Source organism: Arvicanthis niloticus, chromosome 16 (assembly GCF_011762505.2).
Source record: "Arvicanthis niloticus isolate mArvNil1 chromosome 16, mArvNil1.pat.X, whole genome shotgun sequence".
Classification (NCBI taxonomy): Eukaryota; Metazoa; Chordata; class Mammalia; order Rodentia; family Muridae; genus Arvicanthis; species Arvicanthis niloticus.
The window spans coordinates 69938552-69999499 of record NC_047673.1 but is presented as its reverse complement, the minus strand read 5'-3'; the positions used below and the strand labels follow the sequence as shown (position 1 = coordinate 69999499).

The window sequence follows — 60948 nt, the reverse complement described above, 5'->3', positions numbered from 1 at the left end:
GAGAGAGAGAAAAAAAAAAGAGAGAGAGAGAGAGAGAGAGAGAGAGAGAGAACAGTGTCATCTTCACAAGTTTGGAAGATGTTTTAGATAATATGAGCAAAGTGTTTAGAGACACATCCAGGGCCTGGAGAGATGGCTCAGTGGATAAGAGCTCTTGCAGATTTCCCAGAGGACCAGAGTTCAGTTCTCAGCCCCTACAATGGGCTGCTTACAACCAGCTCCAGTTCCAAGTGATCCAGTACCCCCTCCTGGCTTATTCAGGTACCTGCACACAGAGAAACAGACACATACATTTTATTTTATTTTATTTTATTTTATTTTATTTTATTTTATTTTATTTTAAAGGAACAAACTCAATAACATCAAATTCATTCAATGTTTCCTTGATATTTTCCCCTATGGTTTCTGGCCTTAGAAGCTACTTACCTCTGTTTGCCAAACCCTCAACTAATATTATAGTCTGGTTTAGTTTTAGGGTATACTTTAAAAACACTCAAAACCGCTGGTCTTTTAGGTAGATTGGCACTTACATTGGCAGCATCGATCAATCAGTCTGCCATTTATTACGTTTTCTAGGTCACACATTCAATTCTTATACATACAAGGATGGCTTTCTGGTTTCCAAGTGCCTTACAGGCTGCGGCTACACTGTTTGATTGAGCAGGGCAGACCCTTGCCCACTCCTGCTGGGTCACAGGAGTCCCTGCTCACAGATCCAGAAATGTAATGTGCCTTTGGCATGTGTTTGTTTGTCCTGAGACCAAGCGCCTTGCTTACTGTAGTACCTTTAGCCTTGAGTTCCCTGAGACACAAGAGCACTGTCATAGAGTGTCAAGACCAAGACTAAGGAGGTGTCTGTGTCTCGTGACTGAAGGAGTTCAAAGGAAAACTTCACCTTCATAATGACCTAAAAAATATCCCTAGCCAACAAAGCAGCGGTGCTACAGACCTTGGAGGTGAATATGTTTCCCTAAGGAGTCATCAGAAGATATCTCCACCAACTAAGTCAGCAAGACATCGGCAGGCCAGGCCCCCTTGGTGCTGATTCACAGGCCCAAACTGACCTTACAGATTCATACAAGTTCCCAAAAGCAGATGCCTTTCACCTCAAGACCCTACAGCTCAGTGACCTGCAAGAAGACAGAAAGACAAGACTTCGTGAAAGCAAAATAAACATGAATTATCAGTGCCTTGTACCATCCCCACCCAAAGTGAGGGGCACATAAATGATACATGAATGACAATCGGAGAGTAATTTTTGAATATGTCTGAAGATCTGTCTGTTATGTCTGATATGTCTGTTCTTGGCCAGGAAAAGAACTAAGCATAGAGAAGCTCTGTTGCTGTTCCACACTGGACTACACCCCACCCCCTAGTGTTTTGGTTTTAAAAATAGTGGTAGCTAGTGCTGTTGGAGAGCACGGTCTGCTTGCCATTTGACCCTTATTTTTAGATCTGGAATCCGTAAGAATAAAAGCAAGGGTAAGGGTTCCCGGTACAGTTAGCCATCCTAGAGGATGCAGAAGAGCAGAGAAGACTGCAGGAGCGGAGGAGAACCGAGAACAGAACGCAGCTCCCTCACTGGCCAAGGCAGAGGTGACTCAACTGGAAGCTCCACCCAGGCAGGAAACCCCTCCGCACTTGCGCATTTCTGCATTTCGTCAACCCTGCACCTGCTGGGATCTCCTGCCTGGCATGGACTCTGTACAGTCACCTGGTGTCCCCAGCACAGGACACCCTGAGGCCTTTTTCCTACTCAGTCAGATGCCAGAGGGTGTGGCCAGCTTTAGTTACAGAGGGAAGAACAAAAGTCACCTCCCCTGCCAGGCGCTCCAGGCCTCTCAAACTGCTGGCACACTGCGGAGGGAGGCACGTTGCATAAGCTCGGGGCCAACCCTTTTGGGTTTACCATTTTAGAAATGAAAACTCGGGCTCTTCAATCCCGAACTAGGTTGTTCTGTATTTACTGCTGGCCCAACCCTACCCTGCTTGATGTTGCTGCGCATCTGTAGCCTTTCTAAAAGAAAGACTCACAGGGGTCACCATGTCACTGCCCACTTCTTTGGAAGGTGACGCTGGGGAAATCCACACCAGTGTCATAGGGGAAAATGACAACCTGAACCACTGAAAACACTAAACTATGAAGCTCTATGCCTAGGCACAGCGTCCTGGACTTGAACTTAGACACTCCTCCTCTACCCGGCCTCCTCTCTCTTGGGGGTTACACAACTAGTAGATACAACGTTGCCCCCAAGTGCGCTTGATACCACTCATGTCCAAATGCGAAACCGCCTCTGCCAGTAGTGGACCGCCCGTGTTTATCAGGAAATACTGGAGTCCTGGTTTCTACCATCTGGCTATTCAAACATTTCTAACCATGATTTGCATGTGCCCATTAGGAGGCTTCCTCCATTCAAATGAGAAGATCTTTATTTTTCCATAACCTAGAGATTTAGTTGAAAATGACCAGGTAAGAAAATTGAAAACTTCCAGGAAGGAAGGGCTCAGGCAGCATACTCACGTGAGTTCGAAGCTTGCATTTCCTTATGGAAACATGTTAGGTGGAGCCCAAGTCTACGGCAGACCAGTTAATTCATCTCCAAATTTTGTTTGCTGCAGCCCTTTCTGGTCTGCAGAATCGGTGTGATAGAGCCAGAATCCTCAAAGTGGCTGTGCCTGAGTTCAAGTCCCCACAACCACATGGTGGCTCATAACCATCTGTAATGGGATCTGATGCCCTCTTCTGGTGTGTCTGAGGACAGTGGCAGTGAACTCGTATATGTAAAACAAATAAATAGATCTAAAAGGAAATTGAAGTCATTAAACTGACTAGAGACTCATTAAAGAAGAACAGAATGAAGAAAGTACTTGCCCAGAGCTGAGGGTCGATGGACGAGTTGGTAGCCAAGAGCAGAAGGGGGTGTGTGGGGGGACAAGGGGGTATGGGGGGACAGGGGGTGGGGGGACGGGGGTGGGGGGCGAGGGGGTGTGGGGGACGGGGGTGTGTGGGGGGACAAGGGGGTGTGTGGGGACGGGGTGTGGGGGGGACGAGGGGGATGGGGGGAGGGGGGGGTGGGGGGGACGAGGGGATGGGGGACAGGGTGTGGGGGGGACGAGGGGGATGGGGGATGGGGTGTGGGGGGGTGAGGGGGTGTGGGGGGATGGGGGTGTGGGGGGGGTGAGGGGGTGTGGGGGGACGAGAGGGTGTGGGGGGACGGGGGGTGTGGGGGGACGGGGGGTGTGGAGGGATGGGGGCGGGAGGAGGCAAGAGGAGGGAGGACAAGGGAAAGGGGATGGGACTCTTTAGTATGAGAAACAAATTCTCTGTCTTGAGCTCAATGGTGTTTACACAGGCATATATACTTGATGAAAATCACTGAACTTAAGAGTGCATTTTTATCGTGTGTGAATTCTACTGTGATAAAAATGTTTAGAAAAATCTAAGTTGAAATATGGTTAGATAAAGCCCATATCAGGGGTATACTATATTTACAAACAATAGCAAATTCCTTCGGGGAGGGAAGGAAGCCCAGAACTAAGGGGGATGTTTTGTCAGTTTCAAAGCAGGACGTGAGCAAACGTGACTGTGTCTCCTGCTGCAACTGCGCTCAGCCGCTCGCTACGGTGTTCAGAAGGCCAAACAGGTCGTTTGGGTACTTTATAGATTATTGGAGAACAACTACATCCTGTTTCCTGGAATGCAGGAAGGGCTAAGGTCACCTCACAGCACACACAAACAACACAATCCACAGGTCACTCGGGATAGGGCATCTTGGAATGAAACGGATGATACCAGCCTTGGAGGAAACCAATTGGTGATTGGCTCAAACTGTCCGTTGCTAGCTTTGGGAGTTCAAATCCCATGAAACAAGTCATCTGCATCTCCTAACTGCTTTCCTCTTACTGAAACAAAACACCTGACCAAATCAACTTAGGGGAAGGCTTGTTTGGGCTCCCAGTTTGAAGGAAGCCATGGCCTCGAGGTGGGTGAGGCATCTGACTTGCAGCCACACTCAGGAGCCAGAGATGACTGTTGGCTCAGCTCCCCTTCCTGTTTTGTGCAGGACTCCAGCCCATGGAACAGTGTCCCCCACATTTAGGGTAAGTCTTCCCATTTCAGTTAACCTATCCGGGAAAATCCCTCACAGGTGTTCCCCAGAGGCTTCTCTCATGGTTGATTCTATATCCTGTCAAGCTTGCAATCGATATTAACCATCATACTGAATAGAGTTCGCATGTTATTACATCATCAAAAAGTATTGTCCTAATACCCCCACAGTGTGCAATTTCTAGGCATTAAAGCAAACTAAGAAAGAGAGGCTGGCGAGTTGACAGCACAGTATCTGGTACACAGGCTTGAGAACTTGAGTCTGGTTTCCTAGCATCTAGTAACAGCTAAGCATGGTGGCATGCAGATAGCCTTAGCACGGGGGGGGGGGGGGGGGGGGAGGGGGGCTGGGCAGAGACCCATAGCTCCAGGTATTCATTGACCAGCCTGTGTTGTTAAAATGATGGCCTCCAGGTTCAGGGAAAGAATGTTCTAGAAAATAACATGGAGAGCAGTTGAGGCAGACACCAGTATTGACCTCTGACCTCCATACATATAGGCATAAGGGAAACATGTAAGTATGCACACATATATACAACACACAACAACAACAATAATAAACAACTCCAGAAAGCAACCATCCTCTTATCCTTAACCATTATGTTCATTCACTCAACAACAATTTAAGTATTATGGTGGAGGGCCTGGGATAAGACAATAGTGGTTATGTCATCTCTATCTGTCTGATGAGAGTCTAGCTCAGGAAAAGAAAGGGGACAATGTTTCGATTTTCTTGTATTCTACAGAGGCTGGTCAAGAAGTCTCGTGTTATAAAAGCAGTGCTCCTGCTCCAGGAACAGTGAAGGTCAGACATCCTCCTCCGTGGATGGTCGAGTGGCAGAAAGGACAAGGGCATCACTCAGTAGACCCTTGGTTGACAGGCTGGGCCCTAGCCCGCTGTGTTTGCACTGTGTCCCAGGCAGTCTACCTAGAGCTGTGTTAAGGGCTCTCTTTTAAATGAGCTCAGACCCAGGAACGCAGCATTAAGCAAAAGTGAGCTTTTGGCCAGAACTCGCTGTATCCACATCAGCCATGATTTCAGTTTATTACCGCAGTATCAGCATCAGAACTGGATTGAACTTTTTAGATTTTTATTTATTTATTTTATGTACACTGTCACTGTTGTCAGACACACCAGAAGAGGGCATCAAATCCCATTACAGATGGTTGTGAGCCACCATGTGGTTTCTGGGAATTGAACTCAGAACCTCTGGAAGAACAGCCAGTGCTCTTAAATACTGAGCCATCTCTCCAGCTCTGTACTTGAACTTTTAACCAGTAAGATCAGGCCCACAGTGAATGCTCTGGGACTAAGCTTCCTCGTGAGGTAGGTAAAGGCCACACACCATCAAGGAAGGGAGAATGGGCCACCAGCAGCCTGTCTTCCAGCTTCCAGCTTAGCAGCTCGCTGCACTGTGAGTACTGACTGAGCCTCCTTCACCAGTGACATCTTCTCCTCCCCCTGAGAGAGCACAACCATTGGCAGAGGTGTCGGAACCTCATTTCTTGGGAATATATTTCAGTGAGGAACCATTGGGAAGGATCTGAGCAAATGCCACACTGATTATTATTATTATTAAATTGTGAACTATGGGCAAGGGCGTAAGCTTCCTGGAGAGATTTTTGTCATATTTTATTAATTCAGTGTGTGTGTGCGCGCGTGTGTAATCACACCATGGCACGTGTGTGGGAGTCAAAGGACAACTTACAGGAGTCAGTTCTCTCCTTCACCTCTGTATGACTCTGGATTGAACTAAGGGCATCAGACTTGGCATCAAGAAGCTTTTCCCACTGAGCCATCTCCCTAGCTCTCTAGAGACTTTTAGACTGAGCTGTTTTAGCCTTAAACATAAGTAATGGTACGGTTCCATGGGAGACTGCTTGTTTACAGTGCGGACAGCCCTGGGTTCTATCCTCCAAACTATCCCAAGCCATCTGCTTAGTCACTGTTCTTTTACTGTGAAGAGACACCCTGACCAAAGCAACTCTTAGAAAAAAGAAAGCATTTAATTGCTTTCTTACAGTTCGCCTACAGTTTACAAACTTACAAACTTCTGGCTCACAGTTTCAAAGGCTTGGTCCGCTCTCATAGCACAGAGCATGGCAGCAGGCAAGCTTGTAGCTGGAGAGGTAGCTGAGCGGCTGCTAGGTTGAGGTTTGGTGTGTTGCTGTGTATTGTAATGTTAAATTCTTTATCCCAAGGTCTAATTGCCTCAAGACAGTGAATTCTCACAACTATGTCAGCTTTTGCTGTGCAAATCTTGCTCCTTAATTTAAAACTATTGATTATAAAGGCACCTAAAGCCTATAGCTGGGCAGAAGAAAGGTAGGCAGGGCTTTGATTCCTGGACTTGGGTGCTGAGGCAGAGACCACAGAGAGAGGGGCAAGAAGGCACCATGGGGCAGATGGATCCTGAATGCATGGCCATAAGGGCCGGCCTGTTGGAGTAGGAGGGGCCCAGGCAGAACATGACAAGTGATATCTCAGGGTTATTGACAGGGAGGTAGACAGAATTGCACAGAGGGTAGGTATCTTGCCCAGTTGTGGTGATTTAAGGCTTATTATAAATATAAAGGTTTTGTGTCTTTTATTTGGGAACTAAATGATCTAAGGTGGGGGGAAATGAAATAACATTCACCACAGCAGAGCCTCGTCCTGATGCCGAGGCAGCTTGCAGAGAGAGAGCCTGTAGGCTTTTGAAACCTGCAAGCCCTGCCCTCAGCAGCACTTGTCTAACAAGGCCACACCTCCTAATGCTTCTGAAGTAGTGCCACTCCCTGGACTAAATGTGCAAATGTCAGAGCCTACGAGAGCATTCTTATTCAAGCCACCACACCAACTTCTAAAGGTAGAACTCAAGCAATGATAGTAAAACTCTCTGCAGTACAGCAGAAGGCAGAAGTCTCTATCAAATGAAGCCATGTGCAAGTCTGTGACACTCTCTTGCAAGCTGCATAGCATCCCCTGGAGAGTGTGGAAGCACTTGTTGAAGACGGGGACTCGATTTTGCAGTAGTGACGGCCTTAGCAACTGCACCCTTCCCCCACCCCATACCCTTTAATTCTCTATGTGCTGTTGAATTTTCTGACCAGTCTTCTTGGCTCAGTCTCAAGAGCTTCTGTCAACATGAAGGCACAGGCCAAGCACCTCCTTTACGGAGTCATTCCCACAATACTTCTGGCTCCTAAAGTGATGTTATAAACTGTCAAATGATTCAGAAATCCCAGGAACAGGTCCTGACGGAGTGCAGAGGGAACGGATGACTTCACCTAAAGCTGACCCAGGGATGGAGGAGGCACATCTGTCATCACCTCGGCAGTGCTCACAGGAGTACTCACAGGAGATCCTGGAAGTGATGTGTGTGGAGGCCTGGCTCACATCTGGCTGATCATCCCTGGCTTGGCCCAGGCACCTGAGGGAGGGGAAGGAGAGAAAAATCAAGAGACCAAGTGGCTCATCCCCAAACGGAGACAGAACCTGTTATCCCTGAGGAAGTGGATTCTGAAAGGTAACTCCCAGCATCTTTCTCACCTGTATCCAAGGAGACAACCACCCTTCATCCCCTCAGACAGTCCTTCCTGAAGGTAACTGCAAACTTCATGTTCACCTATAGCTCGGTTACCATCTGAACCTGTCTCCTCCTCTTAAGGCCGAATGAAGTCCAGCTGCTCTCTGGTGTCTGGGACACTTTGCAGCTGTAGCTGGAAACTCATCTGTACTTTGGATCTCACTGAACAACCCTGCCTGGCTGCAAAGGAAACATGCTTCACCTTCCAGCATTAGACTAGGCACGCCAGACCCATGCCATGAGGTGATACATCCAAGCAGACGAATTTCAGTCTGAGACTCGGTAGCAAACAGAGTAAGTGAGAAAAATACTTTACCAGTGGTTCTCAATCTGTGGGTCAAGACCCCATCAGGGTCACTCAAGACTATCCTGCATGTCAGATATTTACATTATAACTCATAACAGTAGCAAAATCACAGCTATGAAGTAGCAACAAAAGTAATTCTATGGTTTGGGTCAGCACAACATGAGGAGCTGTATTAAAGGGTTGCAGCATTAGGAAGGTTGAGAACCACTGCTCTAGACAGAATCATAAGGAAGCCCAGAAGGTCAGGCCTGGAGCGGCTACAGTACAAGATGGTACCCAAGCCTTCCCTCCTCTTCTACAAAGGACAGGTGCTGCTGGTATCTGGATGCTAAGAATCCAATATAGCTACCAATATGGCTGCCCTGGAGAATTCAAGAATTGCTTCCCTGAGCCACTGAGTCACAAGATGGCACTCTGTGCATGAGTCTGCTCACACATGGGCCTCTCATGGGTAGAATAATATGCCTGTGACCTACCTATACAACATCTGGTCTGGCCTGGAAGTCTCCAAAAGTAGGAAAAGCCGTTACGCAGTCATAAATGTGACACATGCTTATCCTATACTGTCTCATTTTAGTCACGATGGCCTAAAAATGGACAGGTCCCTTATGCAGGATGCCCCTAAATACTTCAAGTCATTTCTAGATAACTTCTAATGTCTAACATGATATAAATCCTAAGTTCATAATTATTATGCTGCATTGGTTAGGGGGAATGACAAGGGAAACATTTACCCACTTTCAGTATAGATGACATTTTTGTTTTGTGTAGTTCTGGTTTATGATTGTTTGAATCTGTAGTCAAGGAATCCACAGGTGGGGTGTTCTCTCTCTCTTTGACTCTGCGTGTGTATGTGTGTGCATATGTGTGTATGTATGTATGTGTCTCTGTGATGTATGTATGAATGTATGTATGTGTATGTGTGTATGCATATGTTTGTATATGTGTCTCTGTGTGTCTCTGTGTGTATATGTATATGTGTATATGTGTGTGTATATGAATGTGTGTATGCACAGGTTTGTATATGTGTATCTGTGTATCTGTGTATGTGTATGAATGTGTGTATGTATGTGTGTATATGTGTATGAATGTGTGTATGTTTGTATATGTGTATGTGTATATATGTACGTGTGTCTGTGTATGTGTATGTATGTATGTGTATGGGTGTGTATGTATGTGTCTGTATGTGTGTGTATGTGTATGAATGTGTGTATGTTTGTGTATGTGTGTGCATACACTTTGTTGTCTTGTGAAGAGGTGAGACTGTTAGATGCTGTTGCTCTTTTCCTGTCACTTCTGTAATAACTGACCACAAATCCAGTGATTCGGAACAATGTACATTCATACTCTTACAGTTCTAAGGTCATAATTTTGGAATCAGTCTCACTAGGTTTTAACGAAGTTGCTCACAGGCTGGCATCCCTTCTAGAGGAGAACCTGTCCCCTTACCTTCTCAGCCTCTAGACACTACCGGCTTCTTGTGGTCCACAGACAGTCTGTTATCTGTTATCAACTCTCTCAGACTCTCTCAGGTCTTCCTGTCCCCGTCTTACAGAGACAAACTTCCCAGCATGGTCTCCTTAACCTGAGAACATCTCCTTAACTATGTCTGTACCATCTCTTCTACACACCAGGTAGCATAGTCCCATGTCCCAGAGATTTATAACATGGGTATATTTGTGACCAACATGCATCTGCAGCATGTTTCAGGGGACAGCCAGTTGGCTGGCTGCACCAAGGCCTCTGTCCTGGTGAATTGACCACAGTCAGAATACCACCTCTATCCTTTTGCCAATAACCCAAACTAAGAGATGTTGGTTCAACACCATCAGACACCATTGAACAGACTAGAGTGCTGTACCGGCTAGAGTTTTGTCAATCTGACACGAGTTAGAACTATCTGGGAAGAAGGAACCTCAACTGAGAAAATGCCTCCACAAGATTGGGGGGTGGGTAAGCCTTTGGGAACATTTTCTTCATTCATGATTTATGTGGGAGGGCCCAGCCATTTCTGAGTGGTACTACCCCTGGGGAGATGATCCTAGGTCATATGAAGCAGAGCTGACGAAGCCATGAGGAGCAAGCCAGTAAGCAGAGCTCCTCCATAGCCCCTGCTTCCTGCCTCCTGGTTCCTGTCATGACTTCCCTCACACTTGGTGTGGTGTGCAACCTGAGGTTTGTAAGATGAAATAAACCCTTTCTGTCCCAAAGTCTAGTGGTGATGTTCCATCTCAGCAACAGAAACCCTAACTAGGACAAGTGCCACGTAATCTGTTTATTCCTTTTCCCAATGGCCTTGTTTCTTTAAGAGGTAGTTTTTGGTGTCTGAACCGGTGTGTGACCATAGGCATCAGTGCTGGAGGGTGGTGAGTCCTTACTAGAAAGCAAGGGGTAAGTGAGGAGGGATATTGGAAGGCACAAGAGGAAGCCTTTGTCAGCTTGCTACCATATTAAAACAAAATGGTTGCAGAGGGCACGGTCTAACGGAAACTTTCTCAGCCTGTGGTTTGTCTGTTACCTGAGGACCAGATAAAATGTTCAGGGGCAGGTAGATTCTGGAGCCACACCCTGGACCGCCTAAGAAAGGGGAACTATTTCTTTGGGGGTGGTGTTCTTCAACTGGCGGCTCTTAGGAGGCTCACAGGATCCAAGTATGTGAAGCAAGTTACACTGGAGAGACAGGAAAAGATGGGCACAGGGCCTCCCCCACAGAGCTTGGCTTTCCAGAAAGTACCACAGAGAGCACAGCTAGACAACAGCACACTATTCTCTTATTCTGAAATTGTGTTTTGTTTTTGAAAACTCAAAAATGTAAGGAAAAGGTTGTATTTCCCCTGCCCAGCTCTTACGGGTGGTGACCTGCAAGGTCTCAGCCCCTTAGCCCGCCTCCCACACCCACAGGGACCTTGATTTTCTGGGGATGTAGATCCTTGGCGGGGGGAAGGTGTGTGTGTGTGGGGGAAATGTCCCTTTCGTTGTTTCAATTGGATCGCCCATTTGAACGTCAGGGCCTAAAGAGAGCCCAAACAGCGGCAAGCTCAGCTGAACAGGAAGGGGTGCCTCCCAGTGTTGCTATAGAGAGAGTGAACCAAAGGGTGATGGCGCCCTCTAGTGGCAAAGAAGCTGTTTCCTCTTCTGCCCAAGGACAGACTGGTTGTCTCTCCCAAGGGTCCTGGACGGCCACCCCTTCCAGGGCTAGAAGGAGAAAAATGTATGCCACTTGGGCCTCATTCACTTTGGTGGTTTTAGGATGCATCTCTACTGAGTGAGATAATGTGTGTGTTTTCACAAGAATCACCTTCCAGCGTCACAGGCTCGGGGCCCTGCATTATCTGTCGGAGAGGTTAAGCATTCCGTTCATGCTCACCTAACATGCGACCTGTAGACACACTGTGAGAACCACACTACCGAGGTTCCCAAGGCTATTCTCTGGGGGACTCACATAGCTTTAGGATAGTTCTTCTGGGGAAGTAAAGGACAGATCCCTCACAGGCCAAGGATTTTGTGTGACCCACGCACACACTCCCCATGCAGAGCTCATACACCTGCTGGCTAAACTGTCCACCCAGCTGAGGACGCCAACCCTGTCAGCTTAAATCAGAGAGAAACTTTGCTCCAGTGGCATACACGCTGGGGAGGGAACTGCAGAAGCCAATGGCCAAATACCTGTTTAGCATTTGAAAGGGACACCGGGGTCCTAATTAAGGCTTAAGGAGAGAAAAAAACACTAATGTTTTCTTTCCAAAAGTCATCTTAATGCTGATGACGGTTGAGAAAGTCAGTATAGCTGCTCCTGTTGCTGTAAGGTGCAACTATTCCATTTCCCAGATGTAACTACAAGAGTTGAAAGTGGGGTCTCAGACATTTGCTCATGCATACTTACAGCAGTGCCGATTACAATTGCTAAGACATGGCAGACTCAACTGTCCACCAGTGGGTGAGCAGGACAGTGTAGACACACGACGGAACACTATTCAACTTAAAAAATGATAAGGTTCCCATCCATGCTACAGGTAGCAACCCTGAACACACTATGCTAATGAAAGGAACCAGACACAGATACAGCGGGACTCAGCATGAGTGGTGTGTGTGATCACTAAAAATCACGTGTGGTGGTTGCCAGGGTCTGGAGGAAAGTGGAAGGGGGGCTTCAAATAGTTCCCTACCCAGTTTTACTTTCCAGAATTTCGATTACCCACAAAGTCAACTATAGCCCACAAGAAAAATAAGCCACACAGAAAATGCCAGAAATAAGTTTATGTTTCAAATGATTCTGGATAACATGACAAAATCTTCTATTGTGCTGCTCTGTGCTGCCGAGACACGTCCTCCCTCCCCAGTGTATTGATGCTGTGTGTACTCACATAGACTGCTGTCCTGCTCTGTGCAGCCGAGACATGTCCTCCCTCCCTCCCCAGTGTATTGTCGCTGTGTGTACTCACATAGACTGCTGTCCTGCTCTGTGCAGCCGAGACATGTCCTCCCTCCCCAGTGTATTGTCGCTGTGTGTACTCACATAGACTGCTGTCCTGCTCTGTGCAGCCGAGACACGTCCTCCCTCCCCAGTGTATTGTCGCTGTGTGTACTCACATAGACTGCTGTCCTGCTCTGTGCATTGAGACACGTCCTCCCTCCCTCCCCAGTGTATTGTCGCTGTGTGTACTCACATAGACTGCTTAGCAGTCTTCTCAGCTCCACTGGCTCAGTACTACAGTGTTTGTGTTCCAGGACTTGCCGATGACCTCAAAGCACAACAGTAGTGAAATAAAGAAGGTACCAGTGTGCAAACAGACAAGGCCAGATTAGCTCTGGTACCATGAGCCGATGCTCTACAGCACACATGAAGAGGCACGTGGTTCAGTACTGTTCATGGTTCATGGATAGCCACATGATGCTGTCACCCGTGGGTGCTGGCAATTGAACCTGCATCCCCTGGAAGAGCAGTGAGTGCTTGTAACCATTGAGCCATTTCTCCAGCCTTGGGGTCAGGGAATTTAAGGAATTTTCTGGACTTCCTGCTCAATTATTCTGGACCCTGAAAGTGTCCTAAAATCTTTAACACTTAAAAAGTTCTAGAAGGGGATAGAGGTAATTGTGTCACACCATGAATGTTCTTACAGCCACAGAGACTGCCTAAGAGTAGATAAACGACGATAAATCTTATTTTGTGTGTTTTGGTATAATTAAGAAGATAAATAAAATAGTCAGGTGTGGTGGTGCATACCGAAATCTAAGCTATTGGGAAGGAGGAGGAGGAGTAAAAGGGGGAGGAGGAGGAGGGGGAGGAGGATAAGGAGGAGGGGGAGGAGGATAAGGAGGAGAGGAGGAGTAAAGGGGGGAGGAGGAGGAGTAAAAGGAGGGAGGAGGAAGAGGAGTAAAAGGGGGAGGAGGAAGAGTAGGGGGAGGAGGGGGAGGATGAGGAGTAAAAGGGGGGAGGAGGAAGAGGAGTAAAAGGGGGAGGATGAGGAGTAAAAGGGGGAGGAGGAAGAGGAGTAAAAGGGGGAGGAGGAAGAGGAGTAAAAGGGGAGGAGGAAGAGGAGTAAAAGGGGGAGGAGGAAGAGTAGGGGGAGGAGGGGGAGGAGGGGGAGGAGGAGAAGGAGGAGGGGAAGGAGGAGGGGGAGGAGGAGGGGGAAGAGAGGAAGAGAGGGAGGAGGAGAAGGAGGGGGAAAGAGAGAGGGAGAGGCAGGCAATAAAGTCACTAAAGCACGGAGAGTGAGCGCTGTTTAGAGTGGAGTCATAAATAAACAAAGAGGAGAAAAATGAGTCAGAATTGGATTGTAATTTAGGGACCAGACACAACTGCACATTAAAAAATACCATGATGGATTTACAGGAATATTTCTTTTAATGTATTTTAAATCATTTTATGTTAACAAAAAATCATTTGGAGCTTTAAAAAAAATAAAAGCACAACTGAGAGAATGGTTTTCATGCAAAGTCGGAAAAACGTGAGCAGGCCTAAGTAAAGACAATCAGAAGCTAACAGTTAGGACTTTAGCTCTGGAAGGAGCATCCTGGAGGAGCAATCAGGGGTGGAGGGGTGTGTGTGAGGATGCCTGCCTGCCTGCCTGCCTGTCTGTCTGTCTGTCTGTCTGTCTATGATTATCCATCATTCATCCATCTAATCTATATTAATAACATGCTTATTTATCTTTGAGAATTTTACACATGTATACAATGTATTTTGAGCAGGTCCACTCTCCCACACACCATCCTAACTCCTGCCCCCTCACCCACAGCACCCCCTCCCAACTTCATTTTCTCTTCTTTTTCTTTTCTAATTCTCTTCTCTCAGTTCCTGTTCTTCGTCCTCGGAGGTGGGGCGACGGGACCATTTCAGGCTTGTTCCCTCTGCCCTGGGATGTTCTTGTTAAACTGACTTGGACAAATCTTTGCTGGAAGCAGGCCTTACAAAGAAGTAGTCTAAGGACTGCCCTAGAAGACTCGGGAGCCCGATGAAAGCTAGGCTAAGAAAGAACCCTTGTCAGTACCAACTAACCGATGCACACTCACACCTCTGCTGACAAAATGTCCCAGGAATCTGCACCACGTTCTCTTTAACGTCCTCACAGGTGACAAATCTTTGTCATTTCTGGAGGTTTTTGGCCAGAAGTTACTCAGAACCAACTATTATGAAGTAGGAAAATGAAACTGACTTCCCCTCGCTGAAGTTGCATGTTGAGCCAGACAGCAATTTTATTTTATTTTATTTTGTTTTATTTTATTTTATTTTATTTTTCAGACAGCAATTTTAACAGAAGGAATCCAAAAGGGCATCGGGCACCGGCCCCGGGGCACCGCCCACCCCGGGCACCTCCCCCACCCCGGGGCACCACCCACCCTGGGCACCTCCCAATTCGGGCACCGCCCACCCCGGGCACCGTCCACTCCGGGGCACCACCCACCCTGGGCACCTCCCACTTCGGGCACCGCCCACCCCGGGGCACCTCCTCCACCCGCCCCCAGTGATTAAACAAAGAACATAATAGACTGTTTGTTTTGTGAGCTTTATCTTACATTCCCAGCATTCTCACATCCCAGGTAATTCTGAAATCAGTCTGTGTCAGAACAGCTGTTTAGCTTGAGGATAAGCATGGGTACCAAAAGCCTGTATAACTTAGATAGCCCTTTAAGTCAGACGGCAACTTCTGCTGCACAAACTTCCAACTACCCCCAGGCCTTTATTTCTGGTGCCAACTAAAGCCACTCTCTCATCATTTCCCCACAGCTCCTATAATCCAAGGTACACTTCACGGGGATCGCGACAAGGCCTGCTTCCCGCAAGAGCACTTTTGGCTGCTGTCCGCTTTGCCTTCTTTCAAACATTACAAGGACTATACTTTGTTTTAATAATGAATTGTAAGACGAACCCATTTCAAGCTGTATCCACCACAATGAGGTCACTTAGAGAAAAGCAGTGATGTTCAGGAAGAGACGGTACCTTGTAGATCGATGGACAACCTCCCAAGAGCTTTACTCTCAACTTTTGCTCAGTGAAGAAGCAGGCACCTGGGAGGAACTGAAAGAAAAAATAAAGTCTGTTTTGTATGTCATTGAAAGCGTTTTCCTCTCCAGGAGCATTCTGGATGGATTAAAGAGAAACATGGAAACACACACACACACACACACACACACGGAGTTAATGAAATAATATTTCCCACATTCCTAGCTTGACATAAACTCTTTCATCTTAGACTGCATCAGGGAGAAAAAAAAAACAGAAGATAAACAAAAAGATAAAATGAGCACTTAAAATTTTTAATGGTCAAGTTTAAGATAGCACATATTTGCAGCAGGGAATAAAAAAGAAGAAAGACACCCTAACCCAGTAATATGTATTTTATTTTACTTTCTGTGTTCATTATATGTATGTGTGTATAGTTACATTTTACACACAGTTAAACACACAAATTTTATAAGTGCAGTGAATTTGGATAGGTATATATCCATTCATGTATCATATATCTGAAAAAGCACACCACAATCCTGTCTGTGATCTGGGTCTCCCTTGCAGCCAGTCTCCAGGGATCACTATGGCAATGTCTTCCACATAGATTATCTCTAAGGTCAAATGTCACGTAAATGTGATTGTCCTGTTCTGTTTAGTTATTGGTGCTGAGGTCTTGCATATACTATGTACATGTTCTACCCCCAACCTGTAGATACCGGTTTGAGAGGGGAGGTGAAGGGAGGAGAAGGTTGACTCCCACAGGGCAAAGGCTTTGAGGAGGGTGTTCAAAATATTAAACAGGTATGTCAGAAGGACACTCAGTGAAAAAGCTTTGATCTTCATTTCTTTTGTTTGTATGTGTGTGCCAGGCTTACACACACATATGTGTGCACATGAGGCCATGGACTATTTGTACGAGTTTTTTTTTTTTTTTTTTTTTTTTTTTTTAAGGTACTTTATGTTGTCAGTATTTACATTTAGATTTATGAGATGGAAGATAAGATTCATTTCTTCATACCTTTATCCCATCATTTCAGCATCAGTTGTTCAGACTTCCTTAGGACTGGAGAGATGGCTCAACAGTTAAGAGCAGTGAACCTGGGTTCAATTCTCAGCACCAAAATTACAGCTCACAACTGTCGGTAACCCCCCTCCCAGGGGGTCTGGCGCCCTCTTCTGGCCTCCACAGGCACTGCATGCACATGGTGCACAGATATAAATGCAGGCAAAACACTAATGCACAAAAAGTGAAATCAAACCTTTTTTTAAAAATACTTCCTTTTATCTATCAAATATTCTTAGCCTCTTTGTCAAAAAGCAACTGGCCATCTTTCTACAACTTCTCTATTGTCTTATTTGCCTTCAGCCCAATGCTTACTGGCTTTGATTACCACAGCTTTACAAATATCTGGAAATTAGGCTGTGTGTCTTCCAACTATTGCAAAACTATTTTGGCCATCTGAGATACTTTATGTCCCCATTTTTTTTTTTTTTGGACATAGAGTCTTGCTATGCAGCCCTGACTGGCCTGAAACTAGGTAGATAAACCAGGCTGGTCTCAAAACCACAGATTCACTGACTTCTGCTTCCTGTGGACTTAAGGTATGTGCCACCACACTTAGTGCCTGTTACACATTTATAATTGACTTGTCAATTTCCACCAGAAACTTATTTGGGATGATAATGAATTTACAGATAAAGGACTGACATTTCTCAATACATATGCATGGTATTTTTAAATTAAAATTATGTCTATGTGTTGTATATGAGAAAGAGAGAGAGAGAGAGAGAGAGAGAGAGAGAGAGAGAGAGAGAGAGAGAGAGAGAGAGAGAGAGACTGTTTTTCAGCAAATCCTAAGAGGACTGCTATACTTCTTAACTTGTGTTGTGTCTTTTTCAACTTCCTTCTTTAATGCAAAGTTTTACTTCACATGTAGTGAAGCTTTCTGGTTTGGTCCATGTACCAATAAATAGTGCGGCTACATCTTCCTGATGAATTCTCTCTCTTACCATTCTCCTCTTTGTGATATGGTGATACCTGTTGGAGTAGCCACAGATTTGAGAGAGAATTATGTGCCTATTTGAGGGGTCTCCCCTCTGCAGCTGTCTTCGTCTCAGCCCTGACTCTTGTAGTGTTGTCCAGACACTCTGACAGCCTCCAGCTACATCTGTGGACCCTAGAGCAAACACAGCTGTGACCAGCATTAGCTCCCCCACCCACAAGCTGCCACAGACTGTCTGTACTCCCTGGGGAGAGATGTAAAGAAGACCTTGATTCTCCTCCTCTGGAGTCAGATATTCCCATGTTTCTGCCTTTGGGTTTGGGTTGTTAAAGGCTGCTTGAAAATTAAAGGTTTCTGAGATATTTTGTCCAGATATTTTGATCGATATTGTCTATGGGAGAATAAACATAAACTAGTCTCTAGTCTGCCATTGCTAGGACTGTAAACCCCCTTAGTTATAGGAAGAGTTTTATCTAGACTCAAAACTACATTAATGTGACACTCTCTGCTTTGGAAAATGGGGAACAGCAAGTGAAAGGCAATGGCTGAAGATGCAGAAGCACAGACCCCGAGACCCCGTGACCCTGCGCAAGTCTGAGAGAGGCAGGATATGGCAGCGGTGGGGGAGGGGCGCTTATTGGTGGAATTCATCCAGCATCAGGCTTAGAACTGCTGGTGGTAAGCATTCCTGGGGTCTATGGATTTGTGCCCAAAGGTGAGTGCATTGGTTATACAACCCTCGGTGTGTCATGTAGCCTTGCTTTGCAACCTAAAGGCTCCTCGATGTGTGAGGTAACCTGCAACCTCCTGTCTTCCTTTGAGCTGGAGAATAGATGTCTAAATCAGGAAGGCAGAGCTGGGAGCCATGCTGATGTGACGACGTCACAGCTCTATTATCTGCAGTCTCCATACTGCCTGGCAAGATCCTGGGTGTGTATAAGCGAGGAGTTTCAGTTTCCTTTCTGTTGTTTCGAGCAAACACTCTGAAGGGACTTAGGAGAGGAGAGGGTTCATTTGCCTTAGACTCCGAGGCACTGAGGGAAGTCAGGGCAGGAACTGAATGAGGAACTTGAGGCTGAAGGTATGGAGAGATGCTTAGGAGTTGGGGCTCTGAGCCCCACTCATCCAGGTGCTGGAGATGGGGTTAGTCAACGAGGCCTATAGGATGAAGCCTCCAGGAAAACCTAACCTGACTTCAGAAGCCCTAAACTAGAGGCTGGGTAGGACACATCTCAGTGTGTGAGAAGCCATTCAGTCCCTAACACTAGGTGTTGGTATCCTAGGGGGAAAAAAATTCCATAAACTGCACAATTCAGAGAGCTTCCAGCCTGGTGAATGCTTGCTTGTGTCAGGGGGATGGTGCAGGGACAAAGAGGCTCACAGGCTCAGGACCACAGCAGGCCTACTGCCCACCCTCACCTGGCTGCTCCTCTCTATCCTGTGTAATCGTCTCCATATTAAGCCAGAGGCAATGTAGTGATCACTCCGTATTCTAACCCTAGGAGCCCAGGGGAACTCCCAATTTGAACCCAAGAGGTGAAATTATCAAAGACTAGAAATTGTCTCTGAAGGAGAGGTAAGTCTCAGGAGACCAAGCCCTTAATTTATGAGTTCTGCCATAACTCCAGGTAGCTAGTGTCAGAACTGAATTTAAGTGTAGACTACTATCACAATTGCTGGTGTCTAGAGGGTCAGATAATTGGTTGTTAGTGTGGAACACTGCCCCCCACCCCCGCAATAAACACACATTTGGTGTCAAAGTGTTCTGGGTAGAAGTGAGGCCCGGTGAGGAAAATCCAGTCACTGAAGACCTTGAGGGAGACATTGGAATACTGACCACTTCCTCTATCTTTGCTGCCAGGCCACCATGAGTGGACCGGGTTTCTTCTGTCACATGTCTTGGCCACGATGTTCTGTGTCATTGTAGGCTCAAGGACGAGTGACTATGGACTAAAACTTCTGATATCATGAACCTAAAAAAACTGCCCTCCTTTGAAGTTAATCACCTCAGGCATTTTCTCTCAGCCGGTTAGCACATATGGCAAGTTTCCGTAGACACGAGTTGCACAAGCCAAAGTGTCTGAGAAGCTCTCAGTTGGTTTTAAGAGAGTAAGCACTCTGTAAATCTAAACAGTTTAAGACTGGCTGGTTTAAATGATTGAAATAAGAGCAGACTCCTCGAAAGGAAACAAACCTCCTCCACAGAAACATAAAATCATTCAACAGTGTGGAGAAAGTGATGGTCATGCAGTAGTGTCACTAGGTGACCTGAGTAGAATCCTATAGGTGATGGCTGCCAATGCCCAGACTTACTGGCAAAGCCCTATCTATATATTAGACAGATTTCTCTTAAGTAGAATTGATTTTATCTATCTATCTATCTATCTCTCATCTATCTGTATATTTATATATAAATGTGTATGTATATGCATATTTACATATATAATATAGATAAACGATATATATGTATATATGCATGTGTACACACACACACACACACGCACATGCACACATTACTATAGGCAAGACTTAGTAGATTAACCCATAGAATCAGAGAAAGGCAGGGAAACCAGTAGTTGCTTAGACTGAATGCCTTTGAGCAGTCATGACCCACAGGTTGAGAACCACTACCTTAGAACAATGAGGCCCAATGTGTAGCTCTAGTCCAAGAACTGGGAATGCCCCAATGAGTATCTCCTGGCTGTCCACATTCAAAGGCTGAAGAGTCATATTTCCATAGCACAATAGCAAAACCCATACCTGTTCAAGAATAGGGAAGCATGCCTATGCGGGAGCTTGCCCCTCATTGCCTTTGCACTCCTTCCAGGCCCCTAAACTATTACACAACGCTGCCCTCATTCAGCGCAGTTCTTCCCCACACAGGTGGCTGACCCACATGTCAATTGTCTCTGGAAATATCATAGAAGACACACCCCAGAATCATGCTTTGTAGATATCTCAAGTATCAATCAAGGTAGCAAAGTGGATAACCAACATAGGCTCTCATACCCCAGCAAGGAAAGGTGTGCTTTAGAGTGTCTGCCTCATGACTGATGATACCTAGGGGTGTGTGGCTAATGTCTGTCTGGAGGCTGGGGGTTCCTAACAGCATGGCTTCCTTTCTGGAGCCCTCCTGACTTAGTTTCATTGCCAAGAGACACCACTGACCATGGCAACTCTTATAAAAAGAAACATTTAATTGGGGCAGGCTTACAGGTTCAGAGGTTCAGTCTATTATCAGCATGGCAGGGTGTATGGCAGTGTGCAGGCAGCCATGGTACTGGAGAAGGAGCTGAGAGTTCTAAGTCTCAATCCTCAGGCAGTGAGGAAACTGTCTTCCACAGTCTGGAAGAGGCTGTCACACTGGCCAGACTTGAGCGTATATACTGTACCTGTCTGTACTCTGATGCTAATTGTGTCCCCAAACTGTTTGCTCAAGAGGTCTGCATGTGGCTTCTGGGGCCCTGCCCCCAGTTAATTCTGATTGGTAAATAAAGGTGCCAGCAGCCAATAGCTGCTGGGGAGGAGAGACAGAGGCAGGATTTAGGGTTCCTGGGCTTGGGATCCCCAAAGAAAAGGAGAGAGGAGACACCATGCCTTAGGAGTGTGTGCAGGAGAGGAGAGCAGATGGCGGCCATGGAAGGGTAAGAACATGCAGGAGGGAGGAGAGCAGCTGTGTAAAGGGGCCAAGAGAACGTGACCCCATGGCTGCTCAGCTGGGCTAAGAGCAGCCAAGACGGAACATAGCAATTAGTTAAGTAGTAACTTGGAGTTATTGTGGGAGGTTAGGCAGTTGCCCAGCTATTGAGCTGCTTAAGGCAATATTGAAATATAAAGGCAGTGTGTGTGTGTGTGTGTGTGTGTGTGTGTGTGTGTGTGTGTCTTTCATTCAGGAACATAAACCATTGATACGGGAAGCAACCCCTCGACGGGATTTATTAATTAATTTTGCTACATATATGAGATCTCAAAGTCCCGCCTCCACAGTGACACACTTCCTCTAACAAGGCCACACCTGCCTCCAATAAAGCCACGCCTCTTAACAGTGCCACTTCTCATGGGCCAAGCAAACTCAAAGAATCACACCTCCTACTGAGACCATTCTGACACAGAATGTGGCTCCCTGTGAGTCAGAGAGCGATTCCTTTAGGCAACACAATGTCCACTGCTCCTAGAATCCATTTGCTTATCTCTTCTACCTCATGAGAAGCAAGGATTCCAACTTCACACATTTTTTTTTTCCAAATCCTCATGTAATAAAATTCTCAATGAGAGGCTAAGGCTGGAGAGTCATGAGTTCGAGACCAGCCTTGGCAACATTATGACACCCATATAGTATTCTCAAAAGAAAAAGAAAATTACCCAAAGGGATATTAGAAAAAAAAAAAAAAACCATAAAACAAAAAGATGAACACATGATTTTCTTCTACTTATTTTTTTTGTATTTTACAAATTTTCTACAAAGTCTAAACATTAAAAAAAAAAAACAAGTACCTAATTTTTAAAGTAACTGCCACCCAAAATATAAATATATAACTAAACCTTTTATAAAAGTCTAACAAAGAATGTATTGCCCAGAACCTAAGATCCTAAATGTTACATGTACAGCCCAGATCAGACTAGGTGAAGCTACACTGCAGAAGCAGATAACTGCCCAGTCTTTGAGTCTTGTTTTATTACTTATGTTCTACATACGCTGAAGTCTTAGTGTGTTTATCCCTTCAAAGTTGCTGTGCTGACATCCAAACCCCCAAGGTTATTGGTTAAGTGGTGGAGCCTCTGGGCAGTGATCAGACCACAGGAACACAGGTTTCATGGATGAGATCAAGAAGACAGAGATTTCAAACCTAGGTCTGCTGAGTCTGTGCTATCTGCCACGTAGACATCATAGAAGGACACCATATAAGGCTACCTATAAACTAGAACACAAGTCCTCTTCAGACAATAAGCCTTGATTTTGGGCTGCCCAGCCTCCAGAACAGTGGAAAAACACATTTCTATTGTTATAAGCTACCTGCCTGTGGAGGTTTGTTATAGCAGCCTGAACGGACTGAGACAGCGGCCGGTTTGTGTGTTAGCTGTGAGTCCTGTTCAATAGAGAAGCCTCCACTACAGCACAATTGGGCTTTTTCAAGTGTGGGGAACATGTCCAAGGTCCAGAACTTCTGGCCACAACGTCTACGTGGTGCTGTTGCTGCCACTGATAAGAGTGTAGTGGAGAAGGATGGTGCTCCATAGGGGGAGGGGCAGTAGACTTAGGAAGAGTATTATGGTCTATTATTTCAATGTTAAACAGAACAAAATGAAACCCATACCACCTCAAGTCAAGAAGGGAGGTAGAGGAAGGAAACAATCACCATTTGTTCAGCATCCACGCTGCACCCTCATTTCTTCCTAATTTGCTACGTTCCTCTGGAGGTGCTCGTGCTGTCCTTTCACAGATAAGGAAACAGGCCCCAAAAGGGTAAGGAACTGCAATCAACATGCAGAAGAGGAAGATTTCAGACCTCCGTTCAATGAATCTATGCCCTCTGCCAAATAGATCCCGCTTTCTCAATTGTGTTAAAGAAAAAAATTTAAGATATTGAGCTAAGTCAACAGAAACAGAAGTAGGTTGATGGCTAACAGGGTCAGGGAGAGGGGTAGGAAACAAAATTTTCAATGTGTACAACTGCCTTTTGTTTTTAAAGCAATGGACTGTCTTAAAACCATACAAGCCAGATCTGAACACATTAAATTCACTAAATACCTTAAATTAAAATGACTAGGGTCTCTATATAGCCCTGCTTGTCCTGGAACTCACTCTGTAAACCAGGCTGGCCTTGAACTCTGAGATCTGCCTGTCTCTGCCTTTCCAGTGCTGGGATTAAAGGTGTGCACCACTACTGCCCAGCCATATTTTTCTTTTAAAGGGAAGTTCTAATGTGTCCCAGGCTGGCCTCAAACTTGCTATGTAGCTAAGGATGGCCTTGGACTTCTAGTGACAGGATCACTCACCCATGCACACACCAGAATTGAGTATTGAACACAGGGCTTCCTGCATCCTAGGCAAGCACTCTGTTGAACTATATCCCCAGCCCTACAATGACAATTTTATGTTATATGAACTTCACAGTAATCAAAGGAGAAATGAAGCTACTGAAATAATGACACCTCTGGCAAATTGTTGACAATTTCAACTCACTCCACAGACCCCAGATCCTGACCCCTCTCTGCTCCGCCCCAGGCAGATTCCTAGGTCTCCATGGAATTTTATCCTAGTTCATATTTACCCAGAGCTCCCCATGTCGCCGAAGCTCTCTAAAAAAAAATCAATCAGGAGAATGCTCACGATGTTAGCTTACTTTAGACTCCATTTTAAAGTGCATGGAACCCGAGGGAGGAGCAGCAGAGGCTTCTGAAATCACAAAGCCAATACCCACCCCTTGTCCCAGTGGCGCTGCCAGACCCCTAAGAGAAGGCGCTATCCAACTTCAAATTTCAATGTCAATATGATGTTGCGGTCTCCAGGGCAAGACAGAGCAAAGGCCTAGACCTTCCGCACCCAGTGTTTTTCTGTAAACCCGCGAAGGCGCAAGTGCACTGGGGAACCTGGCACCGCCCAAGGGACGGGACAGGGGCGGAGCCAGGGAAGTGGGCGTGTCTTACCGGGGCGTGTCCGGGGCGCGGGCGAACCGGGGTAGTGGGCGGGGCTGGCGCTAGCCGGGGAGAGGTGCTCCGCCCGCGGCGTAAACTCTACCCTGCGCCGCGGCGGAGCAGGTGAGTGGAGGGCGGGGGCTGGGTGTGTGCGGCCCGGTAGCTGTCCCAGATCGCCGGTAGCCAGCAGCATGGAGAGCCCGGATGCAGCGAGGCCCTTCGTGCGCACGCCCCTGACCGCTGCTTCCGTTGTCCCCTCGGGGCACCCGAGTCTGAGCTCCAGGCTGCGGCCCCTGCGGCGATCTCGGCCTCTGCGGCCGGCGGAGGGTCGAGGAGAAAGTGCCGGGAAGGCGGCTGTGCGGCCGGCCTTGAGCTGGGGCTTGGAAGGAGCATAGGGGAGCAGCTCTGGGCCTCTAGCCGCGTCCGAGTGCCCTCGTGTCTCTTCCAGCCTCCAGAGCCCCGGGCGCAGAGTGAGGTGTTAAAGGGCCAGTGCACGTGGGTCTCATAGCTGTATTCACCAGGCATTTTGGTCCCTGCTACCCAGGACCTGACCTGATCTACCTGGGCTCTGCTATAGATGACGAGGGAGTGAGGACTTCTTCCTGTGTGAGGAGTGGGGCGCGGGACAGGGCCTAGGCTGGCGTTCTGTTACCAGCGGTGTGTGGTGTTTTGTAAATCTTCAAGCCTTTGAAGCTGAAGGAACTCGGAAGCCAGAGCTAGTTGCCACTGAATTATATTGATGAAGAAACTGCACCTAGGGCTGAGGTTGTAGCTGTAGGGTAGAGTGTTTGCCAGACATGCGTAGGGGAGGGAAAGGAGGGTGAGGAGAACAACTCTCAGAATAAGTGTGGTTGCCCAAGGTCTCCTGTGTAAGATCAGTGAAGCCAGGCTGAGAGCCTGCTGCCTAGGCCTTTGTTTCTGCTATCCAGACCTAAGTCCTTTGCCAGTTAGATGAAATGTCCTAGCACCTCTTCTTAGGTATTTTAAAGATATGAATGGTTGTGAAATGACTGCATCCATTTACAGATGGAGGAGTAGAGAGCCTCTAAATCAGAACAGAGGCAGACCAATTTAACTCAGAATGCACAGCAGTCCCCAGAATAGTCTCTTGGTGACAGAGAGACTCCATCGTTCAGAATAGGTGCACCTGATGTCTATATAGTCCCTCTGTGGACACCTGAGCCTTGCAGGCCTTCAGCCAAGACTTCTGGCAGTAATTAAAGGTTCTGTATAAGTTGCTTCAGGTGTGTGAGCTTCAAGTTTCCCTTTAGGCATGGATGGCTCTGTGGGAGCCTGAGAAACAGTACCAGTCCTGTGTTTTCTGTTGAAGGAGCAGCATCCCAACTTCAGAGGTGACCATCCAGGTTCATTCCTTGGCTCCCAGGACAGTGGCTAGAATCAGGTGGGCAGGGATAGAGAGTGAAGGGTGGCAGAGGTGCAGGATGGAAAGGAAGCTGATAGACAGTGGATGTGGGTGAGAAGGGGTGCAGACTGAGCCGAAAGCTGTGCGTGGTTTGGAGAACTATCTACTACTGTGTTGACATGCCCCATGCCTAGGCCAAAATATAGACCATACATCCATTCGTATGTGGAAATGAATATTTCCCTTATCTGAGGAGGTGAAACAGGCTCAGACGAGGAGTGCTGCCAGAGGCTGCCGCCGCCATGTCGGTCTGGAGCAGAATCTAGGCTGTACTCTGTCCAGTGGCCCTTCTGTGGCTGCTCACAGCTCCACTGCACAGTTTGCCATGGAAGAGTCTCTCTCCAGACTTGGTCTCTCTGGATTGTTGGTGATAGTAGGCATGTGACATGCCCATGTGATAGGCAGGAGTTGGACATTCATGATAAAAAGCCATTTTGTCCAGTGGTTATCACAGTTATTATAAAAAACGTACTAATGGAGCCAGAGAGATGGCTCAGCAGTTAAGAGCACTGGCTTCACTTCCAGAGGACCCACGTTCAACATGGAGGCCCACAACCATCTGTAACTCCAGTTCTAGGAGAGCCTCTTTTTATCTCTGTGGATACCAGGCACGAATGTACTGCATAGACTTATCAGTGCTAAACAGACATGCATACAAAATACCTATACACATAAAATACAATTTAATATTTTTAGAGAACTTAAGTAATGTGATGGCTCATGTCTGTAATTCCAGTGCATAATCATGGAATCGAGAGAGCTGCTGTGAATTCAGGACAAGCCTGGGCTGGATAGTGAGTTTCAGGCCAATTTGAGCTACATAGTGAGACACTATCTCAAAAAAAAACCAACCAACCAACCAACTACACAACATCAACTGTAAGTCACCAAACAGAGCTAAAGGAACACTGCGACAGTTAATTATGACTCCTTTAATGTTGGGACCCTGAGTTCCGGGTGTGGGTGTCAAGGATGGGAGCCCAGCTGCCCAGCTGTGTGGCTCTCCAGCCTGTCAGCACCAGATTTGGACACTGGTTGTACACAAGCTTGCTCAGACACCTCTTACCTGTGTCGGAACTGCTACCCAGAACATTTCTGTGAGGTCTTCGTTAACGACTTCCTGAGACCCTGGGAGGAAAAAAAAAAGTGTTTTGTATGTTGAGATAGCTTTTTGCTGTGTAGCCCTGGTTGGTTTGGTACTCTGTTTGTAGCCAAGGTAGGCCTTAAATTAATGGTGGTCTTCCTGCCTCAGCTTCCCTCTCCCACTGCTTTTGATTCTAGACAATTGCCATCTCTCCAGCTTAACACCCCACCCCCACCCCCACATCCCAAACTGCAAGGCAGGTAGATCTCTGAGTTCAAGGCCAACCCTCAATGCCTGTGATACCAGCACTGGAAGGCAGGGGGGCTTGAAGAGCTGGAGTTGAATGTCGTCCTGGCTACAGTAGTGAATTCTCTTATTAGAAAAAACAAAACAAAAACCAAAAAACAACAACAACAAAAAAACCTAAGTCATCCTGGCTTTAATTTAAAAAAAAAAACTAAAATGAGAGAATTAACCATCAACACTGTGTGTGTGTCTCTCACATGGATCTTTCCAACAAAAACCTCTGTGGCTATATTTTATCTGTTTCTTTAAGGTTGGGCCTCTGATCAGCTGGGACCCCACAGGCAGCAAAGGTTTCTGCCACTGGCTCCACCTGTCGTGGGCTGTGGCCATTGAGGAATGGTTCTCAGTTCACATACAGACTCTCCTCCCTGGGCTTGGGGATGGGATGGTAATATGCCACCTGAACACTTTGGAGAAAGAAAGATGCCAAGTCAGTCCTCTTGAAAGATAAGGCCTCCTTAGGAAGACAGCTCTCTGTGGCCTCTCCCTCAAACTGAAGGAACAGGCTGCTTGTTTTGTCTTTGCAGATGAAGGAAATGTAGAGGCCGACTACCTTCCTGTTACACCTCAGCCAGAAACTTTCTCATGTTTTAAAAAATAAAAGTAATAGTTACTTACTCTAAAAACATGTCTTTAAAAGACAGCCTTTCCCCCCCAGCCTGGGAATAACTGCTTTGAGTCCCTACAGGTGTTTCAGGGCTCCGGGTCTGGTGGAAGGTCTGGTCATTGGCGGTGTGAGGCAGTTACCACTCTCACCTTCTGGGCCTGAGTTGAGTAGTCTTGCTGTACCACAGGCCCAAAGCTGAAGGCCCAACTGACCCTGGACTGGGTTATAAAGCCAAAGCAAGGTAAACCACTTTTTAAAAAGTGTAAATTGTATTTCAGGTGTTTGTTTTAGTAACAGAAAGCTACCTGACACATCTTGGCAAACCAGATTTGGTAGGTGTGACCAGTCATTGAAAATGACTTTATTTCTTTTACTAATCACAAATCAGAACATCTCTCCACTTGTCTTTTGAACTGAACCAGAAAACCAGTACCCTATTTCCTCCCCTCATTGCTAAAGTTGGCAGGTTCACCTCAGAGCCTCACAGACCTCCAGGAATGAGTGGGCTCAGAGTCCCTGGGTCTGGAGATGGGAGAGGATAAGACAGACTTAATAAGGATTTTGAGCCGGCATTATCTGAGAGTGTCTAGATACATCCTTGTCCATAGCACAGATACATGTCATCTAAATGCATTAGTGCTCTCACAGAGCCTGTGGGTGTGGATTGGTTGCCTGGTCTCTGCAAGAACCTGATGGGCCTGATTGGATGGGAAATGACAGTGTTCTATGGGCAGTTTAGAGACCTGTAAACTGGTCCTTATTTGTCTCCTTGAGTCTTGCTTCATCCCCAGCTATCCTGGGCTTTGGTTTCCTGAACTATGAAATAGGGGACCAACTAATGGCAGCTTTGACATCATCCTAGGGATGTGCCCTTTCCTTTGACAAAGTGTTCCCATTGTCAGGCTGAGGCTGGATGGAAACAGGACCCCCCTGGGGCCTGGTCTTTGTACCAACTAGTTCACGAGTCTGGTGGCTTAGCAGTTCCCTAGCTCCAAAGAAGGGCACCTGTTGGTTTGGTTAGCCCCTCTCAGTAGCCCCTTGTGGCTCCATTATGGCTTCCATTTACTGAGTAGCCACTGTGGCTAGATGCTTTACACCCGTTTTCCCAATCTTACAAGGCAACCTATCCTGCTGTCCATAAGAGGAGGAAATAGCTCCTGCCACCTTGCATGGCTGGAAGCTGTCCAGGAGGTGTGGTTCATGTCACACTAGTCTATGTGACCACTGGCTGCTGTGTCTCATTTAAAAAAAAAAAGTATTCTGCACCTTGTGGTGGTGGCGGCACACTCCCTTAATCTTAGCACTTGGGAGACAGATGCAGGCAGATCTTTGTGAGTTCAAGGCCAGCCTGGTCTACAGAGCAAATTCCAGGACAGCCTAGGCTACACAGTGAAATCCTGTCTCTCCTAATTCTAAAAAAAAAAAAGGAAGGAAGGAAGGAAAAATTCTAATTTTTACTTGAGTGTGGCTTGCTAGAGGCACTCTTCCCTGTCTCTTCCCACTAACTACCTTTCTCCCAGGCTACTTCATGAAATGAGGAAAATTGCCCCAACCCAGGTACGTCAAGAGAGAAATAGGTAATGGAGTTTCATGCAGACCATAAGCCACTTGAGGCTCTGGGGTCTGGCGCTCTAACTCCAGCTCTGCCTGAGCTCTCCCAAAGCCCAGTAAAACCATCCACCAAGTGCCAGGTAGACCAGCCCAATACATGGTCAGGCGCAAAGGGTTAGAGGTAGACCTGGAATCTGTGAGATGTCGCAGGGTGTTGCCTGATTGGGGAAAGCCCTTTCCTAGTGTAGAGAAAGACCTGGACTTTCCAGGGGTTATGGGAATGCTGGGAAGTAGCCATGTGACCACTGAAGGTGACCTTTTAAAAGATAAGGACATTGTTCTGTTGGCCCTTTGGAAAAGTGTCAGGGAGTCCTAACCACTCTGCAGATAGACATGTTTGTGTCCCAGAGTTTCCAGTTCACTTTTGGAGTATTATTTTCCACAAGGTGCTAGAATTTTCCGTGGCATTCCAAAATCTCTTTCCTGCCAGGGCCACTGATTTTAAACGTTAGGGCAATCCCTTGCCTCTCTCTACTGTTGGTAAAGCAGGTTTGAGAAAATTGGGTCACCTGGTTTCCTTGATAATTACAGGAGCCGGTTGGGGAACTTCTTAGCTCAGCTAATCAAGGTTTAATTCCAGTCCTAGAGTTAGTGGAAGTCGGCAGAGGGTAGGTACTTAATCCCTCAGCCACAGTACCGTGCAGGCAGGGCTTCCAGAACAGCCTGTCCTCTGCACTCCATCCACACTTCCCTGTCAGCCCCTCTGTGCTTCCTGTGGACTCTTGGGATGTGGAGCTGGTTGTCTGACGTCAGCAATGGCAAGGCTCCATGTGCATCACTGCCTGTGCTGAGTCAGGCTCCCCAAGGACCTCTTTGCATCCAGCGAGGTTGTTTTTCAAGGCTGCTTTTCTGTGCTCGTTAGTTCGCGCGGTGGTTTTTCCCTCTAAGGATTTTACTGCTTTCAGGCTGAAGAGCAGACAGGGAGGCCTTTAGGGGTTCTAAAGCGAGCCGAAGAAGCTTTTGTTGTCATTCGGGGCTTTGGAGAAAGTGTTATTGGCTTCCTGTATTCTCATTTGTTCTCCCAGGCCAAGCAGGTGATTCTGCAGGGGAGGAAACCCTGTGTGTTGATGCCTGCGGTTTTCATTGACAAATCAGTGGCTTGCTAGGTACTGTGGTACCGGCCTTTAATCCCAGCAAAGCTTAAATTCAAGGCAGGGCTACTTAGTGAGACCTTATATAAAAAGAAAAAAAAAATCAGTAGGTTGAAGATGACGGTGCAACCCATATTGATTATTAAAAACGAGGAGGGGTGGAGCTGGAGATGTAACTCCGTAAAGTACTTGCCTCGCATGCAAGGCTGTACCCCAGTGCAGCATGAACTGGGTGTGGTGGTTCATGCCTGTGATCCAAGCACTTGAGAGATCAGAAATTCAAAGCCATCCTTAGCTACATAGTAAGTCAGAAGTCAATCAGGGATACATGAGACCCTGTCTGAAAATAAATAAAGGTGAGAAATGCAGAAAAATACAAAGCCCAAAAATCACCCACAAAACCAGTTTAAAGATAATGACCTTTAATATTTTGTAATAGTTTTACCAGTCATGTGTGTGTGTAAGTAATTCGGATGTTTATAAGAATATTTACATTCGGTTAAATTTAACATCACTTAATTGTTACTAAGTATTCTTTGAAGTAAGACTTTGGTGCCCCTGTAATAGTCCTGTCAGATGGATGGACACCCGAGACAGTGATGGATTCCAAATCCGGTGTAAACTGTGTTTTGGCTTGGCTTCTGAATATACATATTTGTGATAGTTTACTTTATAAATTTTGCACAGCAAAAGATTAATAACAACAAACCAGCAATTACAGTAATATACTGTAGTGAAAGCTATTTAAAACTTACGGATTGATTACTCTGGAATTTTCCATTTCATGTTCTTGACCACTGATAACTATAACCACAGAAAGTAGAATTGCAGATAAGGTGGGGGGAGGGAGTTAGTTCCTGTACCAGAGAAGAGACAGAAATTTCGGTCATTTTTACTTTTTATGATAACAAGTAACTACAGCATATATTTTTGCATGAATGTTTTTTCCTAGATAAAATTCCAAGTTGTAGCATTTCCAGATCTAAAAGGTCTGATTGTACCTTTGGGGTTTTCCTGTTTTGAGTACTATACATATATTTTATCTTAACCCCAAACTCCTGCCCCGCCCCTGCATCAGATACTGAGATCGTCCAGCCTTCTTCTCCATGGGTGTTGTTTGGGGGCTTTGCTAGTCTGAGAAGGTCTCACCCCCCCCCCCTTCCCAGTTGCTGTCTGAACAGGTCCTGCGTCCAGGACTAAGGGCTGTACAGTTTACACCTTCACCCTACAGTCAGGTAGTGGGAGGTACTGGGTAAGAAGCCCCCTGAGTCAGACCCAACCCAGGGAGGCCGTGTGTGTGTGTGTGTGTGGGGGGGGGGGGGGTGCAGTCCCCTGGACTGTGTGTGTGGAGGAAAGACCTGGACAGCAGCATCCATTCCTCACCCTCTGCTCCCTGACTGTTGATGAGAAGTGACTGAGAGCTGCATCAAGCTCCCCCCACCGTGATGCACCTGTATAATGAGCTGAGAGCCAGAATAAACTCTTGAATTGCGTTGCCTGGAGTACTCATCACCACAGCTGAGATAATAGCCTACCCTAGCATGGTATTGAAGAGACCAGCAACAGAATACCCAGGCTTAAGGATAACCTTGATGTAGGGCCATGGATGAAACCCAAGGCCTCAGGTCTGCCAGGCTCTGCCACCGAGGCACATCCCTGATCTAGATATCTGTGAGAAGAGAATTCACTGTTGCCGGAAGGGGTGTCGAAGAGACCTCAGTGGGTATGTGTTTAAGATATGACAGATAGCCAGTTCCCAAAGAGGAAGGGGACCTTACAGCTTGTAGACCCTTTCCTGGTTAAGAATCTCCCCATGTATTATGGCAAGTTGACCTTTGAAGGTATCTTCCCTTAAACTGGGTTCTCTTGTGTAGACTCTTGGTTCCATCGCCTGGGCTCCAGGGCACAGAACTCTTCTGAGCACTGGGCTTAGCTGAGCTTCCAGAATGCTAAGTATTAGGGCAGTGGACCCACCATCTAGGGTGTGCTCCGCTGTGTAGAGCCTCAGCAAAAGGGAATTTCCCTTCTGTCCTCCTAGGAGATGCCTGGGCTGATTTAAGCTCCCTTCCTCCTGGTCAGACACTCAGTATGGTTTATCCTACCATCACATGGTAGACCACCAGGATGGCCCCCTGATCCCACCATCATATTGAGGCAAGATTGTGTTATATACCCATCCTGTTCATTATACTTGAATAGTTATATCTTTCCAGAATGTTCAGTCCCCGTCTATCTCAGCTCATATACCTTTCTGGCCCACTCCCTGCCTTTCTCAGTCAAGACCCAAGATACTGTGCTCTGAGAGCTGCACATTGTCTCCTCTGAAAGTGGATCACGTGTGGTCCTCACCACCTTACTCTTGTGCCTGTGGTATTCTGCAGCTGTCTTCACACTCCTAATGTCTGGTAGACCCCAAGAGGCAGCTTCTGGGAGCTTTGGGCTCTGTGAAGACAGAGGGTGCCTTTATCATGGGTCCAGTTAGAGAGGTAAACAAAGGCAGGCACTGTCCCATCTCTGTAATGGCAGACTGAGGGAAGTCCTTATGGGAGTTATGCAGGCCATAGCCAGGAAGGCTGTCTCCTGAGTAGCAGCCACAGGCCCTGCCTTGGTGAAGGGACCCTGTGTAATCACCTGAAGATCATATGAATTCTAAGAGTGACTAATCTGGAGACAAGCTTTCAACACAGAGCAGGCCTGCTCCTACCTCAGTAACACAAAGCTAAACTCTGAGGTGATGTGGCCAGTAGTGGCAGTGTCTGTCCAGATGTGGGTACAGTCAGACCCTCCCAAAGGTTGTGTCAGAACCCAAAATGTGGGGAGCTGGAGCTTGACTGGGTGCTGCTGTGGCAGGGTATTGAGAGCCATGAAGAAGTCCTGTGTCAGGAGCAGTGTCCCCTTGCCCTGTCCCATGTCCCTCAGTGTGGGGACTTCCAGGGTCATCTTCCTCTACTGGCTGGGTGGCTCCTGGACTTAGCTGCTACATTTGAACTGAAGACTCTACATATACCTCACACTCAGGCACCCCTAAATGGTATCCCATTTTCAACCCACAGACATTCTGCAGATCTCTGGATCACGTTCAACCTTCCTTGGTAATATCCTCTTTCCTCATCTTGGTCTAGCCTGGCCTAGCCTGGCCAATATCTTAGGTTTTTTTTTTTTTTTTTTTTTTTTTTCTTTATTCTTTCCTCCATGTCAACTCCTCCCACCAAGCATGTGTTCCCTCATGCTAGCCCTCACTGGGCCACTCCTCCCTCAAGGGACCTCAAGACATCTCCCCTATCAGGACACTTCCCCTTCCCCTCACCGTCACCTGCTAGATGGACATTTGTTACTTGAGCTGACATGGGCCTCCTTGGTGTGGCCACTCTCTGACCTGCACACTGTTCACTCCACTTCCAGCAAGAGTCTTCTCTAGGAAGCATGGAATTTCAGCTTCTGGGGACAAGTTCCTCCATCCTCTGGTGATGTGTCATTTGTCAGATTGGATGAAGTTTTTGTTCTTACAGGACAAGAAACTTTACTTATTCAAGGCTATAGCTCCAGAGCCAAGCACAGTCGATTGCCCACAGATGTTTATTGATTGAACAAACATGTTGAAAGTTCAGAATGACCCTGACTTTTCTAACTGGACGTTTTGCTCCGTGTGATCAGAGTTCCATTCAAGCCAGTCCCAAGCAAGGCTGCTGTGGCCTCTTGCTGGCTTCTGGAACTCCTGTTTTAAGTGGTTGTTTGAGGTGTATGTGGGAAGCTTGTTATAGGCAAGACCTACGCCTGGTCCAAGCTACCATGCCATCCCCCAGCGCCCCCACTGCCTTTGCCTGTCAGGAACAGGGTCCCTGTGCTTCCTTTCCAGACCATGCTCACATTCATGGCCTCTGACAGCGAGGAAGAGGTGTGTGATGAGCGGACGTCCTTGGTGTCAGCCGAGAGCCCCACATCACGCTCCTGCCAGGAGGGCAGGCTAGGCCCGGAGGATGGAGAGAACACTGCTCAGTGGGTAGGTCCCCCCAGCAATTGTGGGCCTTAAAACGGGGCCATGGGGTTCCTATGTCTTTTTTATTTTTAATTATGCATATTAATGTGTATACCTCTGTGGAGGTATATGCATATGAGCTAAGGCACCCATGGAGGTCAGAAAGGGTGTCCCATCCCCTGGAGCTGAACTAATGGGCACTTGTGAGCTTACTGACATGGGTGTTAGCAATGGAACTCAAGTCTTTTACAAGAGCAATAGGTACTCTTAATTGTTAAGTCATCTGTCCAGCCCTTTCCTATGTCTTATGGGTCACTGAAGTTGGTCTGAGATGTCTCCCCAAGACCTTTGTACTAAAAGTTTGGTCCCTAGTGTGCTGTGATCAGGAAGTTGTAGAACCTTTAAGGAATGGAACCTTGTGGAGAGCAGTGAGTCACTGGAGGAGGCCCCAGCCCCCTCTTCTTTTTTTGTGTCCCGACTGTGAGGTGAGCAGCTTGCACCTCTCCACGTTTTCTGCCACAGTATAGTTTCTACAAGCTCAAAGCAACAGGGCTAATCCATTCCAGACTGAGCCCTCTAGGCTACTTCATCTATAAGTTGAATTATCTTGTTATATATACATACATACAAACACACACACACACACACACACACACACACAGAGAGAGAGAGAGAGAGAGAGAGAGAGAGAGAGAGAGAGAGAGAGAGAGAGAGAGAGAGCTGACTAGCCTGTGGATGAAACCAGCCATTCTTCCATTCAGGAAGAGCAAATAAAAATGAAAATTGCCCAGAGTGGTATCATGTGGCCATGATGCATCTGCGCTTCCTATGTGCAAGGGCTTTGTAGTAGACTACACAATTACAGCATGCAGTGGGCTAGCTGGCACATCTCCCTTCATCTCCCACCCCTCACCTGCCTTTCCAGTGTAGGCTGTGAGTCTGGGTGCCTGGGACAGACCAATGACACAGAAAACACTGAGAAAACAGGAGGAAATGCTACTGGCAGGGAGGGTAGGTAGCCAGACAGGGTAGCCACACGCCGAGTTGGCCTGAGTCTGAAGACATAGGGGCCCTGTGACCCCACAGATGAGGCTGCAGTGTGACCTGCACAGCTGCAGCCTCAGGTCAGGAGATGGGTAGGGTCACTTAGTCAGCTTGGCCAGCTCCCTCCTGGTCAGGCAAACCACACCTGAGCTTCCTGAGCCTGATTCCATTTAGCAGAAAATCTCTCCATGCCCAGAGGGCTTTTCTCCTCCACCTCCTCAGCCAGCTCAGCCAGCATATAGCCCCAAGCCTCAGGGGGTTCACAAGGTCATTAACAGCCTGTCCTCAGAAGTTTCTCTTCCTGTCTGTTAGATTTCTAGCCATGTGTTTTGATGCTCCAGGAAGTGCTGGGACTTCTAGTTAGTCAAGCAAAATGTTTATCTCTGCTTCCCCATCTCTTCCCTAGCCCGTCTCCTAGACCAGTACAGCCATGTTAGCTAGTGACCTTAGGTCCTGTCCTTGGGAAGGGCAAGGGTCTTTGGTGTGTTCCCTTCTGTGGCTATGCAGTCTATCCCTAAACCTTCTCCACCGCCATCCTTCTCAGTTTTTTATGTATCCCAAGACCTAACTTCTTACACTTCTCAGTGTAAGAGCTCACACTTCTCAGGTCTGGAAAGCAGCAGTTATCCTTCTCAGGTCTACTTCCGAAAGCCCCTGCAGGATGTCGCAGCTCCCTGTGGGGCCCTCTGTGACCCTCACCATGTGGTTTCCCACAGAGGAGCCAGGAGAGCGAGGAAGACTGTGAGGAGGACCCGGACCGCTATGCCTGCAGTGGGGTTCCTGGACGACCATCAGGGCTGGAAGAAGAGCTGACCCTCAAGTATGGCGCGAAGCATGTGATCATGCTGTTCGTGCCTGTCACGCTGTGTATGATCGTGGTGGTGGCCACCATCAAGTCTGTGCGTTTCTACACGGAGAAGAATGGGCAGCTGTGAGTTGGGGGCCTGGTTGGCATCGGGAGGTAGGGGTGGTAGTTGATTTGAGGGGGTCCTAGGCTCCCTCAGCTACTGTGCCTGTAGCTCTGTGGGGCAACGGCAGAGACTGTGGCCTATACCCTGATGGACGACTCACTGCCTCCAGTCCTATGACTTGTCTGGACGCATATCTGACCTGTTTCCATTTCCATGTTTGTTTCATGGGTTTAATTACGGGTTTACCTGGAGAATTAACAGACTAACACACATGAAATGTCACACAGTACTCACCAAAGACTAAGCGGGGTTTGACCAGAGACTGGCTCTGGTACTGTAGCTCTGAGCTCCATGTACCAAGTACCTGGTTCTGGCCCACTGTGTCTCAAACCTTCAAGCGAGTCATGTTCTGTCTGGGTCTCCGCTCCCTTAGGTATGAAATGATGAGGTTGGACTCAAGGATGTCTTAGCACATTTTCAGCAGGTGATGAGGACTCACCAGGCCCTTTTATTACTTTAATAAATACAATACAGAGAACTGTGAGCTTCCCTGACCCAGCACCCCCCCCCCCATGGGCTCCTCACTGTGAGCTTCCCTGACCCAGCACCCCCCCCCATGGGCTCCTCACTGTGAGCTTCCCTGACCCATCACCTCCCCCCCCCCCATGGGCTCCTCACTGTGAGCTTCCCTGACCCAGCACCTCCCCCCCCCCCCCACCATGGGCTCCTCACTGTGAGCACATCTGACTCCCTGTTTATTTTTTAGGAAAGTGGAGGTAGGAAAGTCCCCATACTAAGAAGCTTGCAGCCTGTGGGGGACTCATATTAGGATGAAAGGCTTTGAGAGGCCAGGCCAGGCGTAGCTCCCTGCATTTGAGCTGGGAAGAACAAGGTGCCTGTGAATTACTTCCAGAGTTGGGCCAGTACCTGCAACTGCAGCTGGGGGAGAAGAGGGTGCAGGAGTCTTAGACTGCAAAACTTCAATGGAGTGTATTGTCAGGGTTCTCTAGAGGAATGGGCCAGTGAATATGTATGATGAAAAAGGATGTATTAGATCGGCTTATACAATAAAGGCTAGGTAGTCCCACAGTGGCTATCTGCATGCTGAAGAGGCTGAAAACCCCATAGCTGTGGTTCATGAGGCTGGATACCTCAGCAGTCTCAATCTGTTCCTGGATGCCAGCAAGATTCCCAGAGAGCTGCTGGTCTGTAGTGCACAGTAGCTGGCTGGGGTTCTGCTGTTAGTGAAGGGTGGTGGTGGTGGTGCAGGGGGATGGGGGGAACAGCGGCAGCCACAGCCACAGCAGCAATAGGGTAGATGCACTCACTGGCAAGGAGTGACAAAGGCAGGCAGGCAAAGAGCATTGCTTCCCTCCAACCTCTTTCTACCTAGGCTAACAATGGAAGGAGTGGGTTAATCCTTCCTAGAAATACCCTCACAGACCCACCCTAAGGCATGCTTAGTTGATTCCAGATCCACTTCCATTGACAATTAGAATTAATCATCGCATAGAGAAGCAGGCAGCCAATCTTGTCGGTAGGAGCCAGAGCTGAGGGCCTGGAGGTAGGAGAGTCAAGTGGACAATCAAGGTCTCAGTGAGGTACAGTCTGTCATTTCTGCCATGATGTTTCCAGTTGTCAGAGCACTGGGAGTCACTGTCCAAGAGGCAGAAGCCACTCACACAGATAGTGACGACCCCATCAGGGCCCAGCCAGTGCAAGGATTCTAACAGAGCAGCGTGGGGTTTCTAGGGCTGTGTGGTCAGCCTGGGCGTCACTGAGATGGGGGTGTCTTGGAGCAGCAGGTACTGAGTCTCTTCTGGTGACCTCTTCAGCATCTACACACCCTTCACTGAGGACACGCCCTCCGTGGGCCAGCGGCTCCTCAACTCCGTGCTCAACACTCTCATCATGATCAGCGTCATCGTGATTATGACTGTCTTTCTAGTGGCACTCTACAAGTGTCGATGCTACAAGGTGAGGCTTGTGACCCGCTCCCCCACCTCGGCTCAGCCTGCCTCTACCCGGCCCTGCCGTGATGCGGCTGGAGCTACTACTACCATATGGCACCTTTCTGAAAACCTTCCGGGTGCCTTCTCTGCAGAACTGCTTGCATTTCATGCTTTCTGGCAGTGTGTGACAGTGACCTAATGCTGACTTTTAACCTGTGTCCCCCTCCCCCCAACCCCTGTCTTGTGTGCTTCTCATCACAGTATTTCTGACACACTCTCCTGCTCTGACGTTAGGTTTGTTTCTTCTGAAGTTCTGTTTAGTTTCCCTCACCCCACGACTCTCTCTAGACTGATTTCTGATCATTCCCTCTCCCATCATATTGGAATGCCCATGTGCGGAGTTAAGGTCTTCTGGCCCTGGGAGGCCTGTGAGCTGGATTCTCCTTTAGACCTTGAGCCTCCCCATGGAGTACTGAAAGAGTCACATTCATGTGGCCCCAGTTATAGACAACGTCACCCCCCAAGGTGTTGTACCTTGTCCACTTCAAGCTCCCCAAATGGGGGTAGAAGATCTGACCTTATCCGTGCTAGTCGAATGCTGTGTCACCAAGCCCTGTGTTGGAAGGTGGGCGTGTGTGCCTGCCATGGCCAGGAGTCAGCCCTCTTCTTTTATTGTCTGGGTTTCAGGGGTTAAACTCAGGGCAGGCTTGGCAATAAGCACCTTTACCCTCTCCAGTCCACTTTCTATAATTTTCAATAATTCGAGGTCTTGCTAAGTTAACTGGGTAATCCTCCTGCCTCAGTTTCACCAGTTAAACAGACCCGTATTACTAGACCTAACTGTGCCATCAGCTTTTAGACACTGGTTTTAGGCAGCAGGCTCTGAAACATTCAAGACCACCAGGAAGTAGAGCTAGGCATTACCTATCCAAAACTTTGCAATAGGCAAAGTGTGGTCTTCTGTGTTCTGGCAGCTGCGTTTATAGTGAAGGAAAAGATGAGGAGGCCGAGGTTTAGGGAGGGAGCTAGCCATTGGCTCAGCTGGCTCAAATGGGGTTGAACCATGGAAAGGAGTCACAGGGAATGTTCCTGAACTGAAGCTTAACTCGTCAGTAACATCTGTCCATGTAGATGAGGCAGGGGTCCTGTGTATACTTCAGAGGGAGGAAGGGAAAGAAAGGGTGCGGGGAATCTGGGGGAAGACTACTTGTTTGCACATATAGAGAACATGGCAACAAAGTAGGAACAACATGGGAAGTGACTCTGCAGTCTACATGTCATGTGGCCAGTTCCACAGAACTGGCTTGACCATTCAGTCAGGGCCATTGGGACGTTCCGAGATGACATCGCCCAGACAAGCAAGTCATAGTTGGATAAAGAGATGTGTAGGTTTTAGAGGCCACTCCTTCCCTTCCTTTTAAGGCTGGTGTGCAGCCCCACTGTGGCCCTTCTTCCAGGTAAACTGCTGGAGACCCATTGGGCTGAGCTGGTGATGGAGGATAGCCCTTAGACATGAAGTGAGGCTGGGGGAAGTAACACCATCTTATCCTTGATGGTTGAGTCTTGTCCTTGTGCCATGCTCTCCTGAGGACCTGTCAGGAAGAGTTACTTAGTGTCTGTTTTTGAGATGTCTTTCTATGGCAACTGTGGTGGTGGTGGTGGGGTCCTCGTCAGAGGCTGGGCGGAGTCTACAAGTCCAGACTGCCAGCCTGGAGAGTGCAGAGACGAGCTACCACAAGCTGGGAGTCAGCAGATCCTCAGGCCTCTTGCCTCCTCCAGACACGTGTAGGTGACTAGGGAGAACTCACTGAGGGTTCTGCCTTTCCTGTCTAACTGAGAAGGATGTCCAGGCTCCAGTCCATGGAGATGCTGTACACATGTGATACTAGACTTAGCATTAGAACCTGTGCTTCTGGCAGCCCTAACCAGCCAGGTTTGGCTGCTTGTCATCCACAAGCCTACCCAAAAACCCAAATTAATAGTAAAATACCCCCCCCCCCCCCAAAAAAGGGAGATTTGTTCAATGTGACCACATTGCAAAGTGGGACAGAGAGATCCAGTGACTCTCCTCAAATCTCTTGATAAACCCACCCCCAGCTCCTAACTTGAGGGTAGGGTTTAAGTAGAGAGTAAGAGATGTAACTAAGCAGTCCTGGTCAAGGCACGGCATTGCCCCGCATTGCCGGGGCTTCCCTTTCATCCTGATGCACTGTCAGAAGTATATGAAATCCCTTCTCTGGAGACCAGTCCCTCTGGCTGGTACCAGGCTTCGGTGTTTTCCTTTTGGAAGCATAAAATTCCTAGGGAAATTCTAATTCCTTGGGAGCCATTTGGGTTTTTTGAGACAGAGTTTCTCTGCGTAGCTCTGGCTGTCCTGGAACCCACTCTGTTGACCAGGCTGACCTTGAACTCAAAGATCTGCCTGCTTCTGCCTCCCAAGTGCTGGGATTAAAGGTGTGTGCATGGGGTCCATCATTTCGATCCCTTGGTGCAAAGGGAAGGACAGATGGAAGTGTCTCTCGCTGGAGTGTCTCCATCCTGGCAGGGGTGACAGTGCCCTCTTGTTTCCGTTGTTCAGTTCATCCATGGCTGGCTGATCATGTCTTCCCTGATGCTCCTCTTCTTGTTCACCTACATCTACCTCGGGTGAGTGTTGGCTGGTGAGCGGCCGCTCCCTGTGGGCATGAAAAGGACCTGGGCAGGGAAAAGTTTCTCAGAGTCTGGACCGAGCTCTGGCCTTCAGGCTTTGACACTGGAATAGGTTCTGTGCAAAGAAAGCTGGACTGGTGAAGCCTTCTTAGAACACACTGGGCAGGTGGAAAGCCCTCAGAGTTACATCCTACTTGGGGGCGAGTGTGTGGGTAAGCCTGGGGTACTTCCTAGTTTATCTGTCCTCTTGCCCTTTGATTTTGGGCATCAGCCTGAAGGCTCAAAGAGAAACATTCTTTAAGGACTTCTTCTTTGCACAGGTGGTGGGGCCATCACATGGTCATGTGACCCACCAGCTATTGATACATTTCCCAATACATTCTAGAAAATACCGAGTGGTTAGTTGTGAGGTCCATGGAAATGGAAGATGAGAATGTTGTAAATTAAACTCAAATTGGGACTTAATGGGCAAGGAGCAAGGGGTGTCAAACAACTTAGGGTATGGCAACCCCACCCCCACCCCCAATATCGCATACCCTATTCCACCTTGTGCCTACAGGGAAGTGCTCAAGACCTACAATGTGGCCATGGACTACCCCACACTCTTCCTGGCTGTCTGGAATTTCGGGGCAGTGGGCATGGTGTGTATCCACTGGAAGGGGCCTCTGGTGCTGCAGCAGGCTTACCTTATTGTGATCAGCGCACTCATGGCCCTGGTGTTCATTAAGTACCTGCCGGAGTGGTCTGCCTGGGTCATCTTGGGTGCCATCTCTGTGTACGGTAGGTTGCTGGGGCCTGGTGAGAACTGGGATGAATCTGGCTCATTGATAGAGTGCTGTCTCAAGTGCTCTCACATTGCTGTGACCAACGTCATTGAAAGAAGCAATAGAAGGGAAGAGTTTTATTTGGGCTCCCAGTTTCTGAGGGTGTCAGTCCGTCATAGGCGGGAAGGCAAGGGATGGCTCAGTTGGAGCAAGTGACAGAGGCTCCTTTGCAGTGGACCAGGAAGCTGAGAGTTTACTAGAGCTAGGGCCTGGACTGGGTCTAACCTTCAAAAGGCCACCCCTAGTGACCTGTATCCCGTAGCTTGTCTCTATCCCCTGATGATCCCAAAGCTTCCTAAAACAGTGTCACAAGCTAGAGAGTAAGCATTCAAAACACAAGTGTCTTAGTCAGGGTTTTACTGCTGTGGAGAGACACCAGGACCAAGGCAACTCTTATAAGGACATTTAATTGGGGCTGGCTTACAGGATCAGAGATTCAGTCCATTATCAAGGTGGGAGCATGGCAGCTTCCAGGCAGGCATGGCACATGAGAGTTCTACATCTTCATCTGAAGGCTGCTAGTGGAAGACTGACTTCTAGGCAGCTAAGATGAAGGTCTTAAAGCCCACACCCACAGTGATACACCCACTCCAATAGGGTCATACCTCCACATAGTGCCACTCCCTGGGCAGAGCATATACACACTATCACAATGAGCCTTTAGGGGACACTTCTCATTTAAATTATAACAAGTGGGAAGGCAGTACAGGGCATTCCCCTCCTGTCCTAAGGAGGCCTTCCCACAGATTCTCCCTCTGGGATACTTGAATCACAGATCCACAACTGCATATCTGCCGCTCACCAAACATGGCCTGTACATAGAGCCTCTGATTCCTCAGGACGGGCCTGAGCTCACCGTGGTTCTGCATATCACCACCTTCACTGCTGATGGAGCGTTAGTGCCATGGCCAGGGCTGCAACTCCCATTTCAAGGATAAGAAATCTGAGGCTTCAGGAAGTAAGACTTCCAAGCCTGTCTTCTGGGTCTCAGCACCTCACTCTTCCTACTCTGCGGCTACCAGCTTCTGCTCCAGCCAGTGCAAACTGGATTGGTGGGCTTGGGACCCTAGTCCAGCAGCAAGGTAGCCCGGAGCTCATTTAGGTTCCTGGTGATGGAGGGGTGGTTCCTCTCTGTGCTGCTTGGGAAGAAAGGTCCCTTTTAATATAACAAGAATGTCTCTGTCTCCCCAGATCTCGTGGCTGTGCTGTGCCCCAAAGGGCCTCTGAGGATGCTGGTGGAAACTGCCCAGGAAAGAAACGAGCCCATATTTCCTGCCCTGATATACTCATGTGAGTGGTCCCATGCCTCTGCCAGACAGTAGGGGTCAGCAGGTGGCCTTTTGTGGAGGTATGAAAGTTGGCTGTGATTTTGAGTTGACAGCTTATATATTCTATCTCAACCAAATCATGATAACGCTGAGGGTCGCCACCTGCAGGAGGGTTCTACCTCTGGAGACCATGGTGGGCTGGATCTTGCTCAGGAAGAAGGTTGGGAAATCAGGGTTGGAGCCGGGATACTAGAGGGCTGTGGACAGTCCTATGGCCATATTCTGTCGACCATCGGGCAGCCTACATTGGGTATGGACCACATCCCATGAACATGCCACCTTCCAGAGGCTTGCAGCCACCACTCAGCCCTGCAGGCTTTGGAGGGCAGGGGCCCCCACTTCTCTCTGGAGTTCATGGACAATGCCTTGGTAGTGGAAGTTAGTCATCTCTAAAGAGAAGGCACAGGGATTGCCACAACCTTGGAGTCATGTCAGAGGGATGTAGGTTTATACATGTATTTAACAGATGTTCTTACTGCTAGGCCCTGTGTGTGGCATAGAGGTCTCAAAGGAAGCAAGGTTATCTGAGTTCACCAATGGAGTTCACTCCCTGTGATAGCAGTGGCTGCTATCTAAGTATAGAGCCTGTGATTCTGGGGTTCTGGTGCCTTGGGTACCCAGGATGCCATCTGCAGAACTGGGTAACCCTAGTGAGTGGGGATTGAAGCTTAGAATGAAGATTTACCATCAGCAGCCCGTCAGCATGAGCACATTCCAGAAATGTTCTAAGGATGAGAGACAGATGGCTCTCAGTCTGAGTGCCTGAGGCTGGGTGTTTGCTTATGTGCAAAGGAAGTAGATGAATGTAAGCAGGTACATTACAGAAGGTAGCAGGCGCTCTGTTGAAGACTAGGGGAGGGCAAGAGGCCAAGGACTTAACAGCCACAGGGGAAGCTGTTTTGCAAAAGATGGCCAGGCAGCTCTGATTTATAGTTCATACCTGGCCAGAGACCTGACTTGGGTGGGACTTATGTAGCACTAGGTAGAAATCTGGAGGCCACTGCTTGAGGTGAGAGAGAGCAACAAACACAAAGACCCTGAGGTAGACTAGGCTGGGGCTGGGTATGCTCGGGGCACCCACAGTCCAGTGTGGCTGGAGCAGACAGGAAAGGTAGAGAGGGGGAGGTCTGGACAGCATGAGCCCTGCAGACCACAGTGTGACACGTTGGTCCATCTTCCTGAAGGAACGGTAAGCCCCTGAAAGATTTGGACAGAGCCAGTTTGGAGGCTGAGAAACAACCCATGAAGGGGACCCGTGGAAACTGTGAGGTGAAGCAAATTCTGGGGCATTTTGCAAGCAAGACTTGCCGGGGTTGTAAGACAGAGCCAAGGTTAATGGCAGTGCTTTGTATCTGAGCAACAAGGAAGACAGACCTATTGCCTTTTCCAGAGACAGGGTCAGGGATGGTGGTGTGGGAGAGGGTATTAAACCTGGGCTTTGGTTTGTATGGAGTGTGGAAATATCACTGGGGAACTGGAAACACAGAGTAATAAACTCCAAAGAGAGTCTAAGCTGGAGAGAGAAACAGTTCAGTGAGTTCCGTGTGATCCAGGAGTTTCCATTGTGCCCATGTACCCACGAGGATCAAAGCAGGCGGGGTTCAAACAAGCATTTGTGCATTGTTGTCTGTATCAGTTTTATTCATAGGAGTTCAAAGCTACAAATATCAATGGGTGACCAAAATGTGGTCATTCCACACAACGGAGTATTATTTTTCCCTTCCAAAAAAAAAAGGGAAATTCTGACCCATGTGATATGGATGAGCCTTGAGGACCTAGGATAAGTGAATTGAGCTAGACAGAAGGGCAGACATGGCCTGATTACAGGAGGCAGCAAGAGGAGGCAAAGTCACAGACATAACAGAGTGGGTGCTTGATACAGTGACTGAGGGAGGGAGGGACTGTCAGTGAGCAGGAGTTTCAGTCTTGTCAGATGAAAGAGCTGGAATTTGTTTCACAGATCTGAATACACAGGGTGCCGATGAGCAGCCAGCATTGCATTTAAAAATACTTATTTTGGTATTTTGGGTGTGCATACGTGTCTGTATGAGCATACGAACACGTATATACCCCATGTACACAGAGGCTAGAAGGAAGCCATCAGCTCCCTCAGAGCTTGTAATATCAGGGGCATTTACAGGGCCACTGGCTTGTTAAAGGGAGCTGAAGTGTGAGCCCTGCTTCTCATGATTGAATGGCAAGTACTCTCAACCACTGATCCAGCTCTTCAGCCTCAGGACTGAATTTTTTAAAAATTGTTTTAAAAAGATTTGCCTGAATATCTGAGTGTTTGCCTTGTATCTGTGTGGCGGGCTTCTATGTCTGTGCATCACGCTCATGCAGTACCCATGGAGGCCACAAGAGGGCACTAGATTCCTGTAGAATTGAAGTTACAGACATTTGTGGGCTCTCATGTGGGTGCTGGGAAGTGAATCCAGGACCTATTCAAGTGTTTTTAATGACTGAGCCCTCTTTCCAGCCCCTCATGGTTATATTTTTATGTTGCATTTCCTTTTAAAGACAATCTAGGTTCTAGCTGCAGTGTAGTTTCTTCTTTTTGATAGACTCTTGATTCAAGGAGACAGCTGGGACTGTAACTAAAGGCAGCATTTTAAGTTCAGAAAAATCTCATGAGAGAGATTTGCAAGCAACAGTAGTAGCGGTGGGATCACTTTAAAGGAAGGGGTGGAGGGATTCAGACAGTTAGTGTGAAAGTTTGTCTCCCGGAACTTGGAGCCACCAAAGTGGTTCTAGATGACAAAGATAATTTCTTACTTAGAGATGGTGACATCCCTGGACAGTGTGCAGACCGCAATCACTGTTGAAATGGCACCACAAGAGCTATTCATAATGTAAACAATTCCCACCTCTCCCTTTTTGCAATAAACTGAAGCCTAAAAATAAATTTTTTAAATGATTTTTTTAAAAAAAATTTTTAATGTAAACTGGTGTTTTGCCTGTATGTATGTCTGTGTGAGGATGTTGGATCCCCTGGAACTGGAGTTACAGACAAGTTGTGAGCTGCTATATGGGTGCTGGGAATTAAACCTGGGTCCTCTGGAAGAGCAGCCAGTGCTTTTAACCACTGAGTCACCTCTCCAATTTTTTAAAGACACAGTTCACCAAGCTGTTCACTAATCATTATTATTGTCAGTGTTGCTTGAGAGGATAACAAAAGGACAGAGGTGAAATGTCAGCCCCCACCCAGCCTGCGTCCCTGAACTCCCCGCCCCCCGCCCCCCAGCCTCTGTCAGCCAAGCTTGAGCACAGCCCTGCAGGATACAGGAGCCGTGCAGGCTTTCTGGGGACACAGCTCCACTTCTGCCAGGGCAGCTGCTCGAAGCACTGCCTGAGGCATGTGTGTCCCTTTGCTCTTTCTGTAGCTGCCATGGTGTGGACGGTGGGCATGGCAAAGCTGGACCCCTCCTCTCAAGGAACACTGCAGCTCCCCTATGACCCCGAGATGGGTGAGTACAGGGTTCACAGCCATGTCTTGGGAGCACCTTGTCTGCACCCTGCTTGGCTGGTCCCTCTGTGAATGGTTCAGAGTGGCAGAGTCATGTCGCCTGAGGGCCAGACTCCGACACCTGTCTCAGGGAGTGAAGGTTGGATTGCCCACCCCGTGCCTCAGTTTCCCACCTCAGTCTTGCTGGATGTTGTTGGTGGTGTTGGTGAATCTTCTGGATTTTTGTACCTTCTGACCAGCCTTTGCCTCTCTCTGCCACTCTTCATGTCCAATGACGGTGGTCCTTTGTTCCTGGATGCTCAGAAGAAGACTCCTATGACAGTTTTGGGGAGCCCTCATACCCTGAAGCCTTCGAAGCCCCCCTGCCTGGCTACCCAGGGGAAGAGCTGGAAGAGGAGGAGGAAAGTAAGGTGCCCAAGTTCACATGGCCTGCTTCATGTGTCTATTTAAAAATACCTTTAGTCAGATTCCATGCTAACCTGCACAGCAGCCTGCAGCCCCAGTGGTCAGCAATTGTCCCTTTCTCTCCTAACCAAGTGGCTCACCTAAATACCAGGCTTCTGCCTAAGCTACCAGTCACTCACTCACTCAGTCCTTGGTCCTGTCCCTACACCCGCAGTCTTTTCCTAGGCAGTCCATCTTGTCCCTAGTCTGCAGTACTGAATACTCGGCTGAGGGGTACTTTCATCTCAACCCTCTTGCTGGGTCACTTGGCTGATGTCCTGGCCCCTCACTTTCTTCTTTTTTCTCTTGCCTGTTTCCTGCTGAGGTTTCTTATCAGTCGGATTGGACAGGGGCCACTTTCTTTTCTCCACACAGGGGGTGTGAAGCTTGGCCTGGGAGACTTCATCTTCTATAGTGTCCTGGTGGGCAAGGCAGCGGCCACCGGCAATGGAGACTGGAACACTACGCTGGCCTGCTTCATTGCTGTCCTCATTGTGAGTAGGCTGTGTGGTGGAGGGCTGGCACATCTGGGGTCCTCACAAGGCAAAGGCAGTGAGGGGAGGGGTGTCCAACCCAGAGTATGGTCACCAAAGTATGCTCCCTTCTAAGAGAGAGCACCCGGGATGTGCTTGGATCTCACTGACCACTTACATCTTATGCTAGGGCCTGAATGAAAGCTTTAGGGTCTTATCCCTTGGTTCCTCAGATTGGGGATTTCATATGGGTGATAAAATAGCCAAAGGCTTTTACCCCTGGGAACAGGGAGGAATGGAAAGGTCTCCCCTCCCATCCCTCTACATATCTCTTGCCACCAGGGCCCCAGGGAATGCTGAATCCTGGGTCCTCCAATCTCAGCAGTAGTCTAGAGGCTCTGATGGCTGCTACTCAAGCTGGCGGACATACCCTGCAATGTCACCCTTGAGGATGCTTCCTTTTAGATGTTAGAAGAGTCCCTGGGCAGGCTATAGGACCTTGTTCTGCCCACAGGTGGGGGCTGGTGCTTTGTCCGGTGTTCAGAAGAGCTTGTTTCTGTCCACTTGTGTGTCAGGGATGGGATGACAGACCTGGGGTTCCTCCCCTGCCATACTAGCTTGGGACTTGTTGTCCCAAGGGCAGGGCAAGCACTTTGGTGATTTGTCCTCACCCTGGACACCAAGGGTAGAGGTAGGAATGGCTACACCATGCTTGCTTCCAAAGGGATGGATGGATTACACATCTGTGGTTTCCTTGGTGACCACTGCTGGGTCTCTTGTAAATGCAAAAAAAAAAAAAAAAAAAAAAAAAATCCAGTGTCTGGAGAGAGGCTCCTACCATCTATTCAACCACTGTTCCTAGATGGAGAACCCCCATGGCCTGTCCAGGGCTCTGTCCACCCTGTAGCCAATATACAGGTGTCCTGACCAAGGGGTGTGTGGGGGAGAGAACCCTTCCTCTGCCTCGTGCATCTTGAGGCGCTATTGCATATCTGTAAGAGACTGTGCACTGCACATCTGTTGCAGTTTGGGCTAGTCTCGGACTACACCACCCAAAAGGTCGCGTCGTTGCTGAGTTCCCTCACCTTGGTGTCCTTCCTGCAGGGTTTGTGCCTCACTCTTCTTCTGCTTGCCGTGTTCAAGAAGGCCCTGCCCGCCCTTCCCATCTCCATCACCTTTGGGCTCATCTTTTACTTCTCCACAGACAACCTGGTTCGTCCTTTCATGGACACGCTGGCCTCCCACCAGCTCTACATCTGACAGGAGACAGGCGGTGGCTCTGAGAGTTGTAGGAAGCTTCACTGGAAGCAGGTGTATAGTTTTACACTCTAGTGCCATATATTTTTAAAAGAACTTTTCTTTCCTTACAAAAGAAAAAAAAGAATGAGAAAGTGTCGTGTTTACTTCGTGATGAGGAAGCAGAAGCCGCCCTTGCTGTCTTGTCAGCAGACTGGCTTGCCTGCCAGAGCATCCGTGGTGCGGGGTGGGGGCGGGGGATGCTCAGCAAGCAAGTGTATCTTCAGGGATGAGGTCACGTGTGTGGATCAGGTTGGGAAGGACGCAAGCCCCATCCGGGTCTGTAATCCTCTAGGGCTGAGCAGAAGGAACATCGATGGGGACCAGGAGGCTCGGTCAGGAAGGATGCTAGCTAGCACCATCACCCTGACCAGAGGAGGAAAGCGGTCTGTAGTCATGAATGTCCCCAGTGCTGTGTTTGTGATGTCTGTTACTTTAGTACCTTAGAAGCTGAGTCCTGTTCTTATTTCCGCAGTGACTGCTGGGAAGTGGCTTAATAACAATACCAATAAATAGATGTTCCTGCTGGAATGCTGGTGTTTGGTCCCTTTGTTCTCCACTCTGTGTGTACTGGGGGGCGGGGGAGGGTAGGGGTGGGGCTTAACCCGTTATGAAGGAGAGAAGCTTAATTGCCCAGCCTCTCGGCACTCACTTCTTTAATTGGAAAGTTCATATGAGAGTGCTGGGAGGTATTGGGACAAAAGCCTGCTGGAACCCACAGATCCCTGGCCTTGGACTTCGTAGGTTGTATGTGGTATCAGAAACACTGCCCGGAAGTTGCTAAAAAGCTAAGTGGTTATTTTGGCAGAAGTCTGTCTTTAGTAGAAGCCAGCAAGCCAAGGGACCAGGGACTGTAGAGTGAAAAATTATAAAGGCCATCTTATGAAATATGTGTAAATTTTTCGCCTTAGACCTTGGGCAGAAAAGCACCTGCCAGTAGGTTTGGGTCCATCTAATTAGTTACAGAGGAGGGGGAGTTACAGTACAAAGGCCTGTTAAGAACATCCCAGAAACTGACTGGCCAAGGGAAGAACTACACCCTGCCCCCATGGTACGGCCTGCTAGTGTTCAAAAAAGGTAAAACAACCAATCCTGTGCACCCGCACTTTTTCCCCACCCTGCCCATATATAAGCGCTAGACCCCTGAGCCACGGGGTCAGTCCCTCTATCCCCTATGTGAGATATGGGGATATGGGCTGGCCCAGAGCTCTGATTTAATAAACCACCTCATGTGCTTTACAGCAAGACGGTCTCTTGTGTGTCCTTTGGGTGCGTGCTATCCTGTGACTTAAGTGGACCCCCTTTCTGGGGAGTCCCGGACCTTTCAGGACCACCTGGGTTCAGAGTTGCTTCCAGTTTCCGCCAGTGGCGAAAGGCAGGCCAGCTTTGCCTCCTTCCCTCTGCCTCAGCCTGGCACAGGTTACTGAGTTTCAGAAGTTCCACTGGGTGGTGACATGAGGCCACGGAAGCTGCTGCCCTCCTGGGGCTGCAGAGAAAACCCAGGCCTGTGTGTGCTAGCCCCACCCCTGTGTTCCAAAAGTAACACCGTGGACTGCTGGGTACTGAGCAAGGGTTATGCTTCTTCCCCTAGCACTTCCTGAGGCACAGGGAGACCCAAGAAGACCTGCAGGGACCGGCAGCGGGGTAGCATGCTGTTGGTGTAGGACACCGTGTTGGAAGCTGGTGACTGATACAGAGCAGACCGTGGAAGACCAGCGAGCTGCTGAGGATGCCAGGGATAATCCCTCAGGGTAAAGGCTCCCAGAGGACATGGAGAAAACAGAAAAGCCCATTACAATGGTCAATTATGGAAATGGGTATCTTTCACAGAATAGTCTTAGGGTGAAGTGTCTAAGTAGAAGGGTGGTAAATGCTTAAGGAGATGTTTATGAAAGGGCTAGCCAGGGGATGCTGGGGAGAGAGGCCACATTCAGAAACAAAAAATGGAAATGAGAGGTGTGGCCTGCCCCAGCATGTAAACAAGCTGACTGGGGGGGGGGGGAGCAAGTGAGCCGTGGTTGGTCCCTGAAGGACCCATGGTTCCTGGCTAAGACTGACTGTTAAGACCTGGGAAAACACAGGTCTGTGAGGGAAGACTCACAGGAGAGAAAGGAAAGCTCCTAGAGTATAATATTCAACCTGAAGTCCTCACAGCAGAAGGGCCCAGTACACGAGTGGAAAAGACAAAAAACAAAATCCCCCCCCCCCCAAACCCAAGAGCTCAAGATAGATCCAAACATCCCTGAAAGGACGGTGAGCAGATCTGCAAACCCCATATCCGCTCCCAAGGAGTCAGTCAGCTAATAGCTTCCTTATTTGTCTCAGAAATGAGTGATTTTTAAAAAGGATGTCAATCCTATTGGTTTCTCTCCATTCTCAGGTCAATCTGTTCCTTTTTAAAAAATTCTTTGACAGTTTCATGCATAATATACTTTGGTTATATTCTCCCCCAATGTTCTCCTCACCCCTACCCCTCCCCTTCCAAGTCCTCTTTTACTCTCATGGTTTTTCTTATTCTTTGTGGCCCATTAAGTTCAGGGCTGCCTGCACAAGTGTGGTCGAGGGGTTATTTACCTGCGCAAGGACAGGTTACTGGTAGCCCCAGAACCAAGGGATATGACTCCTCCCAGCCACTGTGAGCTGCCATAACTCCTCAGGGAAGGGTGTGCGACTGCAGGCGTGAAGTCAATTTGTACTCCAGCTGGTTTTATTTCAGATGTTGGCATGGTTTTTTTTGTTTGTTTGCTTGCTTGTTTGCTTTATAGAAATGCTATCATTCTGCAGTGTGTGTGTGTGTGTGTGTGTGTGTGTGTGTGTGTACCATGACACAAACCTGTAGTGATAGTTCTGGAATTTGGGGTTCTTTTAAAAACAGAGAAATACTGTAAGAATGTGCCTTCGTTTTAATCCCAGGTGTGGGGGTGTGGGCTACTTCAGACTGTCCAAGCAGTGGACTCTGAGCTGCCTCCTGCTGTAGCAGAGGAAGCTGCCAGTAGTTTCTGCTTGTGTGTTGTTTAGAATTCTGGGAACTTTTCAGAGGATATATAAATGCTAGGGCCCAGAAAGGCAGGGCTGGTCATTCAGGGGCGTTGGATGTGGTGTATTGGTAGGCACGCTCAAAGAAGAAGCAAAAGAAAAGAAAGTACATTCAGAGATGGCTATCTCTTTCTCCCCCATCCTTCCTTCTCTCCTGTCTAGTGAGAGGTGAGGAAACAGGGTGGGGGGTGGATAAGGGTAGGAAAAAGAACCCACAAAGTATCGAAGACCAGCTACACACATCTGGAAGTTGGAGATGGTATGCAGGAATCAGTTCTTTCCTTCTCCTGGATCAGCCCCAGGGACTGAACTCAGACCAGCAGGCTTTATGGCAACTGTCTTTACTGAGTCACCTTACCTGTCTCTACCTGTATTTTCTTGTCCATCTTGAAGCCTGTCTGTAAATGTGGTGCAAACATCTTGCAAACATCCTACCCTCCCTGAGGGGGCTTTTCTGTGTCAAGTTAGTTTGAGAATGTGTGTTGCTTAATGTATCTTTTGCCTTGGAATCTTATGAAATCTTTCCACACCATCAAGGTTTTTCTAAAAGCTAATGTTTTTATTTTGATGATAAGATTTTTAATTCTTCTGAGATTTCTGTGGTCGTGTTTAGGAGGGAGGTAACTGGGGTTTTCTGGATCTCTCTCCAGTTGTCCCGTGTGTTGTAGAACTTTCCTAATATATACCAAGTTTCCATAAGCAGCTAATAGACATCTGGACTCTCTGCTGTGTTCCTTGGCATTGTCTCTCCCAGGCCTGCAGGTGCGTGGAGCCGCAGGGTGGTGGGGTGAGAAGATTCAGCTCCTGAGAGGGCCTGCCCCCAGGCAGGGGAAGGTCAGTTTCGAACTATACCCAGTCTCCCCAAAAGATGGAAAGCTTCTCAGTCACACAGCGTGGAACATTCCGGAACAGCCCACGTGTCCACAATATGACAGGGTGACCTGGTGACCCACATGTGAAAACATGACTCAGGCTCAGTCCTCTCTCCTCTGTGTCCCCACTCCCCACCATGGGTGGGAGGATATGTGGGGGATGTTACTGCAAGCTGTAACCCCCTCAGCTGTCACCCAGCTTGGCCACCCTTCTCTGCTTTCTAATCATCTATGTTCCCTTACAAAAGAAAGGGTCTTTTCCAGACTGGTGCTTACTGTCATAGGCACCCAGGTAACATCCTTTCCTGCCTTGAAGCCATCCTTTCAGATGAGACTCAAAATCCTACAGATCCATTTCCGTTTTTATTTAGAAATTACCCCTCCCTACCCTTTGCTTGAGCATCTTCTACTTTTACTCTAAATGTGTTTTTTTTTTTTTTTTTTTGGGGGGGGTGTTATTTCTCATCTCTGTTGTCTCTGCCACCCTGTGTAATCCTACCCAATCACATGACTTCCGTTCTTGCCTCTACCAGTTCCTACTCTTCCTCAGGAGCAGAACCATCCTGTGCCAGAGGGCTTGTTTAGTTCTTGACTGCCTCACACCTATGTTACTGTGAAGCTCTGGCCATTGAAGGCTGGAGCCCAGTGGGGGACTGCCCTGCCAGAGCTGTTTTCTTGATTTTAAAAGAGGGCTGTCCCAAAGGTAACCTGACTAAAACCTTCCTACTTTCCTCTCAGTGAGACACAAATGTGGTATTGTAACAGGCCACAGCCTCTTTGTGACCGTGAAGATAAGTGCCATTGGCAAAATGTATGCAGCAGAGAAGGCGATGACACCGGAAGCTGAGATGTCGGAGGCTGGGATGTGACGACCCCTTGAGCAGCTGCCCAGCTGCAACGTTGTTATCTTGTTACAAAAAAACAAAACAAAACCCACCAAACAAACAAACAAACAAACAATCTTATCTAACAAAACCACTGGAACTAGAATTGTAGATGTCTCTCAGCTGCTTTGTGAGTACTGGGAACCGAGACCAAGACCTCTGCAAGAGCAGCCGGTGCTCTTAACTGCAGAGCTGTCTCTCCAGCCCCCTTCCCAAGTGTTCTTCACAGCAAGCAGGAGCTTGGTTACCCAGTCTGCTGGTGGAGACACCGGCCAGTTTAGCAAGTCCCCTGTGTCGGTTTACATTTTCATTAACTCAAGAAGATGTGTCTTCCTAGAGACAGGAAAGTGCACAGGGTGATCACCCCCACTTACCAGTTCCTAAAACAAGAAAGCATGGGAACATGGTGCCACAGAGGCCACTTTTATTTTACTATTAGTAGCCATGGGGCAGATCCTTCATTTCTAGTGTTTACAAAGTGAAGGGTTTAAGACATATTACAGATCCCCAAACTGCAGGTTGCAAGAGCACATGCCTATAACCCCAAGACCAGTACAGGCAACTTAGTCAGAAGCCCTGGCTTCAGGCTACAAGACTACTTAAAAAGAAGTCAGAGGATAGCCAGGCTGTGGTATCATATGCCTTTTAATCCCAGATCTTGGGAAGCAAAGGCAGGCAGATCTCTTAAGTCCAAGGCTAGCCTGGTATACTGACCAAGTTCCAGGGCAGACAGGTCTATACAGAGAAAACCTGTCTCAAGATAAATAAAACACACACACACACACACAGAGGGAGAGAGAGAGAGAGAGAGAGAGAGAGAGAGAGAGAGAGAGAGAAGTAGGAGTGGGGAGAGGGATACAGGTAAGCCAAATAGTAATCCAGTGAGTTTCAAAGCTCTGGTAGAACTCAAACTATCTCCAAATAGCAGCAGCAGCAGCAGCAGCAGCAGCAGCAGCAGCAGCCGGCGACGACTAGAGTGTAGACACGGGGCAGGTGTACTGCACACAGCTAGGGGATGAGGACAGCCCCAGACACTTGGCTGGGCTCTGCCTGCTATTCAGTTCTGGCTGTTGAATCTCACCATTCCAGGCCCACATGGGTTAAGGGCAGTGCCCAGGCTAGTGCAGCTGAAGGACTCCAGGAGCAGTGGGCACAGATAGAACCTGGGCAGATCAGAGAAGGTCAGAGTCCTTCAACCACACGGGAACTTTCCATATACATGGTGTGTTCCAGGCCATGTGGAGACAGAGGCTGGGCTCTGATTCTCTGGAAGATGTTTCCATTTCCAGATGCACAAGATACTGGAAGGAATGCTGTTGAGCATGTGTGCTGTGTTCAGGTTGGAGTACATGAGGGAACCCCAGCCAGCGACACCACAGGATGGTTTAACACCAGGTATTCATGAGTAGAACTGAGGAAGATCAGGAGGCTGCAGGTACCTAGAAAGGAAAGGAGAAGGGAGGCTTGACTGACACACTTGTTGTCTTCTGCAGGGGAAGTGTTGGAAGTCGCAGTGAGTGTGTCAACATTCGCCATTACAAGATGGCGGGGGCATCCTGTCCTCCCACTAGTAAACAACTGACTGCGCAGGTGCAAAAGGCAAAAAGCGCGCCAAAAGTCACTGCCCATCCCGGGGTATATTATGGGTAATGAGTGAACAGCCAATCAGAAGTGAATATGTCACTCTAGGGTGTATTTAAGCTGTGCCTCTTCCTGTCTTTCTGTCTTTCCGCTTCTGCTGATACAAGAATAAAGCCTCGCTGTGGTAACCACCCGAACACTGCCTCTCGTGTCTCTCTTCCACGGGCGAAGGGGACACGGAGGGGCGCGGAACATCTGGTGCCGAAAACCCGGGAATTTCAAGGCGCTGCGGAAGGCCCCCCAGACTTGGGGCGGGTTAAAGGACTACAGGATCGAGGTACGCCTTTGGAAGATGTGCCTGGGGTGGAAGCTTTCGTTGCATTGCTTTTGTTTTTAGCTTATTTGTGTTGTGAGAAAGAGGGCCACTCTAGCATACCAGAACCAGGGCGTGTTAGCCGGCATCAGGCCAAAGAGCCTGGAGAAACAGATAAGGCCAGAGAGCCTGGAGAGACAGAGTACTCAAAAGGAACAAGGGCTACTGCAGAGCTCATTAAGCTTAAGGATCCTTCACTGGCTGGTGAAGAGAGAGTGGAGTTCGGGGGGACCCCCCTGTGCCCCATTAAGGAGCTTGCGCCCACAGATCTTAGCAGCTCCGAGGAAGAAAGCATAGAGCAGGAGGCGGCTGCCTATAAAAAAAACAACAGTGCTGAGATAAGACTAAGAAAGACTTTAAGTCATTCAGCCCAGCCCCATCAACCTTGGCCAGCGCCAGCAGCTCGCTCGGGCTCCAGGGTCCCCTGCCGTGCTTCCCGGCTCGGGCTGTGGGAACAGAGGCACTGTGACGGGGCCCTGGTCAGACTGGTTGCAGGGGCGTCTGCGCTCTGCTACCTGCAGTGGCTTGCAGCCCGGCAGAGCGAGAGCAAGAGAGTGTGGCACAAAAGACAGGCAGAGGAGGGAGACAGTCTGCTCTGGGAAGCGGCATCCCGCCGGCAGGCACACAGGGAGTGCCCCGTGAGCTTAGAGCAAGCAATGCCATTAATTGAACAGATGATCTTTGAAAATGCCATAGCTGAATGCCGTGCAGCCATTGTCCCTCATAGGAACAAGAGGCTACAAGATTGGCTGAGGGCCTGTTGTGGCCCGGGAAGGGGAGCTGTTTGTGCTTATTCCACAGGTGAAAACAATTCAATTTGGGTCTCTACGCAGCTGGTTTAGATCGTGGAGAAGGAAGCCAGATTGCAAGATGACGACTCTGATTCTTCTGATACTGACGTTCGATTTGGCGATAAGTATACCACTATGGGACATAGTTAGATCTTGGCCTGTTCCCTTGCCAGTACATTCAAATGCTGCAGCACTGCCTTTGTTTACAGCTATTTGTTGGGGGCTGACTTTTAGCAGAAAGCGGCTATCAGCTTTGCAGCCATCTTGAGCCATATACCCTGACATGAGATTTAAATTACAATAGCCTACAACAGCTGAGAACACTCCAATAATCTTGGTTTAGATACCTTGAGATTAAAGGTGTGTGAGATTAAAGGTGTGTAATTTAAGAGTATGATTTAGAAGTATAGAGATCAGAGTTAGAGACAAGACCTAAGGGCATGATTAAAGGTGTAACTTAGAGGCGTGGCTTAGAAGTAAGACATATAAAATGCAGAGGCAGACAGTAGGATTCAGACATTAGGGAGACACAGCAGAGAGAAGACATTAGGGAGACTATAGAGAGAGATTCATACACATCAGACATTAGGTAGAATCTGCCCTCACCCTCGCTCTTACTGAATCCCCGACCTGAAGACCGGAGCAGCAGCTTGGGCCAGGATACAGTGGCCGCCCAAACATGGGTCGGCCCGGGCCTCAACATTTTGCCTGGGCTGCAACATTTATTTTGGCCGCCCCAACTTGGGGCTAGTGTGGTCCCCAACATTATTTTGGCGCCCAACGTGGGGCTCGAGCTTGGGCCCCAACAGCTATCGAGTGTTACTTGGTTGCCCTGGCCTCAGGTGCACCCTCCAGCAGCCTGGGTCATAAATGCTACAAGTTTTCCATTAAATTTTACACTTTGTTTTGTGGCAGCAAAACTTTACAACATAAAGGTAATCTACTTGGTGTTGATTTGAGAGAAAATAGATTGCTTACATTGTTAAAGATTGGTTTTGTTTCTCAAAATATGATTATACTCTAATATTACAAAAGAGGCTTAAAAACATAGTTAAACTGCCAATATTCCATTGGCTACAGTTCAACCGAGAGTTTGAAAATTTTTGATTTGCCTATGTTTATAGAGAAAAGATACAACACGTGTCTTTTAAGGTTTACAGTTTAAATTTAAGATTTAAAGTTAAAGCCAAAATGCACAATTCGGCCTAGCCAAGCCTCAGAGAACAGGCCGGAGGGTGGTTACATTTACATTTGAATTAAGACAATGCAGACTGAGCTGCAGAAGCCCAGGTGCTAAGCATCCCTTTTGTTCTGGGTCTTCACCAACCTGGCCCTAGAAATGTGCTTATGGGAATTTGTCTTTTGTCTTCATTGTTTCTTGTGAGAAGAGGGATAAATCTAAGACCCAAAGACTTTACAACAGTCTGTGGGCTAAAAGTTATGATTATGCTGGAGAAATTAAAATTATGTCTACTTCCCTCCATGAGTATAACTGTACCTGCTGATAAAATATGGTTCAAATTGTTTTAATTCCTTTATATTTAAAGTTGTTAAAAATGAGATGCCTTGGATTCCTCTAATATATGTAACAATTATTAGAAGATAAAGTTGGCTTTTGTCCGATGTTCTCATTAGACTAGGGAAGACTGATTATTAAATTCATCCAAAATAAAGTTCAAATTTAAGATTTATATAGCCTAACTTGCCTACTCCAGCTACCATTTCAATAAATGCTTATATAAAAGATGTTTTATACCATCCCTTTACGTTTCTGGTAAAGGTGAGAGATTTACAGTTAGTAAATTTATTCATAATTTTTAAGAGCCCATGAAGTGATATTTGTTAAAAATAATTGCTTCAGAAAATGGTTAATCGTTTTACATTTTATATATATAAATATTGTTGTTGCTTTAATACAAAAAATTAAGAGGTTAAAACTTTTAGTGTATATTATTCATTGTGTGATACTTTATTAGTGGATTTCTCTAAAAAAGTTTTTTCTGCAAGCCTTTGCTCCAATATAACAAGCTTAAAAAAATTTTTTTTGGAATACTTGTTGCTCCAGAAAGGATTCAAAGACAGTGTCTTTTCTATATTTGAGACAAGTTGGGGCTAGAGAAATGGTTCAGCCGTTAAAGGCTAGACCTAATATTTTCAAAGGGATGCAAGTCCTAAATTAAATTATATGTGTATTTTTTTGAGTTTACCCTGCTTCAACACAATTAAATTATGTGTTGTAGCCACTGTTTATAATGTTAAAAAGTGTGTATCTGCCTTTGTTTTGTTAAATGGTATATTTCATGAAATACAAAATGTTTCAGCTACATGATCTAATATCTCTAGCCATTTGAATAACATTAAAATTAATAAGGTGTTTAAGAATGCATCTACACAATGGTATCGGTGTGTGCGGACACTCCATTTTTCTTTATGTTATCCAACTTTCAGAATAATTCTGATATCTTGGATTGTAAGAATGTTACATGCCTTTTAGCACAATGCTGGAATGGATCACTAGACCTAGCCTTGGTTAATCAAGTTACAGCAGCTACTGTTGTTAATCATGTTTCAGAAAAGACCTCTAAGGCTTTGACCATTCTACAGAAAGTGGATGCATATCAGACATCCTGTTGGTCAATCAGAGAGTTGATTTGCTCCAGGCCCATGTGGAGCAGCTCACGGATGTGGTTCAAATGAGCTGCGCGTCAGCAACCCCACATCCAGGTATTACACCTCTGAGATTTGTGAATGATACATTTATTCAAAGCCATAATCTTTCTGCTTATTTAAAAGGGAGTTGGACTGGGGAGTTGGACCAGGTGCAACAGCAATTGCAGATCCGGATCTTGAGCCTTGATGGAGAGCAGATGGACCCTGTTTCCCTTGGCGATTTTACTTCTTGAATTTCTTCTGCCTTTTTCTTTCTTTAAGGAATGGGTGGGGATAGGCCTGTTTGATGCAGCCCTACGTTGTGGATTGGTGTTCATGATGGTTGGTTTGTAAGCTCAGAGCCCAACAAAAACGTGACAAGGTCGCTATCGCCCAAGCACTCATAGCCTTGGAGCAAGCATCTCCCCCTGAAATTTGGCTATCTAGGCCAAGAAAGTAGCTGATGACTGAGACCCTCAGTCGATGCACCCCAAGGGTTCAGCCCATTGCACTGGGTCGATGAGAGGTCTAAGTCCAGCCAGCCCTTGCCTGAATAACTGTGGTACCTGAATATCTAGAGGTGTTTTTGAGTGGGTACTCGACAGGGAATGTTCCATGAGTGTGGATAGATTTTCCGAAAGTATGCCTGATTGCACAAAGGTTTGATGCCAAGAAACCTCCCCTGGTGGCGCTCCAGGGTGGAGGCTCCCTTTCCCATTCAAAAGGCATCGAGATGGGTATGGGAAGTAAACCCATTACAATATCTCATTTTTCACAGGGGATCAGGCCTCTGCTTTCCCTCACTGAGTTGGTGCCGCGCTTGATAGGCAATAGGTTGTTCCATCTTAAATATATAGATAGGGGGAGATGTTGGGAGCCGCATGAGCGTGTCAACATTCGCCATTACAAGATGGCGGGGGCATCCTGTCCTCCCACTAGTAAACAACTGACTGCGCAGGTGCAAAAGGCAAAAAGCGCGCCAAAAGTCACTGCCCATCCCGGGGTATATTATGGGTAATGAGTGAACAGCCAATCAGAAGTGAATACGTCACTCTAGGGTGTATTTAAGCTGTGCCTCTTCCTGTCTTTCTGTCTTTTCGCTTCTGCTTATACGAATAAAGCCTCGCTGTGGTAACCACCCGAACACTGCCTCTCGTGTCTCTCTTCCATGGGCGAAAGGGACACGGAGGGGCACGGAACAGGGAAGCAGCAAGAAAGCCCTCCCCCAGGGGCTGAGAAAATGCAGGCATCATGCTCTTGGACCTCCTCAAGATCTACAGGCCAGACAGACTTCTCTTCTTCATACATTGCCGGGTCTTAGGTATTCTATTACAGCAGTGGAAAACTGATTAAGTCACTCTTGTTTGTCAATGAAACTGTTGTTAGAAACTCCCAGGCAAATTCCCTTTCTTTGGACCTTGTTGGTCAAAATTGTATCATATCCTGTGCCTAAGCCAACCACTGCTGATAGACATGAATTGCCATGGCTGGCCTAAGACCAACTCATGGCTGAGGGGTAGAGTAGATATCAGCGTACACGCCAGAGTTCAGTCAGTGAGGAAGAAATGGTAGGAAGGTGGTTGCTAAGTGTTTGCTCCAATAACTTTCTTCATTTTTCTGTAACTTAAGTCCCATGTTGTCTATTGAGGAAAAATGGACTCTCAACTAATTCCTGATAAACTGTTTTGTGAATTGTTCTTTGGTCTGTCTCCATGGCCCATGTAACACTGGGGATGGGATCTAATAGGTGCATGTTGGGATTCAGTTGGTATATTTCCACTTTGTGTGTGTGGTGTGTATGTGTGTATATATATGTGTGTCTGGCATGATGTGTATGATGTGGTTTGTGGTGTGTGTGTGGAGTGTGTTTAAAACACACACGATGTGGCATCTCCACCAGTTTTAGGTATATACAGCTCAGCAGAGCTGGTCACATTTGTGGTGTTGTGAAAAAGAGCTCTGAAACTTTCCCATCTTGCAAAACTGAAACTCTGTACTCATTAATCCCCCACCCCCTCACCCCCACTCGATGCCCCAGCTCCCCGGCTCCCAGCTCACCCATGAGCTGCTGTCTGACCACTCCTCGATCCTTCCTCTGAGCTGATGATGCAGTATTGGCTGCGTAATGTCTGCTCATTTCAATCAGCACAGTGTCCTCAGGGTTCAGTCCGTGTTGCAGAAAGTACAGTTTTCCTCCCTTTGTA

The 60948-nt window shown here is 47.7% G+C and overlaps 1 protein-coding gene and 2 long non-coding RNA genes across 5 annotated transcripts; 2 read left to right on the top strand and 1 right to left on the bottom strand.

The window, feature by feature from the left end:
- Nucleotides 1–3925: 3925 nt before the first annotated feature.
- On the top strand, nt 3926–15537 carry LOC143434747 (uncharacterized). Its single transcript, XR_013104498.1, has 2 exons — nt 3926–4101; nt 15213–15537. It is a non-coding gene; the product is annotated as an uncharacterized LOC143434747 (long non-coding RNA).
- Nucleotides 14835–24007, bottom strand: LOC143434746 (uncharacterized). Its single transcript, XR_013104497.1, has 3 exons — nt 23860–24007; nt 22795–22909; nt 14835–15503 (listed from the first exon to the last, which is right to left on the bottom strand). It is a non-coding gene; the product is annotated as an uncharacterized LOC143434746 (long non-coding RNA).
- A 98-nt stretch (nt 24008–24105) lies between these two features.
- Psen2 (presenilin 2) lies at nt 24106–49089 on the top strand. 3 transcript variants are annotated; one of them, XM_076914607.1, is made up of 11 exons: nt 24106–24196; nt 34052–34195; nt 35932–36146; nt 37962–38103; nt 40657–40724; nt 41287–41507; nt 42743–42841; nt 46263–46346; nt 46652–46750; nt 47165–47283; nt 48367–49089. In XM_076914607.1, the coding sequence occupies exons 2-11, from the start codon at nt 34055–34057 to the stop codon at nt 48520–48522; spliced, it is 1344 nt and encodes a 447-aa protein (XP_076770722.1). In that variant the 5' UTR covers nt 24106–24196; nt 34052–34054; the 3' UTR covers nt 48523–49089. The 3 variants fall into 3 exon arrangements, with proteins under 3 accessions (XP_076770722.1, XP_034376625.1, XP_076770723.1); XM_034520734.2 differs by having other exon boundaries at nt 46649–46750; XM_076914608.1 differs by lacking the exons at nt 24106–24196; nt 34052–34195 and having other exon boundaries at nt 36007–36146; nt 37929–38103; nt 46649–46750.
- The last annotated feature ends 11859 nt before the right edge of the window (nt 49090–60948 follow it).

What these genes read in the sequence shown, in the direction of transcription:
- Psen2 (XM_034520734.2), top strand. Translation starts at nt 34,055, where the DNA reads ATGCTCACATTCATGGCCTCTGACAGCGAGGAAGAGGTGTGTGATGAG. An exon ending in ACAAGTGTCGATGCTACAAG is followed by an intron (nt 38,104 to 40,656) that starts GTGAGGCTTGTG and finishes TCCGTTGTTCAG; the next exon opens with TTCATCCATGGCTGGCTGAT. An exon ending in TCCTGCCCTGATATACTCAT is followed by an intron (nt 42,842 to 46,262) that starts GTGAGTGGTCCC and finishes CTCTTTCTGTAG; the next exon opens with CTGCCATGGTGTGGACGGTG.